Raw genomic sequence first — 72,089 nt, forward strand, 5'->3', positions numbered from 1 at the left:
GTGGCTATGGTCCAGATGCTCTAGTTAACCTTGTTAGAAAAACTTGCAGCTGTAAAGTGTTTGACATTCAACGTTTACCTTGTCCTCATGCACTAGCAGCACTGAAACACCAACGGAAGCTGGATTTTGGTTCAAGAATTTACATGGAACTTTGCTCCCCTCTCTATATGACAGATCACTACATGCTAGCTTATTCAGAAACGATATATCTGGTGCCTCTAGAAGAGCAGTGTGTAGTGCCGCCAGAGGTGGCTAACATTATCATCCACCTACCATTCAAGAAGACAGCAAAGGGGAGAAAAAGAGTTAAATATATTCCATCAGCCGTTGAGGTTCCCAGGAAGATGAATAAATGCTCAATTTGCAAGCAACCTGGCCACAAGAGAAGCAGTTGCCAAAAGCAATCACATGCAGATCCAACAAATTAGGTTCGAAGAAGGATGAAATTCAAGGAGTTGCCAAGGCCAACCGTTGATGAGTTATTCTTTTCAATTATTGATGTTATAAATTTTATTGTTACCTTTAATAAATCACTCTTTATATTTCTTGTTACATGGCCTAAATAATTGTTGTTGATTTTAGTTTGGAATTAGGTTGTCAAATTGAGGAGAAAGTATGGAATTAATACGTGTTGGTAATTTTAGTTTGTCAAAATTCAGGAGAAAAGCAGGAAAAGTATATATTGCCCATGATCGCTTAAGCAATACACTTGAATTAGGTTGTCAAATTGAGGAGAAAGTATGGAATTAATACGTGTTGGTAATTTTAGTTTGTCAAAATTCAGGAGAAAAGCAGGAAAAGTATATATTGCCAATGATCGCTTAAGCGACTAAGTATATCGCTTAAGCAACAAATGATTTTTCAAACAGGATCGCTTAATCGATATCACGGATCGCTTAAGCGATCGTGTACCTGGGCAGATGATTCTGCCCACGTGCACGATCACTTAAGTGATCCATGATCGCCTAATCGACCAAGACAAAAAGAGAAGAATCGCTTAAGCGATATATAGGATTGCTTAAGCGATTCACGATTGCTTAATCGACCAAGACAAAAAGAGCTGAATCGCTTAAGCGATATCGAGGATCGCTTAAGCGATCATGCACCTAGGCAGAATCATCTACCAATCACATGATCGCTTAATTGACCAAGTGAAAAAGAAAAGAATCGCTTAAGCGATATCTACGATCGCTTAAGCGACCCTGTGTAAACGAAGTTCCTTTTATTACGATCGCTTAATCGACCAACGAAAGATTTGAAAATTTGACAATTACACCCCCACCTACCCAACTTCCGAGATTCTGACCACCACCGCTGGAATCCTACTGGGAAAGGGCGTTACGACGCATTGCGGTCGGATTAGGCTGATAGTGCGTCGATATGGCCTTTTCCGGCCATATCGACTACGGATGTGACCGAAAAAGGCCAGATCTGACCGTCGACGGACAGAAAAGGCGACATCTGGCCGTAAACGTTAGCCATTTCTTTTGAAAGTCGATGACGGCCCGATGTGGCCTTTTCTAGCCAGATCCACAGTGGATCTAGTCGAAAAATGTCACATCTGTGAATTACCGGTTATTTTCGGTCGTTTGTAGCCGTCGGTGGTGCCAAAATCTGGGAACTTTGGTGGGTGGGGGTGTTTTTGTTACTTTTGAAACTTTTTCAGGCGATATTAATGAAGTTAATTCAGTTAATGGGTTTAAAATTTATTAAAAAAAATACTAATATTTGCTAGATAATTAAATATTTGTTGGTGATTTTAGTTCGGAATTAGGTTATCAAGAGAAAGTATGGAATTAATATGTGTTGGTAATTTTAGTTTGTCAAAATTCAGGAGAAAAGATGGAAAAGTATGTATTGCCCATGCTCGCTTAAGCGACAAAGGGTTGTTCATACAGGATCGCTTAAGCGATATGACTCATCGATTAAGTGATCATGCACCTTAAAACAGACTATTTTGCCCATTACATGATCGCTTAAGCGACCAAGCGAAAAAGGGAGGAATCGCTTTAGTGATAAAACGGATCGCTTAAGCGATCATGCACCTGGGCTGATTGAATCTGCCCATCACATGATCGCTTAAGCGATCCAATATCGCCTAATCGACTAGGCGAAAAAGACAGGAATCGCTTTAGCGATATCACGGATCGCTTAAGCGATCATGCACCTTAAAACAGATTTGAATCTGCCCATCACATGATCGATTAAGCGATGTAGGATCGTTTAATTGACCAGGTGAAAAAGACAGTAATCGCTTTAGTGATATCATGGATCGCTTAAGTGATCATGCACCTTAAACAGATTTGAATCTGCCCATCACATGATCGATTAAGCGATATAGGATCGCTTAATCGACCAAGCTGAAAAAAGAGAAATCGCTTAAGCGATCATGATGGATCGCTTAAGAGATCATGCACCTTAAAACAGATTTTGAATCTGCCCATCACATGATCGCTTAATCGACCAAGCGAAAAAGAGCGGATTCGCTTAAGCGATCATGCACCTTAGAACAGATTTTTAATCTGCCCATCACATGATCGCGTAAATGATATACGATCACTTAATCGACCTAGCGAAACAGAGAGGAATCGCTTAAATGGTATCAAGGATCTCTTGAGCGATCATGAACCTTAAAACTAGATTTTTTGTGCAAATGATTTTGCACAGTTACAACTCCGTACATAAAATTGTTAGTTATTGGCAATTGTGTGATATAGACGTAAACAGTCTACACCATATATGTTTGATATAGATGTAAAAGAATTATATGTTTTATTAAAATAAAATAACAGTCATGTTCCACTGAACAAATCGTACACCCTAAAGGCATTTTATTGCTCAAAGTTTTAACATCTTTATGTTCGGAGAAAAGAAGAACCATATTTGTTCCGAGAACTTGCATGGTTACCTAATTCTCTTCAACCCTATATATTTAATATAGACGGCCACATTCTACACCATATATGTTTGATATAGATGTACAAGAACTATATATTTAATAAAAATCTAATAACGGTTATGGTTCACTGATCGAATCGTCAAACAAAAGATGTTAAGAGTTCAAGCAATAAAATGACTTTAGGGTTGAGATATGGATAAAGAAGAAGACGGTTTTTGCTTGTGCAGATGGTTTTGCAGAGTTAGAGCTGGCTTCAATAAAATGGCTTTAGGGTTGAGGTGTACGATTCGTTCAGTGGAATATGACCGTTATTATATTTTAATTAAACATTTAGTTCTTTTACATCTATATCAAACATATATGGTGTAGAATGTGGCCGTCTATATTAAATATATAGGGTTCAAGAGAACTAGGTAACCATGCAAGTTCTCGGAACAAATATGGTTCTTCTTTTCTCGGAACATAAAGATGTTAAAACTTCGAGCAATAAAATACCTTTACGGTGTACGCGATATCATAAATAGTAAACAAATCTTATCCTTCATTCTTCATAACATAAAGGGTGCGTTTGGTTAAATATTCATATCCATATTTCAAAAATGTTTGTTTGTTTAATTATTTAGAAATATTAGCTTATATTTTTAATTACTTTTAGACCCCTTAAGTTTATTAATAATCAAATACCCCCAGGAGTAATTTTAAAATTTAACAAATACACCCCCACCTACCGAAATATCACCGTCGAAAAAGGCCATATCGACGTCGGCATCCAGCCAGAAAAGTGCGTTACGACACACACCGATCACATCGACCACGGATGTTGCCCAAAAAGACCAGATCTACGGTAGATCTGGCCGTGGATCTGGTATTTTAAGGCCAGATGTGGCCGTCATTGTGGCCTTTCCTTTGGCCGTCCATGATGGCCACATGTGGCCTTTTCTGGCGAGATCTAGCATCGATTTAGTGGAAAAAAGCCACATCGGTGAATTACCACCGACGGGACGTTTGTAGGCCGTTGTCACACATCCCGGTGACTCTTGGTTGCTTACGCGATTTAAGATCGCTTAAGTGATCTCTTCTGAGGCAGAATCAAATCTGCCCAGATCTAGGATCTCTTAAGCGATCCTCTGGGATCACTTAAGAGATGAATCCCTTTTACTCTTGGTCGCTTAAGCGATTTAAGGGATCTCTTCTGAGGCGGAATCAAATCTGCCCATATCTAGGATTGCTTTTACTCTTGGTCACTTAAGCGATCTCATACTGGGCAGAATCAAATCTGCCAAGATCTATGATCGCTTAAGCGATTAAGCGATAAATCGCTTTAACTCTTGGTCGCTTAATCGATCTTGGATTGCTTAAGCGATGAATCGCTTTTAATCATGGTTGTTTAATCGATCTTCGATCACTTAAGCGATCACTTCCGACGCATCTGCCCAGATGAAGAATCGCTTAAGCTATCCATTGTATCTCTTAAGCGATTCTTCTTTTTCAAACTTGGTCGCTTAAGCCAGTTAAGATCTCTTAAGCGATCATTTGGGGAAAAATGTTGGTTGCTTAAGAGATATATGTGGTCGCTCATATATCGCTTAATCGATCATGAGAAAAAGAGAAGAATCCTTCATTTCTCCTGAATTATGTAATGATCTGTCTTTATAGAGATTGTGATACATTCCGAGGCAAAATCATTTTCCTCCCAAATCCGAAAAGAATGAGCAGCAAAATGAAGTCATTTATATCAATCTAATCCATCACAAATCAAAATGTAAGAGGCATCAATGAATTGAAAGTTTAAACTTAAAATCATTCATAATAGTGCCAAAACAGAATAAATACTCAGCCACTTTGAGAAGCTTTCAAGTTCGGTATAATCACTGTCAGAGATCATTGTTTGGTACCATCCCTTGCCAGCAGCATTGCGTGCAGATGCCGCCACTTTGAGAAGCTTTCAAATTCGATTTAATCACTGTCTGAGATCATTGTTTGGTACCATGCCTTGCCAGCAGCCTTGATTGCAGATGCCTCCTCCTGGCCACTAGCCTTGATTGCAGATGCCTTGCGGGCAGTCTACTCTGACAGCCCAAGCCAGTTTCAGAAGTTCCCTCTCATTGTTTGCCAGCAACCTACAAAATTTTCTCTCGTCACGAACCCAAGTTATGGAGTGCAAGATTGAAAAGTTCACTAAGTCCGTCTATTTCGGTAAAGCTCTGTATAACCCTAAACCTGCAGCATCAGCACCACAACCCAAGTATAAACATGAACATCACATAAACTACAAAATTCAAAGTCCAAGTTCCAAACCTTTTGATTGGGTTGTGGTAACTCAAAACGGATCCATTTCCCCATGGAAACACTCAATAGCCCAGTGCTCTCGAAAGATGGTCATTGTTTCGTCATTCAATCCGTCCATCGAGGTGTTGGTCATGTCGAACTGAATAAATTTCAGGGCATATGCCCCACAATCAGCACTGCAATAGGAAGAGCACATTAGCATTAGAATCAACTTATTTCACAATTGTATTATGTAAGTTAGTTTTATATCAAAATTTACCTTGATTCATTTGTTGGGACGGGAACGCGCTTGAGTGGCCACTTTCCTGTCAATGCTTCATCACCGAGGTGGTCAAACATCCCACTGTCGTGTAACAACCGCGGGAACAACATGGACAGTGGCTCCAACTCGGCCTCCAATTGCCTGTCTCGACAAATTGTTGGGTTGCAGTCAAGGATCTTCAGCAACCTCTCCTTTAAGAGCGCGACAATTGCTATCCAGTGCATTTCCTTGACCAGGATGATGTAGTAGACACTCTTAACCTTTGCCCAACTGTGGCCATATTTGGGCCTGTCCCCCATTACATACTGTATATCCTGTCATCAAACCTAAAATCATTAGGGACGCAGTCCAAGTCTTCTGTGCCCAATCGTTTTCGTTTGGCTCCTTTTGCTACAGATGCACTAATGGCCTTTTTTAATAAATTGCGATATGTCGATACCAGTGTTTGGCCAAAGGCCACATCAGTGATGGCACAATCGGGATACAGTAGATCACCATTGCTAGTTTGTCGCAGCCTCATCAGTGCCAATACGTCATCTATGTGCTGCATCAAATAAAAACAACATGATAAGTATACAATACCTCATGGAAAAGATAAGCAAAAATAAGGAAAATTAAGCGAAAATAACTGACCGAGTCATGAAGCCACTTGCCCATCGTCAAAATCTCTCCAAACCATTCCCGAGAATAATCCTCGGTCTTACACTTTACAAGGGCATCACTTCCGGATTCATTGTAATAGGCATAGAAGGGTTTTTTCTTTTCCTCCTCTATTGGCCTATACAAATCGACGGTGGACTCCATTTTTGCTTGCCCGCTTCCTCCCACTTCCTCCATTTCTACATCCCCGCTTCTTCGCCTCCCGCCTCAACCTCCTCCATTATAACTGCCCCACTGCCTCCAGCAACCTCCTTAACCTCCTCAGTTTTGGTTTATTCATCACTTTGTTTCTTTGTTTTCCTCTTAATTCCACGTGTTAGTATGATGCAAGGCGATTTCACAAACCTGCTCTTTCGGCTCTCTCTTCTCAACCCAGGTTGCACTTCAACCGCCTTCAATACTCCACCAAATTCCTCCTTCACCCTAACAACTTTCTCTCCCACCTTATCCACTTTCTCTTCCACCCTTTTCAACTGTTCTTCCATCCTATCAAACCTGCCATAAACAGCTGTTGTAAAACTATCAAACAAACTATTTATGAGGTCAACCACCTCACTCTCCCGACCCGCATGCCTCGGCAAAGCGGTACTTGTTGTATCGGTTTGCTGAGGCATACGAACCTGTTCCTCCCTCCCCTCCTCCTCCCTTCCGTCGATTCCTACTTCATCCTCCTCGGCATCAACCACATTCTCAAGCAGTGGCCCTGTAACTGCCCTCACATTTGTGACCCCTTGTAGCTCCCACGTCAGGCGATCTATCCCTTCATCCATTTCAGCCTCCAGTGCTCGGAAAGATGTGACATAGTCATGTTGTGCTTCACCCCCAATAGCGGTGAGGAAGGGACGGACAACCCCCTTTAATAAGAAACAAAATCAATTAGATTTAAGCGACATTTTAAAGCAAGTGCATATTCAAAAGCTTAATCCTTTAATCTTACCTGAGCTGATTGAATTTCAATCTCTATTTGCTCATAATCCCAATGGGTACACTTCTGGTCCTGCCACCGCAACATCCTAGGAAATGTTTGTTGCACAACCGAAGAAGACCTAATCCTCCCCCCTGCCTTAGCCAAGACAGGGATGACCTCATACATCCAAGCCTACATTGTAAAAAAATAGTCCATATCATAATTCAAACACATATATTAAAAAAAAATATAGCAAAAAGCTATTAATATTTACCTGCATTGCCCACGGGAAGCCAAACAAATTGTACGTGACCTTTCTACCCTTCATCATCCATTGAGAGTGCTTTGACGCCAGCTCTTTTGCTTGCAGGGACTCCATAGTTCGCTTAAATGATAGTTGTCCCCACGGATAAGCATTAAAGAAATTAAAGTTGCTTACAAACATCACCAATCAATATCAATGGCTTTTATTGAGTCACCAACCATTAGGATTGAATGTAAGAACAAAACGTCTCTGAATCGTTAAACTCATCATTTATTAACCTTTCCTCTAATTCCTGTGCCTTAATAGACGTGTTCCCCGCCAAAACCTTGTTAGCCAACCTTTTGGCTGCCGGACTGTCCTTTATTCCTTTTGCCTCAACCTCACCTGGCAATTCCCCACATCTTAAGCCAGTCACCAACGCATATTCCATCATCCCGAAACGTAGTGGCTTTCCATCCACCACGAACCACATTTCGTACTTTTTTTTGCTTTTTATTGAGTGCAGCAACATATAATGCACTCCCGACCCCCAGAATGTCTTTTTCCATTTTGTGTCCATATCCCAAAATTGAATGAAACAAGTATCTTTGGATCTCCTTTCACCATTCCTCAGTGTCTGTAAAATCCCCATTATTCTTGTTAAAACATCCCAACTTGACCTCACTGTCACCCGCACAGGGAAGTACGATACCGTATTGCTTACACACTCCAACCCATACTTTCTAAAGTTTAAGCGATCTTGCACGAGGCAGAATCAACATCTGCCCAGATCTTAGATCGCGTTTGTATCGCTTAAGCGATTCATCGCTTTTACTGTTAAGCGATCTATAATCGCTTAAGCGAGCCACAGTAAAAGGGATGAATCGCTTTTACTCTAGGTTGCTTAAGCGATTACAGATCGCTTAAGAGATCTTCTATGAGACAAAATCATCTGCCAGTCTAAGATCGCTTAAGCGATTGTATCGCTTAAGCGATTCAACTCTTTTACTCTTAAGCGATCTGTAATCGCTTAAGCGACCAAGAGTAAAAGTGATTAATCCTTTTACTCTGTGTCGCTTAAGCGATTACAGATCGCTTAAGAGATCTACGAGGCCGAATCAACATCTGCCAGTTCCAAGATCGCTTAAGTGATAGTATCGCTTAAGCGATTCAACTCTTTTACTTTTAAGCGATTACAGATCGCTTAAGAGATCTTCTACGAGGCAGAATCAACATTTGCCAGATCTAAGATCGCTTAAGCGATTCATTGCTTTTACTCTTAAGCGATCCTAAATTGCTTAAGCGACCAAGAGTAAAAGCCATCAATCTCTTAAGCAATACAAAGGATCGCTTAAGCAATCTTAGTTCTTATCAGATGTTCAGTATGCTTTGGACATTATCGCTTAAGCGATCCTACATCGCTTAAGCGATAGTACCGAGACCTTTTCTTCGACGGCCTCCTCCTCCTCCGCGGCCTCCTCCTCCTCGTCTGAACTCTCGCGGGACTCCTCTTCCTCGCCTGAATTCTGGCCGGCCTCCTCTTCCTCCCCAGAACCGTTTTGCTCATGTTCTCTCTCTTGTTGTGTCGCCGTCATCTCCATTGCTGGAACACCTTCACTGATCGGAACATCCACGGAGCAGCCATTGAACTACTTGCGTCGCCAGACTCTACAATTCGAAGAGGCGTTGGATTTTCTTCGTCATTGTGAATGTCAGCCATTGTTTTAAGAAAGGAACAAGCTTTAGGATTGAATTTGGGTTTGAAAATTTGTAGGAATGTGGACTGTTATCGCCGAAGGAAAAAATTTAAAGGCAGATGTTGGATTATTATTTTTTCCTTATACGTTTTAATCTTTTTATTTTAACCCCAGGCCATCCCAAGATTGCCTTAGTCAGACAAAATTTAACTTATTGCTTGCATACAGCCAAACCAACCCTCTGAGGATCGAAGAAATGCTGTGGCAAGATATGTGAAATGCCTAATCAAGAAGTGCTTTCCGTGTGAGGTAAAAACTATAATCTACCTTCTGATTGGTTTTGAAGAACAAATAGAATTTTTCATCCTCATTTTATATTCGCTTTCTAGAGATTTTTACTCTGTCTCTTAATGCAGGTTTTCACCTTTGGATCAGTACCTCTAAAGACTTATCTACCTGATGGAGACATTGATTTAACAGCATTCAGTAACAAGCCAAATTTGAAGGACAATTGGGAAAATAAAGTACAAGAAATTTTAAAGAGTGAAGAGAACAATGAGAATGCTGAGTTCCGTGTGAAAGATGTTCAGTGCATAAATGCAGAGGTATGCTCTGTTTAGTGCACCTGATATTTCTTCATTTTCTCATTGTTGGTTGAACCTCTGTCTTATGTACTTGGGCAGTTTGTATTTGCTATTATTTGAAATTATAATTGTCACTCTGGATAAGTCAGTCCCGAAGCACTGTTCATTTTTTTTTTCTTTTATACTTTGTTGAGTTTAATAGTGTCCGCCACTTGCTAAAGAAGTTTTGATTGGAAAGAGATTAACTTCACTGTTCTGATTTAAGGAATGTTTAAGACAGAATTTGACTAGAGCTAGTGAAAAATATACTGTATATTAGGCAATTAATGCAGGATCTCATGCTCTTGCCAATTGCTGTGCTAGTTGGAGGGAGGGAGCAGGAGTGTTCTCAATGGAGTTGCTGATCGAGAGCATTATGAATATATTAGTGTCTTTTCTGTTTGAGGTCAAACACTTACCCCCAACTATTCTTTTTATCACTCATTTGGTTCCACTTATGATTTGAACATAGTTTTTCTTGGTTCTTATGGTTTCTTCCGTCTTGAATAGCTTTCTTCATTCTTTCTAATTGATGCAATTAGTTGCCTTTTTTAGAAATGAAATTGATATGTGAGTGTTCTCTTCAGTAAATCTTGATTTAATTAATTAACTGTTGGGTTTTCATCTTTTGCATATGTTTAATTAATGGACATATGCTTATGTGTCTGTTTGTCTCTAGATTGTATGATGCTGCAACGATTTTTATTCCTTTATTTTTGAGGTACATATGAGCATCCTTTATGTATTCTCTTTTTCTGCTCTCACCTATTTTCCATCAACTTGTAGGTGAAAATAATAAAGTGCCTTGTAGAAGATGTTGTAGTAGACATCTCTGTTAACCAGCTTGGTGGTTTATGTACACTTTGCTTCTTTGAGGAGGTGAGCTATTCTTATTGCTATTTGTGAATTGTTTAGTATACTCTTTTTGTCTCATTAGTACCAGTTTTGACTACCTAAATATTATCTTGTTTCTAGGTGGATAGCTTGATAAACCATAGTTATCTATTCAAGCGCAGCATTATATTGATTAAAGCTTGGTGTTACTATGAGAGCCGTCTCTTGGGATCTCATCATGGCCTTATTTCGACTTATGCGTTGGAGACCTTGGTTTTGTACATATTTCATGTTTACAATAATTCATTTGCTGGACCTCTCGAGGTGAAAGTAGTGGTATTCATTATTTTTGTGTATCTGTCTGTTTGTTTGTGGTTATATCTAATACTTTTATATCTCATGTGCAGGTTCTTTATCGTTTTCTAGAGTTCTTCAGTAATTTTGATTGGCATAACTTTTGTCTTAGTCTGCAGGGCCCAGTGCCAATTAGTTCACACCCTAACATGGCTGGTATGTGTGGACCCATATAATGATATTTATATCATCTCCTGCTTCAACAATGGCCATAATAAGTGTTTGGTGATAATTGACTTTGATTTTTGTATATAATGTACTATAGCGGATCCTCCAAGAAATGATGGTGGAGAGTTATCACTTAGCAAATTGGTTTTCGCATGTACATCTGAGTATGCTGTTTTGTCTCAAGGCCAAGCAAATCCAGAGCAGCCCTTCAGTTTGAAACATTTTAACATCATTGATCCATTGCGTGTTAACAACAATCTTGGGCGCAGTGTCAGTAAAGGTATTTAATATGATTTATATACATAAGCTGCAACAGTTTTCTATTTGAGTTGCAAACTCTTGTTGACAAAGTTGTTGATCCCTTTTTTTTTTAATTATAATTTTTCTAATATGCAAATTTTGCATGAATATGTTCAGAATAACCAACTGGATACATTTCTAATTTTTCATTGTTTCTTTTGAATTTCTGATTCTTCTGATTTGGCTGTGGTTCTAATTGATATGATATTTTTGATGAGTGATTTATACTTTTGGCAATTTATTTAAATGTTAGCTGGCAGTTGTAATGCAATAGATTGTTATGATGGGTTGGAGAACAACAGATTGTCCAGGTCGGTCAACTGCTCCCGACTGCATTACTGGTATAGTTGTTATGAAATCAATCATGACCATGTTTATTTGTAATAGAATTACATGCATTCAATCATTTGTTGGTATATATTTCATTAATGTGTAATAATAGAGTAAAGGAGGAATGATTTGACAAGATAGGATGGAATAACAAGGTCTATTTGTTTAAGAACAGGTTAGTTGTACCAGTCCATGTAAGCTTCTGGGCACAATTACATGGTCCCATTCAGGTTTTTCCCATGCAAGTTCTAGTGGCCTAAACTAGAGCCTTCAGATTGGTGTTGAGCCAGGACTAGTAGACTGCTCTTAGGTTGGCTTGAATGCTGGTCCTACAGACTCTATGCGGGATCTTACCAAATTCAGTTATGCCTTTATATTTTAAGAAGCAGTTGATTGATATCAACATGTAGTTTTCAATAGAGTATCTAACTACCCATTTCTAAGTTTCCCTTCAGGTAACTTCTTTAGGATTCGTAGTGCTTTTTGTTTTGGGGCTCAACGACTGGCAAGGTTAATTGAATGTCCAAAAGAGAATCTAATTGCTGAACTGAACCAGTTTTTCATGAACACATGGAACAGGCATGGGAAAGGCCATCGCCCCGATGCTCTGAGTGTTGATATGCATGGTCTGCAATCTGGTAACTTGAATAAGATTGATAGGCCTGATAGTTTCAGGTATGGTTTAAGTAGCACCAGGGATGAAGTGACAGAAAAATCTACCTGTTATACATCTGAGATGACAGGGAGTCGTTTTTCTCTCACACAACTTGGTGATTCTTCCCAGCATGGTAAACATACCCTGACATGGATGTCTAGCACTGGTAATGGATCTGCTGTTTCTCATACTGAGAACCGGAAAACTTGCACCAATGCTACTAATCCAGCATCTTCCCATCAGAAACATCATGATTTGCAAAATGTTAGTTCAAATGAGAATACACAAGTTGATAGGAGTAGAAATTCTAGATCTGATTTCTTGAGGAAAGAAGTACGTGTCAGATATCAGTTTGGGAGGACATATTCTAGTCCGGAACTCACAGATAGATCCAGTGACATTTTATTTAGATTAAGGAGTGGTAGTGTATTAGAATCAGGCAATGGAAGGAATGCTCCAACAAAGTCAGATAATAGGAGACAGAACTTTTGTCCCGAAGGTTTGGACAACCATAGTGCAAAATTTCCAACTGAAGATCACCCAATTTCAAGTCAGAACTCGTCCCATCAGCATATTGATTCTGCTGTTGATTTGCATGGTGCTTCAAATAGTTGCTATGATGGTTCTGGCATGGGTTACATGGGAAAACACAGCCACCCTGTTGCTGAGACAATGCAGATGTATCAGGAAGAGCAAGATTTTGTGAACATGATGGCATCCAGGTTTAATATCAATGGACAGGTTCAGATGCAAGTTCCCATATCACCTACTGTAGTATCTTCACTGGGATATGCTAAAAAGAATCTGGTTGCGACCGTTCCCACAAATATTCCTGTTATTAGGTCCCCTTGGATTTCCAAGATGCATTATTCTCAAGGTTTATTTCCCTTGCCAGTATCTCAATATCATCAAGGTATAGGAATGACATCAAATAGAGAAGAATTTACTAAACTAGTTGACAGTAATTTGATATCAAAGGAGTTGAATCAAGAAGACAGTGATCTTGGTTTCCAGCATGAGCAGAACGTTGATTCTCTAAGAGATTATGACCACGGTAATAGAAATTTACAAGCTCGACAGCTGGAGGATAGGCAACAATTTTCTTTGGGGTGTAGTTCATCTGAAGTTACAGATAGTGGAGGTTTGATTGGGGAAATATATGTTGGCAGTTTCCCTTGCGAAAGGATTTGGGAAACTGATGTTAAGTCTGGTGCCAGTTCAAGATTTGTATCTTCCCAACCTATTCCCTCGAGAATCAAACCATCTTCAGAGAAGTTCTGGGATGGATCTCCTTCTAGACCTTACAAGTCAACACGGGATAAGCATGGCAGGAAATCAGTTTTTTCTACAGACCCTTCTACTAAGGAGGAGTTGGCTAGGAATGGAGGGCATAATGAGGGTGAATCAGTTGATCCTGTTTCTTCTGAGTCAGATGAGGCCACAAGAGAGCAGATCCCACTTCCAACAGCATGCACTGATGTTGTGGAAAGCTCAGTTTCTGGATCTGTTTTTTCTTCACATGTTCAGACCCATCAAGTACCTCGTTATGAACCGGCATTAGTGAATGGATCAAATTCAGACCTTCCGGTTGCTTCAGTATTTGTAGGTTCTCAATCAGAGCATAATGATGGCAAAAACCAAGGGGTATTACCATTTACACTTTTTCCAATGTGGACAGGAGTCACAGGAATTCGATTGCCAACTATGCTTCCAATGTATAATCTCTCAACTGAGACAGGAATCTCTAGTGCATCAACGAACCATTATGATGGGGATGAAGAGTTTGATAATTGTCCAGAACATCAATCAGATCACAGCTTAGATTCAACTGAAAGCCATGATCAGTCAAAGCTTTACAAAACGTATAATTCTATGAAGGATGTTGCTTCTTTGGAGCCATCTGAACATCACGAGACTGACATTTTAAAAAGTGATTTTGTCAGCCACTGGCAGAACCTGCAATATGGGTGGTTTTGCCAGAAGGCTGAACTGCATGGGCCTTTACATCCTTCCCTCGGTATGGTGCCACCAATGTATGCGCGGGAACATTTCACATGGGATAAAACTGGAATACCTCCTGCTGCAAATATTAACCTCCTCTCACAGCTTATGGGTTATAGTCCTAGCTTCACTCCGGTTTCCCCTAACCAGCCTATAGATGATTATGAGCACCAGGATGAAATACCCAGATGTCGTAGCAGTACTGGAACTTATCTGCCCATTCATGTAAGATGATGGGTTTCAAATTTAACTATTGTATATTTTCTGATGGTGTGGTCTTCATCTTATGCTGAATATTTAATGCCTGATTTGAATTAATAGTTAAAAGTTAGGTGTAGTATTTAGGTTAAGTACCTTGCAGTGTCTTGCTAAATTCCTACTGAATTTTCTGGAAATGTTGGTAGAAATGAGGCTCTAATAGTTGTGTGATTTGAGGGGACCTAACCGGGGATTGCATGGAAGACTTAACTATCTGAATATGTTTTATTTATTTATTTATTTATTTTGTATTTGTTTCTGTGAGTAACCTGCTTAGCTTCTGAATGCCTGTTTACAAAGGAATCTGTGATGTTCTGTTTATGTTATACATTTATTAGCCCTGACCTGGGTTTGGTATTAATGGAGAGTCCTGTGTTGCCTGTTCGATGGGGGAGCTTATTGGGATTATCTTCTGTTTTTCTTTCTGCAGAAGAGGTCTTTCCGTGGCCGGAAATCTTCAAATACCAGGAATCACAAGAGGTATCATCGCTGTGATCGGAAGGATCATGTTGGTGAGAGGGAAGGAAGCTGGAATGCAAATTCAAAGCCACAACTTCCTGCTCGTGGCCAGGGTTGTAACCAAGTTAAGAAGCCAAACAGGAGAATGGATAGGGCTACAGCAAGCAGTAACCGATCTGATAAGTCATGGGATTCATTTGAGCATGATTGTCTTCCGTCATACCATTCTCACAGTGTTCCATCAACTATCTCAAACTCCATAAATCATGGCTCTGCAACTGTGGCATCTGGCATGAATTCCTTACCATTTGTAAATCCTAGTGGTCTTTCTACCTCTGGAACTGCTGTACCATCCCTAGTTAAGCTCTATCCATATGATCAAAACATGGAAGTTGGTTCTCTTGCCGAGCAGCTTGAGTTTGGCTCTCTTGGAGCAGTTCGTTCAGGTGCAGATGAAGCAGCACATGTTGTTGAGGGTTCATCAAGGGTTGTTGATGAGCAGCACAAAAGCCATGACCATTCTGGACTTTCTTCTTTGGATCAGCTCTCCTTTTCTCAGCTTCAAAGGTAATAGCTCTTCTCATCTCTCAATATGAATGTGATATTTCATGGGTTTGGAGCACTATTAATATTGAAGTTTCCACCAACGTTCTGGTTGTAAATACAGTCTAGCTAGCTCTGTATTGATTTTTTGAGATGAAGGGTCTTTGCAGTACAATCTTAGCTAGATAATCTTCTTGTTTGACACTTGTGCCAAGCTGAATTGGGCTGGTCATAGGATAAACGAACTAGATAAGAATGAACTAAGTTCAGGCATGAGCAGGCCCCCAAAATTTTTCTGGAAATGACTCCCAACAGTTAACAACTATTTTTTTAGTTTCTACCATTTTCTTCTGTCTGAATGTGCCCCTCTGGTGTCTGCCAGTTGCCATTGGTTATGACTTAAAGTGACTGGGCAAGTTCAAGTAGTTTGTTAGATGATCAGTTGTGTAACCAGTAGGACCTGGAATAAGTCATTTGATTTGCTGAGTTATTTCTTGAGTTTTTCATCTTTCCTATCGAAATGAGTGTGATGATGTAAATATGTCATCTTAACAGGAATGCTTGATTTTGCTAGATCGGCTGACTGAAGAAATTATCAACTCAAGAGATTCAATTGGAGCAAGCAACTATGCCGCCACCTGCCTAAGCCTAACCATACCGAGCCACTGTAAACTTAACTACTCACTTTTAGCAAAATCTTCATCTCTGCTCCAGCCACTTGTACATTCCTTTCATGCAATTCGACGATAGCCACTTTGTGAACGGCCAAATATGTTTGTGGGAGGGAGAAGCCATATTTGTAGTACATAAGATAAGAGTGATTGTGATGTTGAAAATTCAAAAGGATTATCGTGTTTCCATTTCGCTCTACAGGGTTCATTAATTCACTATTTACTGACTCAGATGAAGAATTAGTTATATTTTAGTTCATTTTTCACTTTTATGGTGCGTAGAATCCACCAACTTTTCATTATAAAGAAAAAAGCGACTGTAATTCTAATCGCTGACTTGTACAGTCGTTTAATACACACCAAAGCATATACAAAACAGCTAAAGCCTCCATTTTATAGGCAGGCCATTCATTGATCCTAATATACAGACCATGATAAAACTCGGTCTGAACTCAACTATTTATACCCCAAATTTGAGAATGTTGTCTAGTTGAAGAAGAAGATTTCCTCCATCTTGCTAGACGCAATAAGAAAGTCAATACTTCTGAAGGATCCTTTAGTGAATATGAAGCTTTAGTATCCTTTGGAGTTGAAGATACGATAATGGGAAACCCTCGCCCTCTACTCTTTATAACCTTGAAAGCGTCTTCATCTGTTCGATCATCTCCAATGTAAAGTGGTAGGACATCGCTGGAATTGCTCAAGCCCAGAGTTTCCAGTAAATATTCCAGAGCGTGACCTTTGTCCCACTCTATCGACGGTCGTATTTCCATAACCTTTTCAAAAAACGTAGTGGGTTAGAAGACAAACAATTATATAGCACAGATTTGTATCCATTAGTTTGAATGATTAATTTTTCTTACCTTTTTCCCCTCGCTTAAGTGAAATTCTGGATAGTTTTTCAGTACAGATTTCACCTTCTCCTGCAGTATACTGTAATCCTGCAAGTAAGATGTAACTGAGATTAATTGCTTATTTTCTTGTTAAATGATATTCACAAACAGGAAAATCTTCATTAATTTTACCTCATCTCGGACCTGTCGAAAGTGTACAGAAACACAGAATCTATTGTCTTCAACGCTGGCGCCTTGTATTTTCTTTGTTTCTTCTTCCAACTCTGTGATTATCTGTTACCAGACAATGAAAGTATTACATGAGATTCAACAATTGTATTCACTAAAAACTGCATGATGGATGGCTAATTGAAAGAAAGAAGAAGATTAGCTTAATTACCTCTTGAATTGCAGGCAAAAATTTCTTAGCAGGCTGAAACGCTACTTCATTCCCCTAGCAGATTAAATAACATTGTATTAGTTTGAGGGGTAAATAATTATAATTGGAGGAAACTAGAAAGCGAAAATTAGAGCAGTAGCTGACCTTAATGCCGGGGCTAATGGTATGATACTTGCCATCAGAGGACTTAACTGGCCTCGGTGGTGCCTTAATGTCCATTCCATGGCTTCCAGCGTAATAGACATTACTCAACTGTACAAATTGCTTCACCTAAAGAGTCCAAAAGATGAAGAGTCAGATTCACCATGTACCCAGCAAAAAATATATTAAAAGTACGTAGAATTTAACTCAGTTAATATGTACCTTCTCTCGGCTCCTACCACTCACAATAGCTGTAGGAAAATATTTTGCAACTTCACGCACCGCCGCACGCATCTGCAATTAAGATGGTTAAATGACCAGATTAAGAGGTTTTGTATATATGATGATGATTAATTAATTGTATTTCTAATTACGTTACCTCATCGGACATGAAGGCTTTATCAGGGTCATCAACAATTGGTGAGAGAGTCCCGTCGTAATCTAAAAACACGGCAATCTTCTTCCCTTTTGCTGCTTTCATCATCCGTTCAAATGAGTCCAGCGCAGAAGGGTGTTCAAACTGCAACATGTCCATGCATGCAAATTTTAACGTTTAACTTACTTCATTCAATCTCAAAACCTTTTCGTATAATCAAAATCTGACGCAAAATATTATGACAAATGTACACGTATTAGATAATGAAAAGCCTACCTTCCATGGTGTATAAGATTCAATATCTGAGATGATAGAATCAGGTGGGACTAAGGAGTGAGCACTACCATTCTCATCGTTCTTTGCTTTTGAGATGGGTTGCAGTTTCCGTTTACTGGAATGTGATCCTTGAAGCCCCATTGCTTGCAGGATCTTGAATATCTGAGAATGTAAAAGGATCAGATACTTAAGCAAATTACGAATTTCAAGACCATCAATAAAGATCCATTCCGCTTGTGCAGATAAGAATAAGGTACCTGAATTTCACTTATCATGCTGAATATACTAACTTAGTCTGATGCCTTTTTCTACAGCTTCAAAATAACATACATATATAGATATTCCTGCAATAGAAATATTCGAATAAGACAACTGGCAAGTTGCACGAAGTAAACAGAGGACCCAAAAGAAAGTCCTTAGAAAGTCCTTACATGTAAAATATCTAACGCGCCTAATAAGAGTTGAAATATGTGGTTCTCATTTTTTACCTGTCGGAAGTCTTAACCACTCGGCTTGATTAATATTTACTTGGTCAAAATAAAATCAGCTTCTAAAAAGTGCTTTTTGTTCAACAGAAGAAAAAGACAAAAACGTTTTTGAAAATGATAATGAAATAAGCAGAATTAAGAAATTAATTTTGTCAAACAAGGACATTCAAAGGTCGGTGGTTTAACCTAACACGCATACATAAAAATGAAACCAAAATTCCACGTGTAAGTGTACAATATCATGAACATTATTAATTACAGTGGGAACTTTTTAGTCTAAATTAANTATAGAGGAGTGGGTAGTGCCACCAGAGGTGGCTAACATTATCATCCACCCGTCATTCAAGAAGACAGCAAAGGGGAGAAAAAGAGTTAAGCGTATTCCATCAGCTATTGAGGTTTCGCGGAAGATGAATAAGTGCTCAATTTGCAAGCAACCTGGCCACAAGAGAAGCAGTTGCCAAAAGCAATCACATGCACATCCAGAAAATTAGGTTCGAAAAAGGATGAAATTCAGTGAGTTGCCAAGGCCAATCGTTGATGAGTTATTATTTTCAATTATTGATGTTATAAATTTTATATTTCTTGTTACATGGCCTAAATATTTGTTGTGATTTTAGTTTGAAATTAGGTTGCCAAATTGAGGAGAAAGTATGGAATTAATACGTGTTGGTAATTTTAGTTTGTCAAAATTCAGGAGAAAAGTAGGAAAAATATATATCGCCAATGATCGCTTAAGTGACTAAGTATATCGCTTAAGCGACTAAGGGTTTTTCAAACAGGATCGCTTAAGCGATATAACGGATCGCTTAAGCGATTGTGCAACTGGGCAGATGATTCTACCCAGGGGCACGATCGCCTAAGCGATCCACGTTTGCTCAATCGACTAAGACAAAAAGACAAGAATCGGTTAAGCGATATCATGGATCGCTTAAGCGATCGTGCACCTAGAAATATTTGATTTTGCCCAGGTGCACGATCGCTTAAACGATTTACGATCGCCTAAGCGACGAAGACAAAAATAGAAGAATCGTTTAAGCGATCATGCACCTGGGCAGATTTGATTATGCCAATCACATGATCGCTTAAACGATCCACGATCGCTTAATCGACCAAGACAAAAAGACAAAAATTGCTTAAGCGATATCTAGGATCACTTAAGTGATCGTGCAACTGGGCAGATGATTTTGCCCAGGGGCACGATTGCCCAAGCAATCCACGTTCGCTCAATCGACCAAGACAAAAAGACAAGAATTGCTTAAGCGATATCAGGGATCGCTTAAGCGATCATGCACCTGGAAATATTTGATTCTGCCCAGGTGCGCGATCGCTTAATCAACGAACACAAAAAGAGAAGAATCGCTGAAGCGATCATGCAGCTGGGCAGATTTGATTCTGCCAATCACACGATCGCTTAAGCAATCAACTAAAAAAGTAAAGAATCGCTTAAGTGATATATATTATCGCTTAAGTGACCTTGTATAAATGAAGTTCCTTTTATTACCATCGCTTAATGGACCAATGAAAGATTTGAAAATTTGACAAATACACCCCTACCTACCCAACTTCCCAGATCCTGGCCACCACTGTCGGAAACCTGCCGGGAAAGGGCGTTACGATGCATTACGGCCGGATCAAGCTGATAGGGCGTCGATATGGCCTTTTTCGGCCACATCGACCACAGATGTGGTCGGAAAAGGCCAGATCACGGCCATATCTAGCCGTCGATGGACGGAATATGCGACATTTGGCCGTCAACGACGACCAAAGATATGGTCATCGTTTTCGGTCAACGATGCCCAAGATTTGGCCGTCATTGGCCGTCAAAATTAGCTATTTCATTTGAAAGTTGATGACGGCCCGATGTGGCCTTTTCTGGCCAGATCCACAGTGGATCTAGCTGGAAAATGTCACATCTATGAATTACCGGCCATTTTCGGTCGTTTGTAGCTGTCGGTGGTGCCGAAATTTAGGAGGTTTGGTGGGTAGGGGTGTTTTTGTTACTTTTGAAACTTTTTTAGGCGGTATTAATTAAATTAATTCAGTTAATGGGTCTAAAATTTATTAAAAAAATACTTATGTTTGCAAAATAATTAAACAAAGAAATATTATGGGAATATGATTTATAATATTTATATGAATATTCAACCAAACGCACCCTTTATGTTCTGAACAAACATGAATCATAAACCCTATATGTTTAGCATAGAGGTAAACATTCTACACTTTATATGTTTCATACTGACGTAAAAGAACTATATGTTTAATATAATTATAATAACGGTCATAGTCCACTATAGTCCACTGAACGAATCGTATACCCTATATGTTTAGCATAGACGTAAACATTCTACACTTTATATGTTTCATACTGACGTAAAAGAACTATATGTTTAATATAAATATAATAACGGTCATAGTCAACTGAGACGAATCGTAAACCCTATATGTTTAGCATAGAGGTATATATTCTACACTTTATAAGTTTCATACTGACGTAAAAGAACTATATCTTTAATATAAATATAATAACGGTCATAGTCCACTGAGACGAATCGTAAACCCTATATGTTTAGCATAGAGATATACACTCTACACTTTATATGTTTCATATTGACGTAAAAGAACTATACCTTTAATATAAATATAATAACGGTCATAGTCCACTGAGACAAATCGTAAACCCTATATGTTTAGCATAGAGGTATACATTCTACACTTTATATGTTTCATACTGACGTAAAAGAACTATACCTTTAATATAAATATAATAACGGTCATAGTCCACTTCAACGAATCACTAAACCGCTATATGTTTAGTATAGAGGTATACATTCTACACTTTATATGTTTCATACTGACTAAAAGAACTATACCTTTAATATAAATATATAACGGTCATAGTCCACTGAGACAAATCGTAAACCCTATAGTTTAGTATAGAGGTATACATTCTACACTTTAATGTTTCATACTGACGTCAAAGAACTATAGGTTTAATATAAATATAATAACGGTCATAGTCCCTGAGACGAATCGTAAAACCCTATATCTTTAGTATAGGAGGTACATTCTACTTTTATGTTTCTATTGACGTAAAAGAACATACCTTTAATATAAATATAATAACGGCCTAGTCCACTGAGACAATCGTAAACCCTATATGTTTAGTATAAGGTATACATTCTACATTTTATATGTTTCATACTGACGTAAAAGAACTATCCTTTAATATAAATATAATACGGTCATAGTCCCACTGAGACGAATCGTAAACCCTATATTTTAGTATAGAGGTATACATTCTACACTTTATATTTTTCATACTGCCGTAAAAGAACTATACCTTAATATAAAATATATAACGGTCATAGTCCACTGAGACGAATCGTAAACCCTATATGTTTAGTATAGAGGTATACATTCTACACTTTATATGTTTCATACTGACGTAAAAGACACTATACCTTTAATATAAATATTAACGGTCATAGTCCACTGAGACGAATCGAAACCCTATATGTTTAGTATAGAGTATACATTCTACACTTTATATGTTTCATACTGACGTAAAAGAACTATACCTTTAATATGATATAAATAACGGTCATAGTCAACTGAGACGAATCGTAAACCCTATATGTTTAGTAAGAGTATACATTCTACACTTTATAGTTCATAACGAAAAGAACTATACCTTTAATATAATATATAACGGTCATAGTCCACTGAGACGAATCTAAACCCTATATTTTAGTATAGAGGTATACATTCTACTTTATATGTTTCATACTGACGTAAAAGAACTATACCTTTAATATAATATAATACGGTCATAGTCCATTGAGACGAATCGTAACCCTATATGTTTAGTTATAGGTATGCATTCTACACTTTATATGTTTCATCATCTGACGTAAAGAACTATACCTTATATAATATAAATAACGGTCATAGTCCACTGAGACGAATCGTAAACCCATATGTTAGTATAGAGGTAATTCTACACTTTATATGTTTCATACTGACGTAAAAGAACTATACCTTATATAAATATAATAACGGTCATAGTCCACAAAGACAAATCTGAAACCCTATACTTTGTATGGTGTTAATCGCTTAAGATCTAACGTTCGCTTAAGCGAGCTCCTAAACGAGTCTTTGTCGCTTAGCATATAGGATCGCTTAAGCTATTATTATCAAGGCAGAATGAACATCTGCCCATATGGGTAATCGCTTAAGCATCTGACGTATCGCTTAGGCAATGCTTCCTAAACGAGTCCTGTCGCTTAAGCGTATTAGGATCGCTTAAGCGATCTTTATCAAGGCAATGAACATCGCCCATATGGGTAATCTTTAAGCGATCTGATGTCCGCTTAAGCCATACTTCCTAACGATCTCTATCGCTTAAGCGTTTTATATCGCTTAAGCGAGTTTATCAAGGCAGAATGACATCTGCCCAGTTGGTATCGCTTAGGCGATCTGACGTTTCGCTTAAGCAATGCTTCCTAAACGAGTCTCTGTCGCTTAAGCGATATAGGATCCTTAAACGATCATTCAGCACATGAACATTTGCCCATATGGGTAATCGCTTAAGCGTAGAGGTGGCAGGACCGTCCCTTGCGGTGCCAGGCCTAGGCCTGTTTGGAACTGGTCCCTTGGGACTGGTCCCAAATGGGACCAATCATTTATGGGCCTGGACCGGTCCCTGTCCCAGTCCCATGAGAAAAACCGAGACCTGACACGGCCCAGGCCTGGTCGGACTGGTCCCATGGGCTTGGAATTTCATTTTCCCCCTCAATTTTTTTTTATTTTTGTGGGCAAAACAAATTTTATTGGGGGTTTAATATTTTTTAGGGGTAAAATATAAATTTTTTGGACCTGGAAGATTTTTTTTTTAATAAATTTTGTAAATTCCATTTTAACTCCCGTAATTATATTTATTTTAAAATAATAAGGGGTTTTATTTAATTTGGCAAGGGACTATATTGAAAAAATACAAAAAAATTTGGGCCCAAGCCTCGGATCGGTCCACGGACCGGTCCTCTAAGGACTGGTTTTTGGAGCTTGGCTTTTGGGCCCGGTCCCAAATACCCAGCTCTACTTAAGCGATCTGACGTATCGCTTAGGCGATGCTTCCTAAACGAGTCTCTATCGTTAAGCGATATAGGATCGCTTAAGCGATCTTTATCAAGGCAGAATGAACATCTACCCATATGGGTAATCGTTAAGCGATTTGATGTATCGCTTAAGCGATGCTTCCTAAACGAGTCTTTGTCGCTTAAGCATATAGGATCGCTTAAGCGATCTTTATCAAGGCAGAATGAACATCTGCCCAGATGGTAATCGCTTAAGCGATATGATGTTTTCGCTTAAGCAATGCTTCCTAAACGAGTCTCTGTCGCTTAAGCGATTTTAGATCGCTTAAGCGATCTATCTGGATAAGTCTTAGTCATTTGGGAAATTTTGTACTCACTCTCATTTCCCTCTCAAATCCAAAAAGAATTTGTATCAATCAACATCACAATAAAATAATGAGACATCAATGTATCGAACAGAAATGAAACAAAAACAAACGCTAAAAAGCCATTATCCGCTTGGGTGAAGCAAATGATCACACCATACATAGTAAATTCAACCTGCTAATGAGATATCTTATATGGCACAAAAAATTATCTCCCATGTTAGATCCAATTCTTTACAAAATTTCCTATACACTGTCACAACCTCTCTGAGATCATTGTTTTGTACCATGCCTTCCCAGCAACCTCTCTGCTCACTCAAAACGGATCCATCTGCCCATGGAAGCAGTCTACAGCCTAGCCCTCCCAACAGTTTGTCATTGTTTCGTCATTCAACCCATCCATCGGATGTTGTCATGTCGAACTCAATAAATTTCAGGGCATATCCCCACATTCAGCACTACAATAGGAAAGAGACTTACATTAGAATAAACTTATAGCCAATGTTGTATTATTAAGTTAGTTTTATACGAATTTACCTTGATCTTTATGGGGCTGGTAGAGTGCTTAATGGGCCACTTTCCAGTTAGTACTTCATCACCCAAGTGGCCAAACATCCCGCGGTCACGCAACAGCCGCGGAACACACCTAGATAGTGGCTCCAACTCCACCTCCAACTGCTTGTCTCGACAATAGTGGGGTTGCAGTCAAGGATCTTCAACAACCCCTCCTCTAGATGTGCAATGACTGCTATCCAGTGTATCTCTTTGGCGAGGATGATGCAGTATACTCTTTTAACAAAGGCCCAACTGTGCCATATTTGGGCTGATCCTCCGTATACTGCATCATTCTATCATCAAAATGAAAATCAGCAGGATGCATTCCATCTGTACCGGGGCATCTTTTTCGATCGGTCCTTTTACTATACCACTAGCAGCGGCATTTTTAAGTAAAGTGTGATATGTCGAAACAAGCCTTTGGCCAAACGCCACATCAGTGATGGCATAGTGGGGATCAACAGATGACCATCATAGTCTGTCGTTGCCCATTAGTGCCATATTTATCGATATGCGGCATCAATAAAAACAACAAGATAAGTATGGAAAACATAGCCAAAAATAAGGAAAATTAAGCAAAAAAACTCACCGATGTCCTCAAGCACGTGCCCATCGTCAACAACTTCCTAACCACATTCCCGGGATAATCCCCTATCTACACTTTATATGGCCATTACTTCCTGATCCATTGTAATAGGCATAGAAGTTTTTTCTTTTCCTCTATTGGCCTATACAAATCGACATTTGACTGCAATTCCCCTTGCCCACTTCCTCCCGCTTCCTCCATTTTTACATCCCCGCTTCCTTCGCCTCCCACCTTGCCCTCCTCCATTATCACCGCCCCACTTCCTCCACCAACCTCCTCTATTTCTGTTTCTTGCTCCATTTGTTTTTCTTCATTTTCTTATTCTTTCCCCGTGTCACACCATGTAAGCAATTTCACAACTTGCTCTTTCGGCTCTCTCTTTCAAGCCAGTCTGTACTTTAACCGCCTTTATTCTCCACCAACTTCCTCTTCCACTGTACCAATTTCTCTCGCAGCTTATACACTTTCTCCCCAGCCTTTCAGGCACTCTTCCATCTTGTCAAACCTTGCTAAACGCCTGTTGTAAAACTCTCAAACCTTGCTTCAACGGCTGTTGTAAAACTCTCAAACAAGCCGTTATGAGGTCAACAACCTCATTCTCCCGACGCCGATGTCTCGGCAAAGCGGTACTTGTTGTACCGATTTGCTGAGGTATCGAACCTCTTCCTCCCTACCCTTCTCCTCCCTCCCACTGATTGCGCCTTCATCCTCCTCGCATCAACCACATTCTGAACAGTGGCCCCGCAACTGCCATCACATGAGTGACCCCTTCTAGGTCCTGCATCAGCAGTCTATCCCTTCACGCTTGCATCCTCTATGCCTTGAAAGATTTGACATAGTCCTCTTCTGCTTTAGCCCTAGTAGCGGTGAGAAAGGACGGACGAGTCCCTGCAATAAGAACCTAAATCGATCAGATTAAAGCAAAATTTTAAGCGACTGCATATGCAAAGCTTAGTCCTTCATCTTACCCCAGCCGCTTTAATGTCAACGTCTATTTGGTCGTAATCCGAATGGGTGTACCTCTAGACATGCCACCGCAACATCCTAGAAAATTGCTGTTGCACAGCCAAACTCCTCCCCCCCCTCTTAGCGAAGACAGGGATGGCCTCATACATCCAAGCCTACATTGGAAAAAAAAAATAGTCCATATCATAATTCAAACACATATGTTACAAAAAATATAATAAAAAGCTATTAATATTTACCTGCATTACTCATGGGAAGCCCAACAAATTGTACGTGCTTGGTTTATCCTTCCCATCCCATTGGGACTGCTTTAACGCCATGTCTAGTTTTGTCAGGCTGCTGATGGTTCGCTAATATGATTCAGTCCCCATGGATAAGAATTAAAGAACTTCATGTTGCTTGCAAACACAACCAATCTTTCTCAACAGCTTTTGTTGAGTCACCAGCCAATAAGATCGAATGTAAAACAAAACCAAGCACACTTTTATCTTCTCTTTAACAGTATAGTCAACTGTTTCTAGACTCTTCTCTAAACCCTGTGTTGTAATAGAGTTAGCCCCCTGTAAAACTTTAGTAAGAAACTATATGGCTCCCCGACTATTCTTTACTCTCTCGCCTTCTTTTTTGGCACTTCCCCACATCCTAACCTGTCACGAGGGCATATTCCATCATGCAAAAACGTAATGACTTTCCGCCCACCACAACCACATTTTTTTTTTGCATCTTACTGAGTGCAACAACATGCAATGCACTCCCTGCCCCCAAAATGCCTTTTTCCATGATTTTCGAGTCGTAAAAACTGACCGAAACAAGTTTCACTGAAATCTCGTTTACATTCCTAATTCCATCCAAAATGTCCTGTATCTGTCAAAAACTTCCCAATTGGACCTGCATCACCCTTGCAGAGAACCTTACTTATGCAACATAGCATATTTCATTTCATGAATGCATATAAAAAGAGTCCAGCTGATGCCATCCATATGCTATTTTTAATTGAGTAATCACATAAGAAAGAAATATGAGAAATGAGAAAGAAACACTCTAAGAATAGAGATAAAGAAAAGAACTAATTCTCTTAGAATAAAGAGAAAGAAAGAATTAGCACTAGAGAATAAAATGAATAATAAGTGCTACAGAAGAGAAAAGAGAATAGGTTGTGCGATGGGGAGCCCGTGAGTGTAGAAATTTCCCGCATGTAAACCTCCATGAGAGAGTGGTCTCCGCCATGAGACAGCGGAATGAGAATGAGAAAAAGAATTTGTATAGCCGTGAGAATACATGCGGATGAGAGCTATGCACAAGAGAGAGTACACTCACATGGTCAAGGGTTCCGAATCCATGCATCGACCAAGACCGATCGGCAAAGAATAAGAAAGAATAAGAATAAAAATAAGAGAAGAATAGAAAGAAAAGAAAAGAAAGAAAATGCATTGTTATGCTTTAGTGTCTCATCCATGCATGGTTATGATATTCTCCATGGGTGATGAGAATAGAAAGAAAGAAAAGAATTGTGAGAACTAGAAGTAGAGAAAGAACAAGAGAGATTGAATTAGAGAAAGTGACAAGAGTACGAAAAGAATTGACGAGTAATGCACGGGGATTATAGAGTAGAAGATTTATTTACTGGCATCTTTGTGCTCACTTCGTTGTTTTCTATGTTTTACAGGACATAGGTGAGGACGTGGTCGGTGTAACAACTTCTTTCTACTATCATATTCATAAAATATATCAATAAAAAGACAAGTATATTTATCAAAAAGGATGGGTTCAAAAATTTTCTTTACTTAATAAATACATTCTTTACATAGTACAACATCCTTTATACATCATTTGTACAAAAGACTCTCAAAAAGACAGTGGACAGTGCAGTCAAGTCTCCCTGCTTGCCGACGTCCATCCGACCACGTCCTCACCTATGTCCTAAAAAACAGAGAAAACAATGGGGTGAGCACAAAGATGATCAGTAAGTAAATCTTCTACTCTATAATCCCCGTACAAATCTGTTCGTACTTTTGTTACTTTCTCAAATTCTAATTCTCACTATTCTTTTCTTTCTTTCTATTCTCATCACTCATGGAGAATATCATAACCATGCATTCTCTTTCTTTTCTTTCTTTCTATTCTATTCTTTTTCTCATTCTCATTCCGCTTTCTAATGGCGGAGACCGCTCTCTCTCATAGTGGTTTACATGCATTTCGCTCTCTCATGACAGAGACCGCTCTCTCTCATAGCGGTTTATGTATTCCGCTCTCTCATGGAGGAGACCGCTCTCTCTCATAGCGGTTTACATGAGGGTAACTCTACACTCACGGGTTCCCCATCACACAACCTATTTTCTTTTCTTTTCTGTAGCACTTAATATTCATTTCATTCTCTAGTGCTAGTTCTTTCTTTCTCCTTATTCTAAGAGAATTGGTTCTTTTCTTTATCTCTATTCNATCGCTTAAGCGATCAACTGAAAAAGTAAAGAATCGCTTAAGCGATATATATGATCGCTTAAGCGACCCTGTGTAAACGAAGTTCCTTTTATTACGATCGCCTAATGGACCAACGAAAGATTTGAAAATTTGACAAATACACCCCTACCTACCTAACTTCCTAGATCCTGGCGCACCACGCCGAAAACCTGTCAGGAAAGGGCGTTACGACGCATTGCGACCGGATTAGGCTGATAGGGCGTCGATATGGCATTTTTCGGCCACATCGACCAGGGATGTGGCCGGAAAAGGCCAGATCACGGCCATATCTGGCCGTCGATGGACGGAATATGTGACATTTGGCTGTCAATGACGGCCAAACATATGGCCGTCGTTTTCAATCAATGATGCCCAAGATTTGGTCGTCGTTCACCGTCAATGTTAGCCATTTCATTTGAAAGTCGATGACGGCTCGATGTGGCCTTTTCCGGCCAGATCCACAGTGGATCTGGCCGAAAAATGTCACATCTGTGAATTATCGGCCATTTTCGGTCGTTTGTAGCCATCGGTGGTGCCGGAATCTGGGAGGTTTGGTGGGTGGGGGTGCTTTTGTTACTTCTGAAACTTTTTCAGGCGGTATTATTTAAATTAATTCAGTTAATGGGTCTAAAATTTATTAAAAAAATACTTATATTTGCAAAATAATAAAACAAAGAAATATTATGGGAATAGTATTTATAATATTTATACGAATATTCAACCAAACGCACCCTTTATGTTCTGAACAAACACGAATCATAAACCCTATATGTTTAGCATAGAGGTATACATTCTACACTTTATATNGCAAATATGCTATGTTGCATAAAGTAAGGTTCTCTACTTCTACTCATGCTTCTTTTAGACATTTCATCAAACAATATGTGTGCATACATAAACTCTATTCTAATTTTTAATGATACTTCTTTCTTAATTATCCAAAATAGGAGTTCAACTCCTTTAAATCATCACACATCCTGCAAAGAAAACACACTTCAAATATTCCGCCCAAATTCTTCTAATTCTCTCCATACTTCTACCAAAGCTTATCAGCACAATCCACCCTACTCATGGTGGAAATTCTTTCATACAACAACATTGAACTCATTCATGAATTCATCAACTCATTTCAAACATAGAAATTCAAGAATTAAGCATATATAAAAATCTCTACACATCATTCAATTATACAAATCACAACTTAGGTGGATTTACTTACCTTATCTCAAGGAGAAACCACTTAAGCTCTCTACTCTTGAAGGCTTGATACTTCCTCTTAAACCTTCAATACAAACTCAATAAGGATCCTACTCTTTCAACAATAAAATTTACATCTAGAGTAAGGATTCTTACCTTATAGTGCTTAGGATCAACTTGTATCAATTTCTAGTCAAAAGCTCTTCAAAGATCCTTGGAAAATTGAAGGAAAATTAGAGAGAATTGAAGGATGAAAGAGGCGGTGGTGAAGAAGCAAATGAAAGGGTTTCTAAAGCTAAACCCTTAATATCTTATATTTTCTCCACTCTTTCCCAATATACCCTTGCTCCTTCTTTGAAATTCCACCATGACCTTTCATTCTTTACAAAAACAACCCCATTCAAACCATTCTCCATGCAATTTCCTTGCATTTCACTCCCCACTTTTCCTACTAATAAGGGGTAGAATGGTTATTGAGCCCCAAAAGAATGAATTCTCTAAAACTCAAGGGAAACATTCAGCCGAGTCTTCGCCGCGGGGAAGCTATTTCTTCGCCTTGGGGAAAACTCACCGCAGCTACACGGGATGTAGCACTTCATCGCCGCGGCGAAGCTTTCTTCTTCGCCCCGGCGAAGACTGTAATATCCAGATTTCGCCAAGTCTTACAAATTTTCAGGGCATTCACTCAACCAAACCAATACACCCTTTCAACTAAGGATAAACCAAGCAATATTAACAACATACAGACTCAAATGAGGATAAATCAACAAACATTCAAGCCATTCATCAAATCTTAACTATGTACCTCAAGTGGGGCGTTACAGTCGGATGGACGTCGACAAGCAGGGAGACTTGGTTGCACCGTCCACTGTTTTTGAGAGTCTTTTTGTACAAATGATGCTGTACTATGTAAAGAATGTGTTTATTAAGTAAAGAAAATTTTTGGGCCCAACCATTTGGAAAAATATACTTGTCTTTTTATTAATATATTTTACTAGTATGATAGTAGAAAGAAGTTACATCTAGCTCTAGAGTGCTTCATGTTAAAGTACTCTTGAGGAGTTGCAGGTTGACTTCCTTGTCTCCATTTATGAAGATGATATCTTTGACCTCTATATCGAGTAAGAAAACCCTCACAATTTGTATAGCCAGCATCACACAAATAATAGTATCCTATCATGACAAAATTAAATTTTGTTTAGATATAAATTCTAATTCACTTTAAGATTCCTAATGTAATGTATATACTTCATAATAGTTACCTTGTGGTACTCTAAGACAATTTCTTCTAGTTAATGAATTTATCAAAACTCTACCATCATGCGTTGGCCCTTCCCATCCTAGTAGAACATTTATGAACTGCATATCCTGTGAACATACTCCTAAGACAGTCATAGCTATCTCATTCTTTCTTGTACGGTGTTGATACAAGATTGTGCACCAACCAGAGTGATCTGATTGACCTTGACGGAATCGAAACCGATGTGTACATAATTAAAAATAACCAGCAATGTATGTGAAAAGCAATAATAAAAGTGACATAAGAGAGTTTTAAAGTCGTTCGGCAAGTTAAGTTCTTAAGCCTACGTCCATTATTCTTTGTATTTGCTGTGAGAGCTTACAATAGTGTTCCTAGAATAATTTGCTAACCCCTTTCTCATTGTTGGAAAGGGTTTATCTACAGATTTTGTACAAAGGAAAGAGCGAAAAAATAAAGGGATTACAATTAAGATTAAAATGCAACTTCACTATTCTCACGATTGAGTGCTAAGATTGCTGCCGATTTGGTTCCTTCCAAGATATTCGAGATCTGAGGTTATTTGTGAGCTGGCTGAACAACTGTCGAGATTGGTCACGACTAGCTTATGTTGGATCGAGCTACATCTTGAGGAGCTTATGCTAGGTCAAACAATCGTTTGAGCCAAACTGACTCTGGATCGGGCTATAACCTTGCATTATTCTGAGCTTGATGGAAAAATCACATACAACATCTGCCCCCTAGTGTTTGGTGCTCGTTTCGAGCTTCGAAGACTATTGCTCAATTTGATGTCAAACTCAAACTTCGTCGGTTGTGCGCTAAATGCAGATTTGGTTAAGCTTCATGAGTCGAACTCATCTCTAGTCAATGTAATCAACACTTGACCTTTCCTCTGCTGTGATATTCTTGACAAACTTGGAATTTGAAATGAAGGGCATATGTGTAACTTCCATGCGGTCCTATCGCATTATATGCGGCAGCCTTTAGCAGTTACTTTTTGTCGCGGGTTGACGACTATAGCTATCCACACATGAAGTTGAGGCGACGTGCAGCAACGGTTATGATTGTGGCAATTTGACAGTTGATCGACCTTCGTGGATGATTGACACGTGGCCACGTCCAATGACCAGGATTGCTCGATGAATGAAGGGCTAAGATTCATCGTAGATCTACAGTTATGGTCAAATCTCGCCTTTTTGTCTCTCATGCAACCACTATAAAAGCAAGTAACTTTGTCAGAATCCCACACACTTTGCAAATGTTTCCAGATTTCTTTGCTCTTACTCTACCACTGCTCTTTTGATTTCACAGCACTTTCTTGGCGAGTTTCTTCCACTTTTACGCTTTGGTAAGGCTTTTTTCTCTTTCTTTATTTATTTTTACACCTTTTGTGGTTGAGGGTGGCCATTTCCGTGGCCACATTAAACTTTTTAGGGCTTTTTAAGGGTTTTTTCAGTGTTTCCGTTGATTTTGGGTTTAAGGAGGGTTTACAAAGGTAGCCGTTGGAATCCTGGTAGCTCACTTGTGTTTGTTGTCCGACGTGAGCTACCTTGAGTGCCTAAACTAAAAGCAAAGTGTGGATAGATCACCGAATTTTTGAGCTTTGACATTTGTTCGCTTCTCTTTCAAGTACCCAGAGGCGAGCTTTCACCATGTCCTCGTCAAGCAGCCACAGTATAGACTGCATGTTCGAGTCTCCAGTGGGCTCAACAGTTCTTGGGGACATAATCCCTGAGGTTTTCAAGGACGTTGTTACACAGAGCTCGGACCTCAATGCTGCGGGCACTTTTGACTGCGCTTTCGCAAATACTCCTTCGTCGAAGAAATCTCCAGCTTATAGGCTCCAAAAGGAACCACGTTCCTCGATTGGGGTTGAGGATATTAAGTGCATAATTAAAGTTTATGTGCCTCAACTTTCCCTGAGGGCTCTAGGAGGCTTCTCCATGAAAAATCCCTCGTTGGTTGTGTGGCGGTCTGAATGTCCATTCCTCCTCATTTCTTTGTCACCAATGTTTTGGAATGCTTCGGTGTCGTTCCCCTTCAATTGTCAACGAGCTTGTACATAATCATTGTAGGCATGTATATAGCATACCAAGTAGCTGACTTAGGCAGGCTATCTATAGAAGAGCTCATCCACTTGTATAGGCTGAAAAAGAGTCAGGACAAAACATACTATCTCTCTAAGATGAGAAAAGTATATTTTAATGGTTTGGTCGATGTCCCAAAGAAAGTTCAGCACTGGGACTCTCAGTATATTTTCTACGAGGTTGGGGAGACCGGTATTTTTTCCCTATAAGCTAGTAAGATTTCGACCCTTATGCATGAAAAGAGTGCTTCCAAGCTCGACCGTCGAACTAACCAAATTCCCTTGCTTTACAATAAACGTTGAGTAGAACTTCCTTCCTAAAGCGAGCTTAGAGCGACTTCAACGTTTCAAAAATCTCTCGGATAGCAAGCGCAATGTTATCGAGCTTATCACACTTCATCGGCTGAGAGAGTATGGCTTTTGCGCCAGCAAAGCCAAGTTCAAAACCATTTTTGAAAAAGGTAAAGTGCTTGATTGCTCATTTTTTTTTTGCCCTTGCTCTGTTAGGTCGGTAACCGTTTGCTTCTCCTTTTGCAGATATGTGGGTAAAAAAACCCAAGGGCCTAAAGAAGAAAATAGTAGTGCTTGGGGTTGCTATGAAATCGTCGATCATTCTGGCGAAGAAGCGGCTCGCTAATAATGTTAGGACGCTCGGGGATGGTGCCTTGTGCCTGGTCCTCAAGTACAGTGGTGGCGAGCTTGGGGAAGACCTAAGTGCCAAGAAGCCCGCGATTGCCTCCAAGGCAATCGAGGAGAAAGGTGCTCCCCAGCTTTCAAAGGGCTCGATGAAGAAAACCCTCGAGTTAGCTAGAAGCTCAAGGAAACAGAAAGTGTCTAAGCAGTAGGATGGCTCGGGTAAGAAGAAAGAGCCGGAGTAGTAGGAAGGCTCTGGTAAGAAGAAATCGACTGAGCCAATGAGGGCTCAGAAAAACAAAAAATCATTAAGCAGCGAGGTGGCTCGAGCAAGGAGGTTGTAGGGTAAGTTGGTGGCCTGAAGAAAGCTGCACCAAGGACTTGGCTAAGAAGAAGTCTTTTCCCATGGGTGAGGTTGTCATTTCCATGGGATGTAAATTAAGCTTGCCTCTACAGGGAGGTAAAAAGGCAGATGAGGTAAATCGAGCTGTGCTTGACGCAATGGTCAATGGGCTCCTTAAGCACGATGTTGGGGCCTCAGCGATTAGGGAGGTCGTCACCCCACGGACTTTCACAGGTCTTAGAGATGTGTCTCCTCATGAGTAGCTTGCTTGGGCATGCAGCTACGTGGCCAAGGTATTAACAGTTCACCTTACTTCCTTTTTTATGTGCTTCTCTTTATTCCCTGTTGACTTTTCTTTCTTTTCAGGCTTGTGTGGCAACCAAGCTCCTCCTCGATGAAAGTTACCCCACATTGGAGGGTACTCACCTGGGGTGGCAAGAGGCAGAGAAGCTAAAAGAGGATGCCTTGGCTAAGGCCGAGGTGGTAGAGAAGAAGAAGGACTTGAAGTAGGCCGAGCTTGAGCGACTCAAGGAAGAGGTCAATGCGTTCATGGTCAAGGAAAGGGAGTTCCTTGACAAAATAAAGGTAAGTGAGGCCGCTCAAGCTAAAGCTGAGGCAAAGTTGACCGAGGCTCAGAAGAATTTGGCACAACAGCGGGGTGTCGACAACAAGCTGAACTCCAAGCTTACCTCAGCTCAGAAGGCTGCCTCAGACTGGGAGTTCAAGTATGAAACAACTTTACGCGAGCTCACCAAGGAGGTGGAAGATTGCGAGGAGGCCGAGGCTGAGGTTGAGAGGTACAAGCTTGACATCTAGGAGTTGAACTCGGCTATTATAAGTCGTGCTTGGGACACTTCGGTCTTCCTCGTGTAGAAGCTGTGGGAAGCCCATCCCTCACTTGACTTTTCCTTCCTTCCAAGGGCTTATCAGAAAGAGGTCCCACAGGATTAAGACTGAGGCCAAAGGCATGGAGTACGTCTATTTGGACAACTCTGAGTCCGATGGTGAAGATGGGGAAGAGATCGAGGAGGGAGAGGAAGATGCTGATGTTAAGCAAGAAGTCAAAGATCTGCCTCCTCTAGCTACACTCTCGCCTATTGTTATCGACCTTCTCCCAGTCAAGCCTCCAAAGGATGTGTCGGCTCTTGCCTTTGAAGAGGCTGCCAAGACTCCCGCTCTCAACGATCCTTCTGCCCCCATTGGCGATGATCTTCCTGTCCTACTACTTAGATTTTTTCTCCCTTTTTTTCTTTAGTTTAGTTTGTAACTAAACTAAATGCAATTAATGAACAATTTATTTTGCCCATTTCTGTCGAGCAACGTTTTCATTTCTGCGTAGTCATCTCAATCGTCTCATTGAACGTAACGCAAAAAATGAGAATTTGCTCCAAGTTATACGTAGCCCGCTTCCTTGAGAACAAAATAGTTATAAGTTATGCATGGATCGCTTCTTGAGGAACTTTTCAAATATATTAGAAAATTTTATGTGCGACAACCTTGAGTTTAGACTAGTTGTCTGTCTCGATTTTTTGTCATTGGCTTATGATCGATTTTCCTTTGACATGTTTTACCCAAGTTCTTCGAGTTTGACTTTGTCAATTTGGGGAATTTCTCCCTTATTGAGTTGAATTTTGGCATGGCCTATGAAGCTAAGCTGCCTTTTTCAAACTCTCGATTCTGAGTGTTGGATGTGATCATGTATGTCGCGATTTTGAATCAATAGACAATAAATGAAGAACAAAATAACAATAAGTAAAATTCAATGAGCAAAATAGAGTTTATGAATAATACCTCTTTGTTATTAAATGAAATTTGGCTGTAGAAGACCTTTACATTGGATAAAAAAGAAAAGAAACATAACTGAAACCCAAGCTGCTTATTGGTAATACCTTCACAAATGCTCGACGTTCCATGCTCGTAGCACAGCTTCACCATTAAGGTGTTCTAGGTGGAAAGTTCTTGGTGCGAGCTTTCTAGAGATCTGAAAGGACCTTCCCATTTGGGCCCAAGCGCCCCCAAGTTCGGGTTTGATGTACCTTAGACGACCTTTCTAAGGACCAGGTCGCCCACTTTGAAGTCCTTATTTTTGACCTTGGAGTTGAAGTATTGCCTGGCTTGCTACTGATAAGAGGCGAGCCTTAGCTAAGACTTGGCTCGATGTGCTTCGATTAGATCTAGCCTTAGGTAGAGAAGATCTTCGTTGGTTTCTTCATTAAAGACCTGTCTCTTGCTTCACACCTGTATGAAAGTGAGAATAGGGTTTCTCCTATCGAGCTTCTAGTTGTTGTTCTGTAAGACCATAAAGCCTCGCGCAATTCTTCCACCCATCTTCCTTTAAGGGCATCAAGCTTCTTCATGATAGTGTGCTTGATTACTTTGTTTTCGGCCTCTACTTGGCCGTTGGCTTGAGGTTGATAAACAATGGTGAAACTTTTCTTGATCCCGAGCCTTTCGCAAAAAGATTTGAAATTTTTGCAATTGAACTACTTTTCATTGTCAGTTATTATAGTGTGGGAAATTCCGAATCTACAAATGATGTTTTTGTAAACGAGACCCTTTAGCTTGTTCGAAGTGGTGGTGGCCAAAGGCTTGGTTTCTACCCACTTGGTGAAGTAATCCATTGCGACCACTGTGAATATAACACCCTATTTTTCTTGAGGCAAAGGGCCTATCAGATCGATTCCCTATATCACAAATCACTAGGGGCTTGTCAAAGTAGTTAACTCCTAGGGTGGAGCTTGCAGAAGATCTGCAAATCTCTAGCATTTGTTGTATCTGCGCACATAGGCTGCTGCATCGTCAAAGACTATTGGTCTGTAATAACCCTTGTGAAGCACCTTGTGTGCTAAAGATTTTCCCCTACATGGTTCCCACAAATGCCTTTGTGGATCTCTCTCAAGACATATTCTGCGTCCTCGTGATCAACACATCGCAAGAGCGGCGAATTATGCCCACACTTATATAATTTGTCATTGATGAGCGTGTATCGAGCTGACTTTGCTTATAGTGTCTTCACTTCATTTCTACCTTGGGCACTGTCCCATCTCTTAGGTAAGCAATTATTGCATCCATCCAGTTGTACCTTTGTCCTGTTATTAAGACTGACTCTGGTGAAGTGAGGATGCTGGGACTTGGGAGAATTTTGACGTGTTTCTTGACTCATTGTTAAAGCTAGGTGAGCTAGAGCGTTAGCCACTGAATTCTTCTATCTTGGGATCTGAAGAACAGAGAAAGACTTGAAAGGCTTGAGCCCAAATTTTACTTGTCAGAGATATGATGCCATTCTATCCTCCTTTGCTTGATATTCCTTGGAAATCTGGTAGACCATAAGCTGAGAGTCGCTATCGATCTTTATGGACTCTGCCTACATTTCTTTGGCGAGACGGATCCCCTTGAGCATCACTTCATACTCTATCTTGTTGTTCGAGGTAACAAACCTGAATATGACTATAGCTCGGATCGGGTTCCTTTCAGGACTTTTGAGCAAGAGCCTAGCTCTTGCCCCCTTCTCATTTGAGGACCCATCTACGTATAAGGTCCACTACCATAAACTATCAAAATTTGGTTTCTTTGGTTCACTTGCTTCCAAGGTGCTCACTTTTAGCAGGCTTATTTCTCCTTCGGGTTAACAGGAGAACTCTGAAATAAAGTCTACCAAAGCTTGCCCCTTAATTGCTATCCTTGGGATATACTTGATACCATGTTGACACATCTTCATGATCCACTGAATCAATCTACCCGATGCCTTGGGCTTCTACATTATCTTTCTCAGTGGAAAGTTCATCAGCACATGTATGAAGTGCGCTTGGAAATAAGGCTGCAACTTTTAAACGGTGATGACCAGCACATAGGCAAGTTTATCCATCTTGAGATATCTTGTCTCAGCGTCGAGCAACCTCTTGCTCACATAATATACCGGCAATTTGTAACACCTGCTCTCTACTACTATTCTTATAGTTCATACTATATAAAATACAGATATGTATGTCATATGAAAGATAGTGGGCTCAAATTTTTCTTTACTCATAAAATATAATTCTTTACAAATACAAAATACTATTTATTAAGAAACTTTTTAATTAATACAAAATATCATAATTGGTAGACAGTAGTGCCAATACTCTCCGCTCCTCGACGTCCATCCGACCACTGCTCCTTTTTCCTGCAAAACAGAAAAGAACAACGGGGTGAGCACAACAATGCTCAGTAAGTAAATCCTCTACTACCTGTCCCCACAACTCACTATTTGGTTCTTTCCTTACTCTACCGTTCTTCCATTTCTATTTCTCACTGTTTTCTCTTTCTTTCTAATACTTTTATTCTCCTTTAACTCTGTTATGCTCTTTTTTCTTTCTTTCTCTCTGTTCTTATTATCTGTTCTTTTTCTTTTATTCTTACTCACCATGAAGGAAAATCATGGTTCTTGCCTGCATAAGCTCTACGTGCAATTAATACAAAAGAACTGCATGTTTCTTTCTTCTACTCTCCGTTCTTATTAGCTCAAACTTTCGCATTCTTTCTCATATTCTCTCTCTCTTTCTATCTCAAGCTTTCTCAAGCTTTCTCATTCTTTAATTCTTTCTATTATCTAATTCTCATTTCTGTTTCTCTTTCTCATAACTCTTTTCTACTAACTCTCTTTAGTAGTCACGCCCTCCTCTTACCGGAGGCACGGCCGGGACTCGCTCTCGCTCTAGGTGACTTCTCCTCATTCTAGCCGATCAGACTTGGTTATGCATGGATTCAGAACCTTTGGCCATGTGAGTGTACAATCTCTCTCTCGGGTACTCGGGTATAGCCCTTATCCACATGCACTCTCACGGGCTACACCACTTCTCTTTCTCATACTCATGCCGCTCTCTCAATGCAACGTACATGCGGGAATACTCTACCCATTACTCACAGGTTCCCCATCGCATAACCTACTCTATGCTCTTATCTCTCTCTTATTCTTTCTCATGTTTTGCTCATCTCTTTCTCAAGCTAATACTCATAATATAGCTTAACTCTTAGCTTTTCTCATCTCTGTTCTTTCTATTTCTGTTTTTTCTCATTCTTACTCATTAGAATGTCACGACCTCATCTGACCGAAGGCACGGCTGGGCGCTACCACTCCACGTGACTTCCGCTCATTTCTCTACCGATCAGATTTAGTCATGCATGGATTCAGAACCTTTGGCCATGTGAGTGTACATGCTTTCTCTCTAGCTCTCTCAAATGTCACGACCCCTTCTTATCGGAGGCACGGTTGGAACCTCATGTTCCACTCTATGTGACGGTCACGATCTCATCTGACCGGAGGCATGGCTGGGGATCACAAAGCACCCACTCTCGTGATTTTACTCATCACTCACAGGTTCCCCATCGCACAACTTACTCTATTCTCTTATTTACCTCTTGTGCACAAGATCTCAACTCTTTCTCTAGCTACTCATCATTATGTAGCTTAACTCTTAGAGTAATTCTCTACTCTTTCTCAACTTTTTCTCAAGTTCTTTCTCAATGCACACTTAATGCATATGGATGGTTCATGCTCATTAAGGCACTTAGGAAATGCCAATATGCAATGTTGTAATAAGTGAGGTTCATAACTCATTCTCATGCTTCTCTTAGGCATTTCATCAAACAACTCATGTGCATATCAAACTTCTTATCTAACTACAACTCTATTTCTCTCTTTAACCATCCAAAATTGGAAGTAAACTCCCTTCCATAGAAGAACACTCCCAAAATATATGCTCATTCTCATCTAACTTCATCTCAATTCATCACATATCCACACTTCTTATAAAGGGAAAGTACTCAACAAACTCAACATGAATACTTTTCTCAATCTATTTTCTCAACAAGTAGACATATATTTCTACTCAATTTCTCAAATACATACATAAAACATGCATACATCATTTCTACTAAATCTTTACTCAAAAGAATTCTCAAATCTCAACTTGGGTTGGGATTTACTTACCTCATACTTGAGTAGTCTCCACTAAAGCTTTCTACTCTTGTTGGACCATAGCTTTCCCTTATTTTCTCTTCTTGCTTAGGATCACTTCTTTGTCAAATTCCAACTCAAACTCTCAAAAATCCCTTGGAAGATTGAGTGAGGAATTGAGAGAAAATGGGAGATGAAGAGGTGGTGGAAATGGGTGAAATGAAGGGTTCTCCACACTTAACCCCTTTTTAGCTCAACTTATATACAAGCATTCCCATTTTGCCCTTACTCTTTCTTGAAAATTCCACCTTTATCCTTTAATTCTTTACAAACTCACCCCCATTTTACACTATTCTCCATGAAATTTCCTTGCATTTGACTCCCCACTTTTCCTACTAATTAGGGGTAGAAAGGTCAATTTACCCCTATGGAGAATTCTCTAGAAACCTCAAGAACTTTTCTGCCGTCTCGTCACCATGGCGAAGAACTTTCTGTTGCCCCGGTGAAACATTCCAGAACTGACACCGCCAACACAGAACCAAAGTCGCCGCGACGAAGCTTCTCCCTTGCCCCGGCAAAGACTGCAACTCCCAAAATCTGCCAAGTCTTAATCAATTCTAGGGTAAACACTTAACCAAACCCAAAGCATAAACTCAACCAAGGGGCCAACCAAACAACATGAACAATATACAACCTCATTTAGGGGTAATTCAATAACCCTTTAGGCCATACCATAAACAATGGCTACATATCTCAAGCGAGGCGTTACACAATTGCACTCCCCCTTCTTTGCATACCAATGCCACGCTGATCGCGGACTTAGATACTGATAAATATAGAAGCAAGGGTTCACCTTGGATGGGCTTTGACAGCAAAAGGGGCTGCCTCAAGTGCTTCTTCAATTCCTGGAATGCTTTCTCGTAGTCCTCTGTCCATTTGAAACCCTTGTTTCCTTTCAAGGTTTCAAAGAAAGGTAGGCACTTGTCTGTAGCTCAGGATACAAACTTGCTAAGTGTGGTCACATGCCTTGTCAAGCTTTGAACCTGTTTTATGTTGGATAGGCTCTTCATGTTTAGGAGAGCTTGAATTTTGTCTGGGTTGGCTTCGACACCCCGCCGATTAACAAGTAATCCCAAAAAATTTCCGAGCTTACTTCGAAAGACCACTTCAAAGGATTGAGTCTCATTTTGTATTTTCTAAGGATATTGAACATTTCCCTCAGATGCTCAATGTGGCTTTCAACGACCTTTGACTTGACGAGCATGTCGTCGATGTACACCTCTATTGTCTTGCCAATTTTCTTGGTGAACATTTTATTCACCAAACACTGATAGTTTGCTCCAACATTCTTCAGCCAAATGGCATTACCTTATAACAGTAAATACCCCAGTCAGTAATAAATGAGGTGTGTTCTTCATTGGGCTAATACATCAAGATTTGGTTGTATCCTAAGTATACATCCATGAAGCTTAGTAGTGCATTCCCGGCTGTCGCATCTACTAATTGATCTATCTAGGGTAGCGGAAAGCTGTCTTTGGGACATACCTTGTTCAAATCCATGAAGTCGACGCAAGTCTGCCACTTGTCATTTGACTTCTTCACCAAGACCGAGTTGGCGAGCTAGTCTAGGTATTTCACTTCCCTGATGAAGTTGATGTTTAAGAGCTTGTCAACTTCATCTTTGAGCGCTCTAGACTGCTCTGTATCCATAGATCTTCTCTTCTATCTAATTGATCAAGTTGCTGGGTCGACATTTAATTTGTGGCACATTACCTCAAGGCTGATCCCCACCATGTCCGCATGTACTTAAGCGAACATGTTGAGGTTTTTCTTTAGGAACCCCACAAGACTGTTTACCAATTTGTCGCTTAGACTGCTGCCAATTTTTAGCACATGAGTTTAGTCTTCCTCACTGACAAATATTCTTGCAGCTCTTCGTTGGCCTTGCTGTGTGCTCTTCTTTGTAGATGCAAGGATCTATGGTGTCTTCCAAAGGTCCAGGATTTGTCTCAAACTCAGCGATGACCATAGTTCTCAAGAGCAGCCATTTTAGTGTAGTATGAATGGCCCAGTTATAGAATTCTTGAGATTCTTTCCTACAACTCCTAATTGTTGCGACCTCGCTTGGAGTTAGAACCTCATTGCTTGGCAACATACCAAGGTGACTGCACTCAGATAATCCAGGATTGGTCTTCCAACAATGACATTGTAAGTGGTCAGGCAATCCACCACTAAGAGCTCTGCCATCACTGTCCTGATCTTGGGTTCTGCCTCCAGGGTCACGAGCAAGTCGATTATTCCTTTGGGGACTAGGCTAGCCCCGGTGAATCCATAGAGCGACGATGGACATGCTCTTAAATCTCGCTCAGTGAACCTTATTTCTCGAAAAGCTCTTAAGAAGATGATGTTCGTTGCACTGCCATTGTCGACCATTACCCTAAGCACTCGAGCGTTGTCGATCCTTACTGCGATTACAATCACATCATGATTGTGGCGAAGAGATTCTTCACACTCATCCATGGTGAATCCCATCACCTCGCTCTCTTGCCTAGGCCACTTTGGCGGCTTTTATTCACAACTCATTACTCGGGGGACCGAGTCTGTCCTGGCCTCTCGCGTATATTGCTCGCGAGAGTGCCTCGAGCTCCCTACAATGTCGGGACCCCCATAGATTATGCCTACCAGGACATCGTTGTTGGCTTGGGCATACTATATCTAATTATTTTGCTCGCCTATATTTTCGCGAGCTGGCACTTCCTTGAAAAATTCTTTTAGGTGGCCCCTTCATATTAGATCTTCGATGCATCCTTCAGAGCCTGAAACCCCCTATCCTTTCTAGAGTAGGCAGTCTCTTAGCCTCACGGGAGACTTCATATATATGAGCAATGTCTTGAGTGAGGGGGTATACTCTGCATGTCGCGAAAAAGGTTGCCTTTCCCTGAGATTTTCCGTTTTCTACCCTTTTTGGAACCTGTTTCGATCCCTTTCATTGCAGTTTTGGCCCCTTCGTTTATTTGTTGGGTAATCTTGTTGCCTACTTTTTGTGGCGAGCTTCTGGCTAGGGCTGCTAGCAAGCTTTCCACTCGTTGATGTTTAGTAGCCATTTGGTAGAATTTTGCCAGGCTCACATGGTCTTTACTTTGGAGCTCTTTCCATAGCTTCGTTTGCGGCCTGATTCCTGCTATCAGTAAAGTCTGGATCGACTCTTATGGTGCATCCACAACCTTTGATTGGTCATTCTAGAACCTCGTTAAATACTAGGTCAGTGTTTTGTCTCTTTCCTAACAAATATTGCTCAGATAGATAAGCGGCATTGCGAACTTTGTTCTCGCTTGGAATTGCTGTAGGTACAGCGAGGATAACTGTTGCTAAGATTTAATCGAGTTTGCTTTGAGCCTTTTGTACCACTCTTGGCATCTCTTACCAATGTGACCACAAAACAACGACACTTTGCCAAGTCACAGACCTGGTGTAACTCCATCAAGTCATTGAAAGAGTCAAGGTGGTCTCCAGGATCTCCTTTTCCATTGAACTTGCTTTCTAGCGCCCTGAATCCTTAGGGAATTGGGGCTTGGTGAACTTCCTCTATGAATGGAGAGCTCACTATCTCTTCTGTCGTATTGTTCTGGTAGGCTCTTAGATCGTTGAGCATTTTTTGCACCCGATCTAAGTCTTCGTTATGAGGATTACTCTGGCTGGCTCTATTCAACCTTACCTCAAGTAGACGAGTTCACAAATTTATTGCTTGTGAGCCCCTTCCATTGTGCGCATTGATATGCGAGGTTGAGTCATGATGGCTTGGTTGGTTGGTGTTATCATGCTCAGTAGTGCATTGCTCATGACATTGGTTAACCGAAACGTTGGTCATTGCCAGATTGGCACGCATGGCTCATCTTGCGAGCTTCTGAGGTTTGAGCTCACCTTTGGCATGGGTTAAAACCAGCACACTGACGTTGGAGATATCTTCGAGCAGGTTGAGTATCCCTCTGGCGACCATTAACTTCATCCTCCCCCATGGGTTGTTTGCCTAGTCATCTCCCGAGGTTAGTTTGCCTGTGGGATTCTCATTCATGAGTAGAATGTGCCTTGCAATGCCAAGGTTATTGAATGTTCCTTAGTGTCAACAAACCAGATTGGTCACCGAATTCTGACTAGTTAGGGTGACATCGGTGAAGTGTGGCTGGTTAAGGTCTTGGGGGACTAGTTGTTGGTTTCTTAACTTAGCCACGTTCTGTTGCACCACTTGTGAAACCATTGTTTTGATCATCTCCACCAGTTGCCTATTCTTGGGATTCGACATCCCTACCCCCTGCTGGTTCGCGGCCTACTGTACCAGCGAAATTGGTGGTCAACTTGAAGGCAAGGTCTGATGGACCTTTTGATTGGTGGTTTCCATGTTGTCATGGTTTCCTGTGTTGGTCTTTGATCTGGTACGGGCCATTGAGATTTTCAGGTGAATGGATCACTAAAGTTGTTTGCTGGAAATTTTGGGATTTGGCGGAGGCCCTCCTTCTAGCGCCAAAATGTTGATACAAGATTTTGCACCAACTACAGTGATCTGGTTGACCTTGACGGAATCGAAACTGATATGTGCATGATTAAAAATAACTAACAATGTATATGAAAAGCAATAATAAAAGTGACACAGGAGAGTTTTAAAGTGGTTCGGCAAGTTATGTTCTTGAGCCTATGTCCACTGTTCTTTGTATTTGCTGTAAGAGCTTACAATAGTGTTTCTAGAATAATTTGCTAACCCATTTCTCATTGTTGGAGGGGGTTTATATACATATTTTGTACAAAGGAAAGAGCAAAAATGAAGGGATTACAATTATGATTAAAATGCAACTCCGATATTCTTGCTGAGATTACGCTAAGATTGTTGTCGATCTGATCCCTTCTGAGATACTGGGATCTGAGGTTATCTGTGAGTTGGTTGAACAACTGTCGAGATTGGTCGCAACTAGCTTATGTTGGGTTGAGCTATATCTCGATGAGCTTATGTTGGGTTGAACTATATCTCGACGAGCTTATGTTGGGTCAGACAGTCGTTTGAGCCGAACTGACTCTGGATCGGGCTATAACCTCGTACTTTTCCAAGCTTGATGGAAAATCACACATAGCATATGGTATCTAGACTTTTCTTCTCCCGATACTCGAACTTTAATGTCTGTTCCATCTAGAGAACCTAAGCAATTCTACATTATAAATTTCAATGTTAGATAAATTTTGAATTTATTACAAGTTAAATAAACAAGGTGTAGGAGTAAACCTTGAAATACTTCCATCTTTCATCTCTGCTATTTTCAAGGACAGGTTCTGGATTTTTTAATAATATATGATGAAGTCGAAGAATGGAACCTAATACTGCATTAAATTGCCTACTAATAGTTTCTCCAAATCTACGAAAGAATGATTGCAATTGTCTATTCTTCTCATGATGGCCTATTGTATATAAAAAAATGGCAACCATCTCTTCAAGATCCAAACCCTTGGTTGGTTGTAACTTACCAACGTCTCTAATCATCTCACATAACTTCCAAAATGTTCCTCTATCCATTTTTAGTAAGTTTATTGTTTGAACATCACTTTCTCTTATGGCATATTTAATATTGCTCAACCTAACATCAACTCTCTCTTCAATTGATTCATCATTCAAGTAGTTAATGGTTCTAGGTAATCTCATACCAAGCAATGTAAATTTTTGAATCATAATGGTCATAAAAGCATAAAGGTTCAAAAGCATTTGAATATAGATGGAAACCATTGCAATGCCAATTATTCTCTTATTATTTGGTAGACGAGCCATCTCAAATCCCAAATACATAAGTAAAAAAAAAAAAAAAAAAAAAAAAGATATGATCATTATACCCTATATATATATGCATGCTTGGTTAGGTTGACTATGTAATTAGAAAACATTTTCTTTCACCAATGTAAAGTACCTTTGAATACTCATCTATACATACAAAATATAACAACATGTGAAGAATAAGAACAATCTCATTTTTTGTGTTTATTTATTATCATTTTTTTTTTTTTTATAGAGGTATCTAACTATACAATATATAAATCCCAAGCATGTATAGGACCAAAAAGCTCATAGACGAAATTGTAAGATAAAACCAAAGTTTGTCCCCAATCTATATATTGTGGGACCTGTTGCTTTGTAAAGTGATGAGTGCTTGGAAGCACACTCATACTTAGTGATTTTAAGGGTATTTTGTGAGGGAATTATGTTTAACTGGTTAATTTTACTTAATTTTTGTATCTCTTTTGTTTTCTAGATCATGTGTATGTTTTGTGAATTTTCAGGTATTTAGGTGCTGAAAAATGAAATTTTCAGGTATTTAGGTGCTGAAAAATGAGGATTTTAAGCAGACATTAAAAAGGAAAGAATCAGAATCGTGTAGGAACAAACGGTTTAAGAATCAAAGCTCAAACGAAGAAGTTATGGAATTTTGAAGAGTGTTCGCGACGGAGGATTTTTGATGGCGTTTGAAATCTAAGAGATGTATCTATGTTTTGGTTGTGATCCAGTTCAATCTATAAGATGGTTAAAATTGATCCAAAAGTTACGTCAGTGCATAGAAGACAAGCAGACGCGGGTTCTGGAACATGCCTCAGTGTTGCTGCGATAACTTGAGCTAAAGACCTCAGATTTGGATTATTCTTGGACCATTGGAAACGTGATTCAAATAGATATAATTAATATGCTTATGGTTTTGTCAGATTCAGAAGTTTTCATGCTAAAAAATGGAAGTCTTTTGGCACACAATTTTTTAGCAGTAGCTGTTAAGGAGAAACAGACGAAAAACGGAAAATTCGCCAAGCTACCATAATTTCCTCAGCATGAACTGGAGCTTTTCCACATATTGTTGTAAATCTTTGGAAGTCTAGTTTACCTAGAATTTTACGGTTCGTTATTCCGAGATTTCTAGAGGAAGATATTCCTGTTTTAGTACCAAAGGGTCAGCACAGGAATCCTAATTCTTCAAGTACTTAAGATTAATCCGAATTTTATTCTCCTATTTTGTATAGGATTTTTCCCATTACTTTCCCACAACCCTAGCACTATAAAAGGATGTCTTTAGGTATTTTTTGGAGACTTAAACTTTGAGAGAGGCAAGGAGAAGAGACTTCAACTTAGAAAGAATCGGAGGCAAGGAGAAGAGATCTACGTAGGGTTTCATCTTTTCTCTTGTACTTCATGTTTTTGAAGGTTTTGAGGTTTGATTTCTCTATGTTTATATGTAACTAATTTATTTTCTAGGGATCCGATATAACCTAACATGAAGGTTTTATGCTTTGATTAATTTTATTGTTCTATTGATTCAATAAATTTCTAGTTTCATTCATTGCACTTAATTTGATCTTGATGTTTTGTATGAAATAAGTATGGTAAACATCATATGCTAATTTTAAAATACAAAACAATTGATTGTTTGAGACAAGGTAAGGTAAATATCATGTGCAAACCTTGAATAGCTCTTTTGAATGATTGGATTGTGTTGAGGCAAACATTAGGCTAGATACAATTTGGTTCATATTTTGAGTACTTCTTGTTCTTAATGGGTTCTTGATTGTTAGGCTTTACTAAACATCCCAATGAGTTTAATGGTTAAGAATACTTGGTTAAACCCAAACATCAAATGGTAATACCATAATGATGGAAGACTGAACCTTAGGAATTGGATTGAGACAACAATAAATTAGTTATTAGCAGAGAATCGGATTGTTATGGTGAAATCGGATACCCAAGTTTTTCTTGCATTGGTTTTCAATTAATTTTTAATTTTGTTATTTAATTCAGTTGGTTAAGAATTTATTTTGCTTCCTTAGTAATTAGTTTAATTTCTTTTGTTTATTTTATTTGTTTAATTAAGGCATAGTATATTAGGATTAATTGACTGCTTACAAATCTCTGTGGGATTGACCCTTGCTTTTCCACACTAGACTACGATAGCAATTTGTGCACTTGCGAGGTATTAAAATTGTTCATAAAAAAGGACCAATATATATAACAAGCTTGACGGCTATTTGCAATGGTGTTGTTGATTTAATATTTCATGAGAAACAAAAAGCCACCATCAATAAGTTCTTAACCAAATAACAAAAAGAATCACTATGAGAAATTGAAAATAATAAAAAAGCTTTTTGCAAATAAGAAATTGAAAATAATTAATGAAAGGAATGGAAACTCACAAGTAGATTATTTCTCTAGTATGCTCTGAAGATGCTGATTATGTAAAAGTGAAGAGCTAAAAAAAAGAGAACGAGAAATATATTTATTTTAATTAAGGTAAAGGGTAATTACTAGGATATTAAATTATTAACAATGATAGTATTGGAAAATATAAAAATTAACAAAATCTCTCATTTTATTAAAACCAATGGATTTGGCAAAATCCCACCAACCAGGTAGGATTTTAAAACCCTAAAAAATGAAGGATTCTAGAGGGTGGTGGATTTTCCAAAATACATGGATTTGAACTTTTTTTTTTTTTTTTTTTTTAAAACCAAAAGAAGGATTTTACCAAATCCATGGATTTAACGAAATCATTCATTTAGAATTTGTAATGATTGTTTTACACGAGGATACTTGTAGAAATATATCAAGTAGAATATATGTATAGTAGCAAAATAAATGGGCCCAAAGTTTTCTTCTATTACATATAAACATATTTATACAAAACAGAGTATCATTTACAAAATGGTATTAAAACAGTGGATAGTGTAGCTATCACTCTTCGCTTGCCGACGCCCATCCAACCGCGTTCTCACCTAGATCCTACAACCACAAAGAAAAAACAACGGGGTGAGCACGAAATAATGCTCAGTAAGTAAATCCTCTACTCGACTGTCCCTGTAACTCTCTCTCTAATTCTTTCCTTACAGTACTCATCTTTCACACAGCTCTCTTTACTTAACTGCTGCTGTATGTCACGGCCTCATCTTATCGGAGGCACGGCTGGGTAGAGTTCACACAACACCATCCCACTCTTCATGACTTCGTGACTTTCGGGTGGAGATCACAAAGCACCAACCCGCTTTTCACAACTTTCGGGTGGATATCACAAAGCACCAACCCGTTCTCATACTTATCGGGTGGAGATCACAAAGCACCAACCCGTTCTCATACCTATCGGGTAGAGATCACAAAGCACCAACCCGTTTTTAGTGCTCTTCTCATTCTCTCTACTCTTAGAGTAGTTCATTCACACAGTTCTCTACTCTTTCTCAAACTAGATTCATAGTGTAGCTTAATGCTTAGAGTAGGTTAGTCACAAAGTTCTCTACTCTTTCTCAAACTACTTCTCACACGCACAATTAATGCATATGGATGGTTCATGTTTCTCACACTACTTCTCACACGCACAATTAATGCATATGGATGGTTCATGCTCATTAATGCACTTAGGAAATGCCATTATGCAATGTAGCAAAAATGAAGGTTCACCATTCATGCTCATACTTCTCTTAGGCATTTCATCAAACAACTAGTGTGCATACCTACACTCCACTTTATTTATAAGTCTATCCCTCTCTTGAACCATCCAAATGGGAGAAAACTCCCTCACCAAGCTATAATCCCTGCCATAACATAACACTTCCAAAAAGATTTCTCAATCTCTTCCAATTTCATCATAAACTACATTCTCATCACACATCACACTTCTCAATTGAAGTGTATTTAACAACCAAAAAATAACTACTTATCTCAACCCAAGTTCTCACTAACATAACATATATCCTGCATAAATAAATCTCTACTCAAAGGATTTCTCAAATATCAACTTGGATTGGGATTTACTTACCTTGTGATGGTGTGATTCCACTAACACTTCTCTTTTCCTTAGTAACTTGTCCCTTCTCTACAACTTTAAACAATAAAACCATAAGACTTCAATGCACAAATATATGCAAAACTTCACATCTAAAGCAAAAGTCCTTACCTTAGGATGCCTTAGATTAATTCTGTACCAAGATCTAACTAAAAACTCTCAAAAATCCTTGAAAACTTGAAGGAAGAATTGAAAGGAAATGGTGAGAGAGAATGGCGGTGGAAGAAGAATGAATGAAGGGTTTACTAAGCTTCAACCCTTTTTAGCTCAAAATATATTCATTCATTCCCATTTAACCCTTACCCTTTCTTAGAAATTCCACTTTTGCCCTTTGAAGTCTTTGCAAATGCACCCCCATTTAAATTATTCTTCATGCAATTTTCTTGCATTTCACTCCCCACTTTTCCTGCTAATTAGGGGTAGAATGGTCATTGTGCTCCAAAAGAAAAATTCTCTAGAAACTTAATAAACATTTTGTTATGGCCTTCACCGCGGCGAAGAATCTTTCTTCGCCCTAGTGAAAACTGACAGAACCTACACCGTAGGTTGTAGGACTTCATCGCCGCGTTATTCTTCGCCTCGGCGAAGTTTGTAACACAAAAATTTGCCAAGTCTTTACAAATTTCAGGGCAACCACTCAACCAACTCACAATATCCATTCAACCAAGGACCAACCAAACAATATTAACAATACAATATGTAACAACTGCTGTAAACTAGTACAATGCATGCATAATAACAATAGAAAATGGGCCCAAAACTTTTCTTTTTTATTATAAGTAATACGTCTTTTATACACAAAGAGCATCATTTACAAAAAGCCATTTTAAAAGANTTGCATTTTACTCCCCACTTTTCCTGCTAATTAAGGGTAGAAAGGTCATTTTGCCCCTATGGAAGAATTCTCTAGAATCTCAATACACATTTTTTTTAAGCCCTTCACCGTGGCGAAGAATCTTTCTTCGCCCCAGCAAAAACTGACAGAACCTACACCGTAGGTTGCGGGACTTCATCACCACGGAGAAGCTTCTTCTTCGCCCCGGCGAAGTCTGTAACACAAAAATTCACCAAGTCTTTTACAAATTTCAGGGCAATCACTCAACCAACTCACAATATCCATTCAACCAAGGACCAACCAAACAATATTAACAATATAACAACTCAATTAAGAGCAAAACAATAAAGATTCAAGCAATGCAACCTAAATTAGCTACATACCTCAAGTGGGGCGTTACATGATCTATGTTCTTTTAACACCCTAATCAACAGCTCTTCTTCTAATTTGCTCAACTTTGAATTGATGATTACATGGAAGGTTTCGGATTCACATATTTGAGGTGGGCAGGTAAAGGCTTCAGTTCAAGTTTCGGAGGTTTTTCCTTTCTTTCCTTTTCATTTTCTTTCTCAAAATCAAATTCCTCAAATTCTAGATCTTGGCTCTCAACCATTGGTTGAAGTGCTCCCAAAAATTTAGCACATTCATTCTTTCCTAGTTCATCTACCCCTATTGTTTTTGATTGAGTAATACACGTTTCTAGAGGTAGTTGAGGAGTCTTCTCTTTAATAGCCTCTGCTACTAATTTATCCACCACATCAACACTAAAGCACGAATCCGATTCCGATGGAAACTTCATAGCCTCAAAAACATTGAACATTACTATTTCATCTTGAACTCTTAACATAAGCTTTCCTTCTTGTACATCAATGAGAGCTCTTCCGGTGGCCAGACCAAAATGAGAGGCATTTCTTTATCCTCTTCCATGTCCAAAACAACAAAGTCCGTCGGAAAGATAATCTTGTCCACCTTCACCAACACATCTTCGACTATACCCCTCAGATGTCTGATGGATCTATCTGCAAGCTGCAACGACATGGTCGTTGGCTTTACTTCACCAATTCCCAATCTCCTGAAAACAGAAAAAGGCATTAGATTGATGCTCGCACCTAAATTAAACAAAACTCTATCAAAAGTAATATCTCCTATAATACAAGGAATAGTAAAACTCCCTGGATCTTTGAGTTTCGGGGGCAGCTTCTTTTGTAGAATTGCGCTGCACTCCTCCGTGAGCATCACTGTTTCCTCATCTTCTAACTTCCTTTTGTTTGATAAAATCTACTTAAGAAATTTTGCATAGCTCGGCATCTGTAGCAATGCATCTGCAAAAGGAATGTTAATATGTAGTTTTTTAAATATTTCAATGAATTTGGAAAACTGCTTATCCTGATTCTTTTTCTTGAGTCTCTGAGGAAAAGGTACAGGAAGGGTGTGATGTGCCAAATCTGGTGGTATCTCGAGAAATGGCAATTTCTCTTTCTTTTGTCTTGCCTCTCTTCCCACTTTTGTTCACCTTCCCTATAACTGGTTGGTTTCTCTTCAGCAACGATCTCTTCATTATCTTCCTCATCAGAATCTTCCTTCTCTTTTGGTGGGCTTCCTTCTTTCCCTGATTGTTTCACTTCTTCCAAAACTATCCCACTTCTAATAGTTATTGCATTTGCTTGCTCACATGGCTTAGTCACTGTGTTGCTTGGCAGGGAACCCTATGGTCCCTCATTTAGCTTTTCAGCCAATTGCCCCGCCTGTACCTCCAAGTTCCGAATGGATGCCCCTTGATTTCTAAAATTCATCTTTGTCTCATTCATGAAACCTGTGGTCTCTCGCATAAATTTTCCAAACATATCCTCCCGTTTTGTCACTCTTTGCTCTCCTTGTTGATTGTTCACCCCTGCTTGGTTGTTTGGAATTGCTTTTTGGTTCCATTGATTGTTCTGCTGATTCTATTGATTCTAATTGCCCCAAGATAGGTTCGGATGATTCCTCTAACCAAGATTATATGTGTTGGAGTACAGATTGTTCAATTGCCTTTGATTTCCTGCTAAGTAGTCAACCTGCTCTGATGATGAAAACGTTGATGCAAACGTGTTCCCCACTTGGCATTCACTACTCACATGACCACTTGTACAAAATTCACAAATTAGTTGAGGACCTTGAATAGAATTTACCTACATACTTCCCAACTATTTCTGAAGTGCAGTGAGTTGGGCTGAAATGGCTGTGTATGCATCAACTTCATGAAGACCCATAGATTTCTTCGGTTGCACCCTTTCATTAGGTCTTTGATAGTTGTTACTTGCTAAAACTTCAAGCAACTCATGAGCTTCTTCCGGTGTCTTATTCTGCAGTGCTCCTCCTGATGCTGCATCCACCATAGTTTGCACATTAACCATCAATCCATTGTAAAACGTTTAGACTTGCATCCAAATTGGCAACCCATGGTGTGGACATCTCTTTAGTAATTCCTTGTATCTTTCCCATGCCTCATATGATGATTCAGACTCTTCCTAAAGAAAAGATGTGATATCATTTCTCAATTTCACTGATTTTGCTAGAGGAAAGAATTTGGTCAGGAACTTCTGTGCTAAATCATTCCATGTTGTGATTGTTCCTGATGGTAGTGCCATTAACCATCCCTTAGCCTTATCCCTCAATGAACAAGGGAAAAGTCTCAATCTGATGGCGTCATCTGACACTCCATTGACTAGAAAGTATTGCAAATTTCCAAAAAATTTGTAATGTGCAGATTTGGATCTTCCTTCAAATCCCCTTTAAACTGTACCGACTGCTAGATCATCTAGATGATTGTCGGCTTTATCTCGAAGTTGTTGGCTTGTACCACTAGTCTAGTTATGCTCGACCCACTGCCTTCAATTGTGGGAACTAAGAATTCCCTTAATGTTCTATTTTCTGCCATCTCAATAACTATGACCTCTGGTTCAATTGTAGCCTCTCTTTCTCTTCTTTCTCTGTTAAGTCTTCTAGTGGTTCTTTCAATCTCAGGATTAACAGGAACCACTGGCTGATGTCTTGCTCTTCGCATAAACTACACAGAAAGATAGAAAAAGTGAGATCACAAACAATAGAAAAGAACAACAAAAATTTAATCTAACAAACAAATCAAAAAAAAAAAAAAAAAAAAAAACTCCAATCTAGCTAACACAAGAAAAACTCAATGTCAACACAAAAATCAATCCCCAACAACGGCGCCAAAAACTTGATGCGTTGTAACTACAACATGCAATGATAGCAAGTGCACTAGTCGCACAAAGTAATAAAGTGATGAGTGAGTATCGTTCCCACGAGGATTCTTTGCTAAACACTGAATTTCTTATTAGTTTTCAAGTTGGAGAAACCAAATATTGTTTGGATTTATGGGAGAATATAAAACTAAACTGAAAGCAAAATTTACTGAATGTGAAAACAACTAAATTATGAAAGCAAAGTTTAACACAAGTGTAATATCAATTAAAACAAACGGTTAGGGTTTGACTTCATTTGGACTCTAAGGATTAATTCTGTGGATTATGCTACTGTTACACTACAACATGCACGGATTGTAAACCGAATTCCGTAAGTTGTAAAACATACCTTCTCAGGCTATGAATTCCTACTTTTCCCTATTAATCTTCCGCACCCAACAAATTGAAGACTAACAAATCCAAGTTCATTAAGCTAATGGAATCCTAGATTGGTTTCATTGTCTCTCAAATCTATCTCTAGCTTTCAAAATAACAATGGTGATTATCCAAGAAGCTCAACATGACTCATTTCTCAATCTCATCATGTTCAACAAGTAAAATCAATGAAATTCGGAATAATCACACAATCTATACAATAGAATATAAAAGCAACAATAATCTATTGATTAATCCATAAAAATCCGAATTACATCAAACCCTAACCCAAAATGAGTTAGTTCATAACTAGATTAACATAAACAGCAAGAAAAACAATAAACCCAAAAATCAACACATTGAATTACAGAGAAAAGAGTATAGATCTCCCCTAGTTGAAGATTCCACAAGATTCAAGCTCAAATCTTCTCCCAAATGTAAAAGCTATTCAATACTCAACAAAAACCAGACAAACCTCGACCCACCTCTCAAAATGGCAAGGTTTTTCTTATATAGCTCGCCCAAAAGACCTAAAACTTTCCTAAAATAAAACTGTGCATTTTGGAGAAAACAAAAATTCGCAGACTTCATCGTGGCGAAGAAAGAATTTCGCCCGGTGACGAACTAAAGCTGAATCTCGTTCTTAGCTGCTTTCGCCGCGGCGAACCTTCTTGGAAAATTCTAAAATTTCATAATTTCCCTCTGCTTACTTTCTCCTTGAATTTTTGATCTTCGATGCTTTCTCATGGAAGCAAGCTTCATAGTGCTTCACTCTGCTTTAGAACTTTCCCCAATTCTGAGATCCGCTTACCTTTAAGTCTAGAAACTCCAATTCGCTCATTATTTGCTAAAAATGCACGTTTAGGCCTGAAACATAAAATATATAAAATTAGGTAGCAATTCAGGCATAAATAAGCTAAGAAGTATCTAAAATCCGGCCAAAAAGCCAAAATAAAATAGTATAATTCTCGGATTATCACTGTCATAGGTAGAAAATGAGTTGTCTTGGTCAATCTATCAACCAGCACCTAGATTGCATTATATCCTTGCTAAACTTTAGGAAGTCCCACAATGAAGTCCATTGAGATATCCTCCCATTTCTATTTAGGAATCTCTAAGGGTTGGAGTGATCCTGATGGTCTCTGATGCTCTGCCTTTACTTGTTGACATATTAAACATCTGGCAACATAATCGGCAATGTCTTTTTTCATACCTGACAACCAATAGCTTTTCTTTACATCTTGATACATCTTTACACTCCCAAGGTGAGCTGTATAAAGTGTATTGTATGCCTCACTAAGGATTTTATTCCTTAGTTCTTCATCTTGAGGTACACATATTCTATCTCTAAACATCAGTGCCCCATTGACTATTTTAAAGTTTGTCTCTTTACCCTCTATGATATGTTGGCAGATTACCTTGTAGGTATCATCTTTACCCTGTTTCATCTTGATCTGCTCCACCAAAGTGGGTTTGATCTCCATTTGGTCCAATCCTCCTTTGTTCACAATTTCAATTCCTTCTTGGAGGATCTCCTGTTGTAATTGTCCCTGTACAGTAATCTGACATAAAGAGACTTTTCTACTAAGGGCATCTGCTACTACATTAGCTTTCCTTGGATGGTATCTTATGTCGCAGTCGTAGTCTGTCACCAATTCTAACCATTTCCTCTGTATCATATTCAAATCTTTCTAGGTGAAGAAATACTTCAAACTCTTGTGGTTAGTGTATATGTTGCATTTCACTCCATACAAGTAGTGTCACCATATCTTCAAAGCAAAAACCACTGCTGCTAATTCCAAGTCATGGGTCGAATATCTGCTCTTATAGTCTTTCAATTGTCTAGAGGCATAAGCAATGACTTTCCCTTTCTGAATCAACATTGTTCCCAAACCATTGTGGGAGGCATCAACATAAATATCATAATCAATGCCTACTTCTGGTAATGTAAGAACTGGAGCTATAGTTAATCTTTTCTTCAATTCCTGAAAGCTCTGCTCGCATGCCTCTATCCATTCAAATGGTACTTCTTTCTTGGTGAGAGCTGTAAGTGGTCTGGCTATCTTTGCAAAGCCTTCCATGAACTTCCTATAGTACCTTGCTAAGCCCGAAAAACTTTAAACCTCTTTCACTGTCTTTGGCCTCTGCTACTCGAGCACCGCCTCTACTTTACCAGGATCCATGAACACACCTTCTCTAGAGGTCACATGACCCAAAAAGGTAACCCAATTCAACCAAAACTCACATTTTGAAAATTTGGCATACAGTTGTTTCTCTCTTAATCTTTGTAACACAAATCTCAAGTGCTCGGCATGGTCTTCTAAAGTCTTGGAATAAACCAAGATATCATCAATAAACACGACTATGAACTTGTCAATGACATNAAATAATGAAAATGGTGGCTGAACCACTCAACAAACCTTAAGCTAAATTCAGTCAACCAACATAAACTTGAAGCAATGCTTAACATTTTTCAACAATAAAATCCCAACAATTTTATTCTCATCATAGACTTATAAAATTCATCATTGTTACACATAACAAAACATGAAAACACTAAACACAATTAAAAATTGTTCAAATTTTTCCTACCCCCAAACTAACGATGGCATTGTCCCCAATGTCACATTATGCACAATTTAGGAATAGAAAACATAATTTACAAAGGTACGAGATAGTTCCCTGATTAATCTGTGAATTCAAAGTTCTGCTCAACAGCATGCATACCCGTTCATTGTAACACAGTGGACACCACAGCATTTCATTTGTCTTACAGATTATGGTGATGAGAAATACAAAAATTCACTGACTAAATTGAAAATACTACAATCCTAATCTCACCCTTACGACTACTAAAAAGTTCAAACAAAATTAAACAATCCAAACCAAAAGAAAATTAGTTCAATGTTCAAAATAAAAGACAATCCAAACCAAAAGAGAATGGCACCTCGGCAAATAATAATTTTTGCCATGGCGAAGTCTAGGACTGTTCAGCTTCTGTTTTATGCAAAATGTTCTTCGCCGCGGCGAAAACAAGAAAATTTTCCTTTTTTTGCCTTAGTTCGAAAATTCACCTGAAACACCCAAAAGACACAAAAAATCAAAATCATTCTAATTCATAAGAAAACTAAATAGATTCAAACAACAAACAAATGAAAACACTTGGGTTGCCTCCTAAGAAGCGCTTGTTTATAGTTGGAAGCTCGACTTTCTCAATTCCTCAAGTCGGGATGTCAAGTTGGATGGGGAATGACTTGCAACTCGTCACCCTATCAATGTATGGCTTCAACCTCTGTCCATTGACCTTAAATGTGCCTTTTTCTTCATGTGACACCTTCACCGCTCCGAATGGGTAAACTCTTAAAACTATGAAGCCAGACCATCTAGACTTAAGTTTTCCAGGGAATAGCCTAAGTCTAGAATTATACAACAACACTTTCTGACCCACTTCAAAGTTCTTCTTCCATATATGCTTGTCATGCCACCTTTTTGTCTTTTCTTTGTAAATCCAAGCATTCTCATACGCTTCGTGATGGAACTCATCGAGTTCATTCAAAGTTAGCATCATTTCCTCCTCAGCAGCTCTTAAATCCATGTTGAACTACTTGACTGCCCAGTACGCCTTATGCTCGAGTTCTATTGGCAAGTGACATGCCTTCCCATAGACCATCCTAAATGGAGACATACCAATTGGAGTCTTAAATGCAGTGCGGTAGGCCCATAATGCATCATCCAATTTTCTTGACCAATACTTCCTAGATGCATTCACTATCTTTTCTAAAATGCCCTTAAGGTCTCTGTTTGACAGTTCCACTTGCCCGCTAGTCTGTGGATGGTATGGTGTCGGAACTCTATGTTTCACTCCATACTTTCCTAAAAGCGCATTCCTGCACCATCCGGAAGGAATCCTTGAAAAGGGTTGGCCAATAAAATCAAGATTGGAGGACCTTGGCTGCTGTCCTAGTCCCTCCAAAATGACCACCCGCTTCTCTCTCATGGCAATGCCGTAGAATGCTCTCAATTTCCTCTTCTGGTACACACCTACGTATCATTTGATCAGCACAGTGTTTGTACAGAAATGGTTCTTCCCAGAAGTAATACTTCAAGTTAGAGAAAAACTTCCTCTTCTACTGAAACGTCATGCCATTCGGAAGCACTCTCGATGACAAGTAGTTTACAAAATGTGCAGACCACAGTGCTTCTTCCACTCTTATCAATTTCTCATCCGGGAAAGTTTCTTTGATTTGGGGTTCCTCTTCACTTCCCTTAATTGGTTGTTCAATCCTTGACAAGTGATTCGATTCGCCACCACATTTTTCGACCCCTTTTTATCTCGGATTTCCAACTCAAACTCTTGTAGTAGTAGGATCCATCTTATCAGCCGAGGTTTCGCTTCTTGCTTTGCCAATAGGTGTTTGAGTGTCGAATGATCCATGTAGACTATCACCTTAGCACCTAGCAAATATGAATGAAATTTGTCAAATGCAAAAACTACAGCTAACAACTCTTTTTCAGTGGTGGTGTAATTCAATTGTGCATCTGTGAATGTCTTGCTAGCATACTGAATTACATGCAACACTTTGTTCTTTCTTTGTCCTAACACTACTCCTAGTGCAAAATCACTAGCATCACACATCAATTCAAATGGTAGTCCCCAATCGGGAACTGTAATAGTAGGTGCAGATACTAACAATTTCTTAAGAGTTTGAAAGGCATGCATGCATTCATCATCAAAATTAAAAGCAACATCTTTAATCAATAAATTGCATAGGGGTTTCGAGATTTTAGAAATATCCTTGATAAACCGTCTATAAAACCCCGCATGCCCCAAGAAACTCCGAACAACCTTAACATTGGACGCTGGTGGCAACTTTTCAATCACTTCTGTTTTTGCTCGATCCACTTCGATGCCATCCTTTGAAATTCTGTGATCAAGTACAATTCCTTCCTGTACCATGAAGTGGCATTTCTCCCAGTTGAGCACCAAGTTCGTCTCCTGACATCGCTGCAAAACAAATGAAAGATTAGATAAGTAATTGTCAAAAGATGAACCAAAAATAGAGAAGTCATCCATGAAGACTTCTATAAACCGCTCCACCATGTCGCCAAAGATGGACATCATGCATCTTTGAAATGTGGTTGGTGCATTGCATAATCCGAAAGGCATCCTTCTGTAAGCAAAGGTGCCATAGGGACAAGTGAAAGTTATCTTCTCTTGATCTTCAAGAGCAATGACAATTTGATTGTATCCTAAAAAACCATCCAGGAAACAGTAGTGAAGCATGCCCTGCTAATCTCTCCAACATTTGATCGATGAACGGAAGTGGAAAATGATCCTTCCTTGTCACTTTATTTAATTTCTGGTAGTCAATGTACACTTTCCAGCCCGTGACCGTCCTAGTTGGTATCAATTCGTTGCTCTCATTCTTTATCACTGTGATACCTTATTTCTTCGGAACTACTCGCACCGGGCTCACCCATGGACTGTCTGAAATAGGATAAATTATGCCCGTATCTAGAAGTTTCACCACCTCCTTTCTCACCACTTCCTTCATCGAAGGATTCAATCTCCGTTGTGGTTGCACCCTCGGCTTGATATCTGATAATCCGTGAATTATACAATTTTCATTATACCTTTTTGTCGGATTTCAGGTACTTTCTAGTGCATTTTGACCTGAATTGTTTCTTAATTAGTTACTTTTCGTATTTCAGGTTAAAATGGACATTTTGAGCAAATAAGAACAAAATTTGATATTTTTGACTCAGAAATTAGCAGATCTCAGAAGATAGGAGAGTTTCGGAGCAGGATAAAGCACGATGAAGCTTGTTTCCAAGGAAGAGCACCGAGAATCGAAGAATCAAACGAAGAAGCAAGCAGAGTGGTAGTTTTGTAATTTCAGAACTCTTCAAGAAGCTTCGCCCCGGCGAAGTAAGCCAGGGACGAACTTGTCTGCTTCATTCTTTGTCGCGGCGAAGAATTCTTCTTCGCCACGGCGACAGTCACTTATTTCAGTTTTGTTAAACGCACAGTTTCGGGCTGTGCGTGTTTGGCTGGGTTATTTGGACGAAGTATAAAAGAAAAACTGAGTCTTTTTGCCCAGGATCTTCGTTTTTGTTTTAGGTTTAGCCACTTTTGCACTTTTCTAAGAACTTTGAGCGATTTGGTTTGTAAGAGGAAGAAGATTTGATTTCCAACTAGAGGATTCATCTTTTGGGGAGATTTCTAATCTTTTATCTCATTTTCATTATGTTGAACATGTTTATTTCCGAATTTCGTTTTTGTATTATTGATTTAGTTATAAACTAATCTATTTTGGGTTAGGGTTTTGATGGTAGTTTGGATTTTTAAATGGGTTAAGGGTTTGATTGTGTTATTTTCATATGAATATGCTTTGGTTGTGTGTTACTCTGATTTTTAAATGTTGTATGTGATGAACATGGTGAGATTGAGAAATGAATCATGTTAGGCTTCTTGGGTAATCACCATTATAGTATTGGATGCTAGAGATAGATTCAAGAATTAATGAAATCATTATAGGATTCTTTTGCTTAATGAGTTTGGAATTAAATTTGAACAAAGGGATGTTATATTATTAGTGTTGCACAAATCTAGCTCTAGCTTTGATTTGATCAATAGTTGTGTAGAGTAATTTTTGTATGTTGTATGTGTTTAGATGATGAGAATTATTGATTGAATTAATGTTGAATGATGCGTAAATCCAGCCATGAGAAGTGATTTATTAGTATGTGATAAATTGGTGGAATTTTGGATGAAGTATGGAAGGATTGTTTTTGAATTGTGGAGTGCGGATTTTCGGCCAGGTTTGATGTTGGCTTTGGGGAGTTTTTGCTCCAATTTTGGTGGATTAGGAGAGATGTGGAAGTGTAGCCAATTTAGTATTTGCATGTGCATGTAAATTGTTTGATGAAATTTTAAAGTGAAGTGCATGCATGAATATGTTAGATTGTTACTTTGCTATGGTATTGTTGATGGTAGAGAATAATAGTTATATAATGACATATTGGTATGCCATAATGCATTCTTAAATTTGAGTACTTGAATTTGGAAAGAGTAGTAAAGAATAGGTTTGGTTATGTATATATATATATATATACATATATTGTAAGTGAGAATATTAAAGAAAAATGTCAGCCAAAAAGTGAAAGAATAAAAGAAAAGAAATTGTTTGCAGATTCATTTATTAAAGAGCACATTTGAATGATTTATATAATCTGAATTTTTATTTAAAAGAAATATAAAATGTTATATTAGAAGGTTGTTGCAATGGGAAACCTGTGAGTGACAGAGAAGCAAAATAGTCCCACATGCACGCCGCCATCAGTGAGCGACCCTAGAATAGAAAAGCAGAATTTGTACAGCCTATTAGAAGTGCATGTGGATGAGGACTGTACCCAGAAAGAATTTCAGAATACACTCACACAGCCAAGGTTCCAAATCCATGCCTCAACCAAGTCCGATCGGCAAATCAGAATAGAATAAAGAAAAGAAAAGAGAAAAGAGAAACAGAATAAGAAATAGAAAACAAAAAAGAATAATTATTTATTACAGAAAGTTTGTTTATTTTTGCATATGCATTATGCTACTCCCACTAACCAGAATTTCTTATGTGCTTAGTGATATTCTAGTTTTTATTAATTATTCTTACATGTCAGTAAGTAACATATTATAATATTAGAAAAGAAACAAAAAATAATAGAAAAGTTTTATGTGAGAAAAGAAAGCCAGAATATGAGTAAGTTAAGTGCGTTAGTATAATAGAACTTTGGGCTTTCTAGAAAAGTATAGAAATAGAAGCCTTAGAATTAATAGAATACATGCCAGAGTCAGACACGTATTTTGGGATCATGCATAGACAACATATAAATGCATGACATAGCATAGCATATATTTTGGAAATTTTATAATTATTGGAAATGTCTAGCTAGTTATTTTGCAGATTTAGAGAGCATGTTTTTAGAGGACTGTTGCGATGGGGAACCTGTGAGCATTCACTGCGTTAGCTAGTGGCGATAGAGAAGCAGAAAATTCTTGCATGCACGCCGCCATTAGTGAGCGGCGTCAGAATTGTACAGTCTGCTGGAAGTGCATATGGATGAGGACTGTACCCATAAAGAATTTAGAATATGCTCATATGACCAGGGTTCCAAATCCATGCCTCAGCCAAGTCCGATCGAAAAATCAGAACATAATACAGAAAGAGTTTCAGAAATAGAAAGAAAAATAGAATAAGAAATAGAAAACGGAAAGAATTTCAAAAAGAAAGAAAAATAGAATGAGAAACCGAAAACAGAAAGAACTTTAGAAAGAAAATACAAGAATTAGAAAATAATTTTCAGAAAGAATACAAACATGATCATTTGCATGTGCATCAGACATTTTATGTGCATTGCATCTCATGCATTTATGCATAGATTAAACAATTTATTTTATTATTGCATGTTTGACTAGCCAAGAAAACAAAATAGAAACCCATGAGAATAAAGAAGAAAAGAAAATAGAAGCCTATGAATATAGGGAGGAAAAGAAAATAGAAGCCCATGAATATAGGGAATAAAAGAAAATAGAAGCCCCCGAGAATAGAAAAGAAATTAGAGATATATGAGAAAGGAATAGAAATTAGAAACATGACAGATAGCAAAGAAACTTAGCAATTTGTTGAGTAGAGAAAGAAGCAGAAGTTATAATCTAGCAAAGAATAGAAATAAAATGATAAAGAATAGCACAACACTTGAAGGATTTAGAAAGATTTGAGAAAAAATAGAAGACAGCTAAGTAGTATGCCTGAGAATAAAGAGAGAAAGCAAGTAGAAATTTTGAAGCAGTACAGCAAAAAACGGGGACAGCGGAATAAGAGCATAGTTAGATTTGGTTTACTTACTGAGCATTTATAGCTCACCTCGTTGCTTTCCTTATTTTTGTAGGTATTAGATTGTAGTGGTCAGGAGATGTCAAGCTGGCGAGAGGATTGCACACACTGTCCCAGTGAAGGAATTTAATGTGAATTTATATATGTGAAAAATAATCTTTGTGAATAATAATGTTGTAACTAGATTAAGGATAAAAAATTTAATGAATGCCTTTTTTAAACTAGCAATTCTCTATATTCTCTCCATATGATGTTCTGTGAATACTTGCCTAGTGAGACATTACATGTATAAACTGATTTGTTGAGGAATTTGCATTGGATTGATATTGTATTACGTGTGCATGAACAATATTCTAGGATTGCGACGTTGAGCTTCGTAAACGTGGAATGCGTAAACAGGTCGTGGCAAAATAAAAATTCACCACAGCGTGATCACAGGATATACTGAGCAACTAGGACGCACAAATAGGCCGTGGTGAAATAAAACTTTGCTGTCATGCAATGACATTGCGTGATCACGAAATTGCATGGTTTGAGGCACGGAAAAATAAAACTTCACCGCTACATGAAAGTGTCATAAAATGGCGCACCTGCAATTTGGGTCGCGACATAATAAAACTATGCCATGGCGTGCAAATGACGAAGTAGCATGTCAAATCGTAAAATTGCATGATCTTGCCGTAGCTTAATAAAACTATTTTCTGGCGTGAAAACGATGAAGTGTCACATCAAATCGTAAAATTGCATGATCTCTCTGTGGGGTAATAAAACTATGCCAAGGTGTGAATGCATCGTCAGAGCGCAAGTTGCTGGATTTGCGCCATGGCGAAATAAAACTTCACTGTGACGCATATTCATTCCTACGTCGTGCCATGGCATAATAAAATTATGCCGCAGCTTGAATGCTGCTGTAACATTTTAACAATGCTGGACCAATATGTAATTATGCCAATTCAAGAGGGTAATTTATAAATCAACCCATTCAGTTCAAAATTGATTGTTTTGAATATATGCAATTATTCTTGTTTGAAAAATTGTATGGTGCCCGATACATGAGCCTTAGACCTATGGTGAATGTTTTAATATATTTTTGTGTATGTATGGTTGTAAATATTTTCAATAGGGCCTGCGTGCTCTGTCTCTCTCCTCCCTTCTTATTGTACATTCTCTTCTCATCTTATTCCCCTAAAATGTAACTCAAGGTTTCTAAATTCATTGATGTAAAATTAGTGTAGAATTAATTTCACTGTAAATTTAGTATGAGGTATTTTGTAATGTACTTGAAGATGGAGCAAGGATGAAGCGATCATATTTGAAGACTCAAGATATTTATTACGGGATCCCTAGGTGACCCACCGATTCCTCTAGGCTTGAGGAAATCGGTTTTAGTTAGGCCATGTACTGGCATGTTTCCTCAGATGCTTAGACTGCATGCTAAAGCTGTATGTTATAACTATAACATGCTAATAAAGATAAAACTGGTGAGACGTAAAATAAAAACCCTTAAATAAAATATAAAGTCAAACGTACGCCTTCGATCACCATGGGTTTAATCAAACCACTGTTTGTCAGAACCTTGTTCGCCAAAGTGAAGGGTACACTTCTACAGGTGGGAGGTTAAATTTCATTGGATTCTTCTTTAATGGTGATGGGTCGACTTAAATGATATATTTTGCTTGTTCGCCAAAGTGACGGTTGATAACCATATTATAGGCATAGTAGAGAAGTACACTTGTTGTGTGTACGTGATGACATGTAGTGTCCACTTTACTGATACTGATAATCACACTTAAGGACACTAGCTTCGGCCATTGAATTGTGTGATTGGTTTGTTGGCTTGTTTCACATTTGAGGTTGGTAGCGGGAGCTATCAACTAGTGTGGATTAAGTTTGTTGGCCTACGTAATCAACCCATTTTGGCTTGTCCGCCAAAGAAGGTTTGAAATGGGCTAGATGGGATCTCAGTCCACTAAGAAAGCCAACGGGCTTTCTTGAGTTAATAGTAAGGGCTATTGGCTTGTGGAAAATAGTGGGAGTGATTATTTAATAAAAGACCTTATTAAATAATAATAATAAACAATGTAATAATTTTTTTGCTTACTCCACACTTGTAGATTCATTAAAATGAGCAATATGAAATCATCATCACTACGACAAATCATCGAACTGGGAAACAAATGGAATGGTGAGAATTTCATTGACTGGTATAGAGGTATAAACAATATACTTCAGTCAAGCGATAGGTTTTACACCATTGAGCAAGTTTTGTCATTGGAGCCTACCGATAATTCTATCCATTAGACTCAATCCCACTGTGGCCACAACTTTAGTGTCATTTCCATATACTGAATCGCGTTGTGAGATAACTTCTCCTGTACCTGAGAATGATGAATCGTCTGTCAATCCACCATAGTCTTGATACACTCCTCGATGTAGCCAATCACTGATAGCTCTAAATAGAACTATGTTAGGCTAGTGTCAAACTACAACAATCGGTGCACAAGGCGCTCCAGTGATCTCAAGTCTAAGGATCACATGCACCACCATTCGTTAAAGGGTTTATTCCATAGACACTAGGGTTACCATCTATATGGAATCCTCTGGAGGGTTAGTCCAGTGAACTTACCTACAGCAAGCACCCATGTGTTACACCAAGTTGTCAACAAACAACCTTGACAAGTGAGATCAGTCACTGCCTTTTGACAGGGTTGTTCAACACTATGATATCCTTACCATATTATCTGTGTCCTAGGTCAAAATAATACTAGGCTACAGACATTTCTAAAATTGCCACCGTATGTGATCATAAGGTTCTCACTATCAAGATTTGAAACACATGATACCCTCGTCACGGTTCTACCATCATAAGGACATATATCAATACATATCAGTCTGATTTACACGATATAGAATAAAATGACTTTTATTGATTAATGAACATTATTACAAAAAGTCAATTCTACAATAATTGATTGGCTTTAGGGCACTTACTCTAACAATCTTTCACTTGCACTATAGCCAATCATTCATGTATTTAATACCAAATGACCTCAAGTGTTGTTCATACTTCTACTGTGACAAAGGCTTCGCCAGTGGATCAGCGAGATTGTCATCAGTATGTGTTAGTAATTGATCTACCATACGCAGTGGAAAAACAAAAAAATTCAATCGATAAATCAATTACCTTTCTTTGCCAAGATCCGAGTATAGATTATACCGTTTACATGTTTATAAACAAAGTCTGTATAAAGTAAATCCATTCAAGGATTAGATTACTTACGTACATTTGGAGGCTCCTTCGAATATCTTTGACTTCGGACAGGAACACTGTTAATGTAATGCTCTCTCCCTCTAGCTAGTATACTCGTAAAATAACAGTAAAACTCACTAAATATATATATATATAAGAAAATATACATGTAGATGAGTAAGAAAGAATAGAAAAGAAAAGAAAAGAAAGAATAGAAAAGAAAGAAAAGAATAGAAAGAAAGGAACCATAGAAAGAAATAAAGAATAAGAAAAATAGATAAGAAAATGCATAATCTATGCATTTGTGCATTTGCATCATAAATATGCATAATATCATGCTCATTATTGTGAGTAGTGAAAAATTAGAAAATTGAGTTGGAAGGAAAGAAAATTCAGGATTTAATCAACGGAGAGAGAAGGGTAGCATAGCGGGTTTACTTACTGAGCAATTAGTGCTCATTCCGTTGTTTTCAATGTTTTTGCAGGTAATAGGTGAGTTGCGGTTACTTGGAATGTCACGTAGTGGAAGGGATTGGGCTACACTGTCAAGTTGCTATTTTGAGTATATTTTGTAAATATTTGTATATAAAGAAAAATTAAATATGGGCCCATACTTTATTACTCGTTTATATGTGTATTTTCTTATATATATTTTTAATGAGTTTTATTGACTATTTTACAAGTATAATAGCTAGAAAGAAAGTATTACACGGTTCTTGTTCACCGTCTACTGTTCACGTGATTTTTTGCCAATCAATCCAAAGTAGGATTGCACCCACGGAAGTCCACACGAAGATAATCCGTAGAACCCTTGATTATTTTGCTAGAACAATCAAGGGCTTCAAGAATCAAGAAAGAAGAACAAGAAAAATTTTCCTCTTGAGAGAGAGAGAGGTTGGGTGGCTAGGGTTTTAATTGAATGAATGATTCACATTGTTTTAATTTTAAGTTGCATTTATATAGTGCAAAAATTAAAACCGTATTCCACTTAGGAATAGCCATGGGCTCCAACCCTAGTTTACCCTTGCAACCAAACACACCCTTTATGGTATTCTAATTAATTAATTATTATTATAATTAAAATCAATTAATATATATTAATATATTAATATTTAATTAATAATAATAATTCACTTAAATATATACAGAGATATATTTAAATATAATCTCAATAATTTAATTTTAATATTAAAATTAAATACAGGCAACAATCTCAACAAATTTAATTGCATTGTGAGATTACCAAAATACCCTTTCGTCCTAAAAGATGAAAATACCCTTCTTACAAATTGATTCTTAAATTATCTTCTAAGTGTATGACCTGTAGGCTTCTCATCATATCAGTAGTGTGTAGTATCGCGAATAACACCAATTAATCGTCTCACTACACACAGACCAAGATTGGTCCCTAGCAAGGCATCATGGCCACCCGATAGATTCAGATTCAGCGAAACCGCATCCTGTCAATGATATGGTTACCGTGCTATCAAATCCTTTCATCAACTATTATCTCATCAAGACTGAGGTACAGAAATAGTGTCAACCTATAACGCCCACTTTGAGGTACATGGCTTACTCTTGTTAAATTTGCCTTTAAAAGTTGTTGTTTAGCCTCTATTAATTTGGTTTGTGGATGTGGATTGGATGCCCTGATTTTGGTGAAGACTTGGCGAATTTTGGAAATGCAGACTTCGCCAGGGCGAAGAAAAAGCTTCGCCGCAGCGACGTAGGTTCTGTAATTTTTCACTGAGGCAAAGAAAAATCTTCGCCAGGGCGAACAATCGGTTGATTTTTCTTATGAAGTTTCTAGAGAATTTTCCATAGGGGTGCAGTGACCATTCTACCCCTATTTAGCAGTAAAAGTGGGGAGTGAAATGTAAGAAAATTTCATGGAGAATGCTTTAGAGTGGGGGTGTATTTGTAAAGAATTAAAGGACAAAGATGGAATTTTCAAGAAAGTATAAGGGCAAAATGGGAAAGAGTGCTTATTTATATGAGCTAAAAAGGGTTTAGCCTTAGAAACCCTCCCATTCTTTACACCCCATATATCACTTCCACTCTCCATTTCTCTCATCTCTTCATCCAATTTGCTAAGGAACTTGAGAGCTTTTGGTTGGATTTTAGCAAGGAATTGATTCTAAGCATCAAGAGGTAAGGATTCTTACCCTAGACATAAGATTAATTAGTGTTAGTATGGAATTCTTATGAAGTTTATGCTTAGGGTTTGAGAGCAAGAACTAGTCCAACAAAGATAAAGAGTTTCTTGTGGAATTACTCAAGCCAAAGGTAAGTAAATCCAACCTAAGTTAAAATTTAAGCAACCAAATGATTTGATATGCATGTCTATGCTTATGAGCTTAAAATGGATTGTTGAGAATGTTGATGTTGATGAGTAGATGGCTTTTGATAAGTATAATTGAGCCATGAGAAGTAGAGTTGATGTTGTGGTGACCAAGTGAAAATTGGTTGCATTTAAAGAGAATTTGAGTAGAATATTTGAAGTGTGTTTCTTGACTAGGATTTGTGATGATTTGAGGAGTTTTACTTCCATAATGGATGGTTTAAAAAGAAGTGGAACTATTGTTAAATTAGCATTAAAGTATGCATGCATGATGTTTGATGAAATGCCTAAGAGAAGCTTGTGTATAAGTAGAGAAACTTATTTTTGTGCAACATAGCATAATTGCACTTAAGAAAGAAACATAAGCATGAGCCATCCATATGCATATACTTGCATATGCATGAGAACTTAAAGCAAGAATAAAGAATGTATAATAACAAAGAGAAAGAAAGAAAAGCACTAAAGAATTAAAGAAAGAGAAGTGCTAAAGAAGAGAAAAGAGTAGGTTGTTACGATGGGGAACCCGTGGGTGCTAAGAAGAATTTCCCACATACACGTCACCTTAAGTGAGCGGCATAAGAAGAAGAAGAAGTTGTACGACCCATAAAAGTGTATATGGATGAGGGTTGTACCAAGAAGAATTCCTACATGCACGGCACCTTAATTAAGTGGCCTAAGAAGAAGAAAGAATTTGTACAATCTGCAAGAGTGCATGTAGATGAGGACTGTACTCACTCACATGGCCAGGGTTCCAAATCCATGCATCAATAGAGTTCGATCGGCAAAGAATAAGAATAAGAATAAGAAAGAATAAGAAAAGAAAAGAAGAGCTTGAGCAAGCAGGAAAAGAAAGAAAAGCATAGAAAGAAAAGAAAAGAAACAGAATAAGAAATAGAAAAGAAGAAAGAAAAGCATTACTGCATGTGCATTGCATTCATACATACTAACATGGTTTCCATCATGGTTAGTAAGAATAGAAAGAAAGAAAAAACAAAGGTAAAGAAAGAACATAAAGAATTAGAAAGAAAGAAAAGAACAATGAGAACTAGAAACAGAGAAAGAGAAGAAAAAGAACAAAGAAAAAGAATGACGAAAAGAAGAAAAAGAACAAAGAAAGAATGAATAAGAGAAGAAAAAGAACAAAGAAAGAATGAAGAAGAGAAAGAATAGAGTAAGGAAAGAACCCAAGAATAAGTGCGGGGATAAAGGAGTAGAGGATTTACTTACTGAGCATTTTTGTGCTCACCCTGTTGTTTTTCCATGTTTTTCAAGAAATAGGTGAGAAGTGGTCAGATGGACGTTGAAAAGCAGAGAGAAATGGCATCACTGTCCACCGTTGCTAAAGTTTTTGTACATGTTATTTCGGTATATGTAAAGAATTATATTTTACAAGTAAAGAAAAATTTGGGTCCAACTACTTTTCATATGTTAAGTATGTATGTTTTCATTGTATATTCTTTAAAGTATACTAGTAGAAAGAAGTCATTACACAACCTCAAATATCCTCTACATGTTTGTATTCAGTTACTAGACCAATGACAGGAATATTAAATTAGATTGAGCATCAACTCAATTCCACTGTGGCCACAGATTTAGTGTCATTGCCATTTACTGAATTACCTAGTGAGATAACTTTTCTCGTACCCAGGAGTGATGAATCCTTTGTCGATCCACCATAGTCTCGATATACTTCTCAATGTAGCCAATCACCATCGTATTGATAGCTCTGAATAAAACTACGTTGGGCTAGTGTCAAACTACACCAGTTGGTGCACAAGGCGCTCTGGTGATCTCAAGTCTAAGGATTACATGCACCACCATCCGTTAGAGGATTTATTCCATAGACACTGGGGTTACCATCCATATGGAATCCTCTAGTGGGTCTATCCAGTGAACTTGCCTCTAGCAAGTACCCATGCGTTGCACCAGGTTGTTAGCAAACAACCTTGACAAGTGAGATCAGTCATTGCCTTTCAATAGGGTCGTTCAATGTTATGATAGCCTTACCATATTATCTATGTCATTGGGGCTATGGACGTTTCTAGAATGGCCACCATATGTGATCTGTTAGGAAACGACCCGGTTGCGCAGCGGAAAACAAAATTTTATACAACCGTAGATCGTTCTTTAAAGCCCAAAATCAAGGCACAAATTTTACAGTTTATGTATAATATCAAGAATCTGCAGAAAAAGTAAATCTAAAGTTTAGATTCATACCCACGTTGGAGGCGCCACCAATATTGTCTCTGAATGTGTTTGCTACCGATCCAAGTATAGGACGAGCAAGAAGTCCACACAAAGACAACCACCAGAACCAAGGAGGATTGCTAGATCCTTCTTGGCCTTAAGAAATCAAGAAGAAAAATAAATTTTGATTTTCAATCAAATAGTGAAAGTGGCGTGGGAGAGTGTGTATAGGCTGCTGTGTGTTTTCTTCTTTAATTGAAAAGAACTAATAAAAAAAACCCTTGTAAATTTCACACCACACATTTTCTTTTATAGGCAAAACTAAGTTGCCCTATTCCCACAGGAAGGGCTTGGGCTCCAAACCAAACACCCTATGTTGCCAAAAACTCCAATTAGATATTTAATAATTCATCATTATCCAATTAAAAAAAAAAATAATTAAATTTAATTAACATTAACAATAATGATGATTTAATAAATATGTGCGAACACAATTTAACCGTAATTTCATATTAATTTTTCTAACAAATTAAATAAAGGCTACGACCTCAACAAATTTAATTGCACTATAAAATTACCAAAATACCCTTTCACCTAAAAAAGACGAAACACCCTTCTTTCTTCTTGGCTCTTAAATTATCTTCTAGTGTGGACCCATAGGCTCCTCATCATACCGGAGTGTTAGTATGCGATTACACCAATTAATCGTCTCACTAATACACAGACCAGATTGGCCCCTAGCAAGGCATCAATGGCCACCCGATAGATTCGGATTAGCAAAGCAGCTAACTGTCATGATATGGTTACCGTACAATTCGATCCTTCATCATTCGTTATCTCGACGAGACAAAAGCATAGAAATAGTGTCAACTTGGTTACTCTCGATATTATGTAAGTTTCTAGACCAATGACCTGTATTATAATCCGGATAGAGCAACAACTCAATCCCACTATGGACAGTTAGTGTCATTGCCATTTATT

General features: G+C 38.5%; 2 protein-coding genes and 1 non-coding gene across 3 annotated transcripts; 2 read left to right on the top strand and 1 right to left on the bottom strand.

Moving 5' to 3' along the window:
- Positions 1 to 9,171: 9,171 nt before the first annotated feature.
- On the top strand, positions 9,172 to 16,576 carry LOC116137411 (the record flags this gene model as incomplete). Its single annotated transcript, XM_031423095.1, has 9 exons — positions 9,172 to 9,267; positions 9,375 to 9,563; positions 10,368 to 10,460; positions 10,557 to 10,739; positions 10,823 to 10,925; positions 11,035 to 11,217; positions 12,023 to 14,448; positions 14,912 to 15,507; positions 16,058 to 16,576. Coding segments are annotated over 9 exons (3,882 nt in total), but the record flags the coding sequence as incomplete, so codon positions are not given.
- LOC116137415 (probable trehalose-phosphate phosphatase C) lies at positions 16,388 to 18,670 on the bottom strand. Its single transcript, XM_031423098.1, has 10 exons — positions 18,612 to 18,670; positions 18,438 to 18,524; positions 18,181 to 18,342; positions 17,908 to 18,048; positions 17,751 to 17,822; positions 17,532 to 17,657; positions 17,388 to 17,441; positions 17,180 to 17,281; positions 17,018 to 17,095; positions 16,388 to 16,930 (listed from the first exon to the last, which is right to left on the bottom strand). Exons 2-10 carry the CDS (start codon positions 18,453 to 18,455, stop codon positions 16,607 to 16,609), a joined length of 1,077 nt encoding a protein of 358 aa, XP_031278958.1. The 5' UTR covers positions 18,456 to 18,524; positions 18,612 to 18,670; the 3' UTR covers positions 16,388 to 16,606.
- Positions 18,671 to 53,258: 34,588 nt separating this feature from the next.
- LOC116137424 lies at positions 53,259 to 53,365 on the top strand. The gene has a single exon (XR_004129184.1). It is a non-coding gene; the product is annotated as a small nucleolar RNA R71 (small nucleolar RNA).
- The last annotated feature ends 18,724 nt before the right edge of the window (positions 53,366 to 72,089 follow it).

Source organism: Pistacia vera, unplaced genomic scaffold, assembly GCF_008641045.1.
Source record: "Pistacia vera cultivar Batoury unplaced genomic scaffold, PisVer_v2 Contig324, whole genome shotgun sequence".
Lineage (NCBI taxonomy): Eukaryota > Viridiplantae > Streptophyta > Magnoliopsida > Sapindales > Anacardiaceae > Pistacia > Pistacia vera.

Coding starts and splice junctions, on each gene's coding strand:
- LOC116137415 (XM_031423098.1), bottom strand. Junction 17,658..17,750: donor GTGGTAGGAGCCGAGAGAAG/GTACATATTAAC, acceptor TGGACTCTTTAG/GTGAAGCAATTTGTACAGTT. Junction 17,096..17,179: donor TTCGACAGGTCCGAGATGAG/GTAAAATTAATG, acceptor TCTTACTTGCAG/GATTACAGTATACTGCAGGA.